Below are 72089 nucleotides of genomic sequence, written 5' to 3'. Positions count from 1 at the left end.
ATCAGCTAGATGATAATCACTAGCGTTTGGCCCATCCAAACCTCTCAGCTCCTCAGCAATCTTCTTAAGGTTTTTGTCTAATCGATGCTCTTCACGAATTCGTCGTAGAAGACTAGCCTGAGTCACAGCTTGGAGTCCTAGCGGCTCGCTAGACTCTCCCTCCATGGCAAATAATCTCACCTTCTTGAGTTCTTCAGACAATGCTTCCATGTCTTTCTCCACATCAATGTCGACTCTTCGACGGCTCAAGGAATCTACTACAACATTTGCCTTTCCCGGATGATATTGAATCTTCAGATCATAATCGGCGATGAACTCCATCCATCTCCTCTGTCTTAGGTTGAGATCTGATTGTGTAAACAGATATTTAAGACTTTGGTGGTCTGTAAATACCTCGACTGTTTCTCCATACAAGTAGGATCTGTATCCAAATCGTGCGTAGGGTAGTTCTCCTCGTGCTTCCTTAGCTGTCTCGAGGCATATGCAATCACTTTATCATCTTGCATTAGAACACATCCCACTTCAACTCTTGATGCATCTGTATAGACTGCATAAGGTTGATATGCTTCTGGCAGCGCTAACACCGGAGCTATTGTTAAAGCTTCCTTCAACTTCTCCAAAGCTTCTTGCACTTCTTCACTCCAAATAAATGGAACTCCCTTACCGGTAAGTCGTGTTAGGGGTTTAGCAATTGATGAAAACACTTTAACGAACTTCCGATAGTATCCTGCGAGTCCTGAGAAACTCTGTACTTCCGTCACAGTCATGGGCTTTAGCCACTCCTGGATTGCAGTGATCTTCTCCGGATTTGCTGACACTTCTTCCTCAGAAACTCGATGGCCTAGAAATCCAATTTCTCTTTGCCAAAACTTGCACTTACTGAACTTGGCAAACAACTTTTGCTCTCTCAGTCTCTCCAAGACTTTCCTCAAGTGCTCTTGATGCTCCTCAGCACTCCGCGAGTAGATGAGAATGTCATCAGTGAATATTATCACGAACTTATCCAAATAGTCGTGAAACACCTCATTAATTAGTCTCATGAAAACTGCCGGCGCATTAGTGAGCCCAAACGGCATCACTATGAACTCGTACTGACCGTACCTCGTTCGAAACACAGTCTTCATCATGTCTGGCTCAAAGATCCGAATTTGATGATAGTTGGAGGCTAAATCGATCTTCGAAAACTAACTCGCTCCCCTGAGTTGATCCAACAACTCGTCAATGCGCGGTAGTGGGTACTTGTCCTTGATAGTGACATTGTTAATCCCATGGTAGTCTATGCACAACCGCATACTACCATCCTTCTTCTTGACAAACAATACTGGAGCTCCCCAAGGTGACAAACTCGACCGGATAAACCTTTTATCCAACAGGTCCTCCAATTGTGTCTTGAGTTCTGCCAACTCAGTTGGGGCCATACGATATGGTGCCTTTGCAATTGGGGTTGCACCCGGCTCCAGATTGATGGTGAATGGATGACTCCTCTGTGGAGGCAACCCTTACAACGGTCGAAATACGTCCTTATATTCCTTGACCGTGTCAATATCCTTGACCTCTAAGTCCTTCTTGTCATCTCCCCCAACGGCAGTGAGGGTGACAAGGTACACACTCTCCTCATCAGCCACAAAGGCACGCAATCAGTATAAACCCACTCAAATACCCTGTCGGGTAAGTATCAGTTCTGGTAGCGAGCCAGACCTAGCTCTTCGCCACGACATACATAGCCATGATGCATGCCGCAACGGAACTCAGGAAGGACGGACATATCTCTCTTAGTGCGCTTCTTGCAACACCTAACACACAAAACACTCAACTAGAAGATTAGAACCCAGACTAACCTGTTATGGGACCTTTCTGAGATCCTGAAGGTTGAGTCGGCTCTAAACCTAAGGCATATACACTAGCTGGGGTTGCTTGCTTTTTCTTTGGGGGTTCCTTCACAGTCACCGCAAACAAAGCTCGGTTTGGAGGTTGGGCGTTTGGCTTGTTTGGCCTCTTCGGACATGAGGTCACGTAATGGCCGATCTCACCACAAAAGAAGCATGTAACAACTACTTGATTTGGGGTCTGATTTTCCACCTTTGTTGGGCAGAATCGGGCGATGTGTCCAATTTGTCCGCAGACGAAACATCCTCTTGGTTCCATATTCACCGCAGTACGTCCGCCTTGGTTCACAACCATATTGCTTTTTCCCCAGTTACTGTTCCGGTTCCGATTAAACTCGGTTGTATGCTTCCTTCTTCTCTTGACTCTTCTTTAGCTTCTCCAAATCATTCCCTTGCTCTACACTCACAACCCTTTCTTCCAGCTCAGTGACAGTCGCATATGTCACTGCCCGCAGCTTGCTCGAAATCTCCGGTTGAAGTGCATTGAGGTACCTTCGAACAATCGATGCTTCATCATCATTTCCGTTGTACAAGTACTTACGGAGTCTGGTGAACTCTTGTCCGAATTCGAGGACACTCCTCTCTCCTTGTTCTATCCTCAAGAACTGCTTCTCCAATCGATCGCTTGACTCAGGAGAAAAATACTTATTCTCGAACTCCTTCTTGAACGTCTCCCACGTTATTGGCGAATAACGTTAGCGAGAAAGCACCGTATCCCACCATGCTCTTGCATCTTCTTCTAACAAGTTGACTGCGATGCGTCTTCGGTACTCCATAGGGCATTCTGACGTATCAAAGTGCATCTCTAGGTTACGTAGCCACCAATCTGCTTGCATCGTGTCCGTCTCTCCTTTGAACTTTTGGACGCCTAGATCCTTCATCATTTTCACCAACCTCACAAACTGGCCCATCAGCGTCTCAACTAGCGGGTCTCCTTGATTCGGGTGCTGCTGCTGCTGAATCATGTGAGTCAAGAGAGTATGAATCATTGACAAAGTATGTTGAGTCTCCGATGTTCTAGGTGCTCCATTACCACCTTCCTGACCTCCCTGGTCTCCACCTGGCATAGCCAAGTTTGGTTGTATCGCCTACTGCTCGGCGGTTGGATGCCGTGGAGCTTGTGGAAAAATAAACTCTGGCGTATCATAACGCGCAGACGCCACTGGAGAGTGCACTGGTGCATCTCCGGGATATCTCCATCCCCAATTGTACATGTCACTTGGTGTGTAGTAAACATAATCATCATAATACTTTGGCCCATTACTCTCCTGCAAACCCCATTCCTCTGGCTCAAACGGTTGACCCTAATGGTCCGCCTGCCCAAACAGTTGTTCCCAACTCTCCCCTCGCTCTGGTGAAGAGTCTCTCGATCTAGTTCCTTCTGAACCTTGAGCAAACATCAGCATCCATCGATAGCACGATACTTAATCCCATCTACCTAAACTGTTGAACGAACCGGATTCCTAAGTGCCTTATGTGACCATTTTGACTCAAATAAAAAAAAAAAAAAGTACGAGTAGGTGAGGCACTTAACCATGCTCTGATACCAAACTTGTAACGCCCCCAAACTGTTCTAGGACTAAACCGCCCCAAACCGGCCGGGTTACGTCACTTGGAAATAATCATCAACGATCTAGCCGAGGACCTAAAACACATTCCGGCCCCTAGCCAGTCCATCGATGATATTTCCACCACTTTAGCCATCACTTAGGCTTTTCAACCCTCGTGACGACCAAGTGTTGAGCCACCCACAATAGGTCGCCATCAACCATAACTCGTACACGAAAATAAAACCAAATACTTTATTAACTTAATCAATATTTGACAAAATTTAACAAAAGATAATAGGATTTATGTCCAGGCTTAATGCCAAAAAGGATTATACATAATATTCTATCAAATATACATACTTTGACTTTACACAAGGCACAAAAACTATCTCCAGGCTCGTATCGTCCAACACGCCCTCTAATTCCCCACTACTGGTCACCTGCAGGAGAGAGTTCTATCGTAAGTAATCTAAGATTACTTAGTGAGTCTCAAGGGTCTTGCAAACGTTAGTTTCCCCATCCCAACCCCAAATCACAAGGAAACACACAACAAGCAAGTAAGCAATCACACAACAAGCAAGCAAGCAACACACAACAAGCAAGCAAGCAACACACAACAAGCAAGCAAACAAGCAAATATTACATGCAGGAGCACATAATCTTCTCAATATAACAATAAGCAAAACAAGCAAAAGAAGTTTTTTTAGCAAGTTTTACTAGGGCCCAGATATTCCGCCTTCCTTTCCCACACACTTTTATCCCTGCCTTGCAGCCACAAAGGCACACAATCAGTATAAAACCACTCAAATACCCGTCAGGTAAGCATCAGTCCTGGTAGCGAGCCAGACCTAACTCTTCGCCACGACATACATAGACATGATGCATGCCGCAACGGCACACAATCAACGCTTGATATCTAGCATGCAACACATCCATCAAGTGGAAATCCCATTTCAACACTTAGGACCAACATGCAATGCATCAACCAAGCCGAAATCCCATTTCTAACTTGATATCTAGCATGAAACACATCAATCAAGCGGAAGTCCCACTTCAACGCTTGAGATAAACTAGGGGATTCCTCACATGCATAAATCCACCAAGAGGATCCCATCCCACTTTGGATTTATCATGCAACACATCAATCAAGTGGGAAATCCCATTTCCACACTTGAGATCAAACATGCAATGCATAAATCAAGCAAAAATCCCATTTCCAACTAAATGTCTAGCATGCAACACATCAATCAAGCGGAAGTCCCACTTCAACGCTTGAGATAAACTATGGAATCCCCCAACCACACACATAGCAAGAAGAATGCAACTACATGCACATGCAAGTCGACCCTAGCTTAGATCTACCACACCAAGATGAGAGGGTCTTCAGGCCATGTTCCATGCTCATAATCACAAAGTCAGTTGGGATTCTAACTTCTCCTATCTTGACTGGGAAGTTATCAATCACTCCAACCACATCCCTCTTGGATCCATCTGCTAAATATAGAAGTTCCTGGCCTTAAAGTCTTCATACCCCAATTTCTCAGCCACTGGGTATGGTATCAATCTCGTGGATTCTTAAGCTTTGTTGGGATAACAGCTTTCCCAATCTCCTTCAAATCCTTCATGTCTTGATCATGATTCTTCTTTGACATCTCAAGCAGAAAATCCTGATAGAGAGGATATGAAGCATAATGTTCCAAAGCAGGCCCTCACTCTTCTTCTTGGTAAGCAATGATAACCTCTTGTATGGCAATCCCTTCCTTCTTCTCAATCACTTCCTCGTGTTGCAAAGCCATCATTTCTTTTTTCTCAATGATTTCCCTTAGTTCTTTCAGCTTTTGTGCCTTGAAATGTCCTGGGAATGGTAGAGGCGGTTTGTAGGTAGAAGGAATGTACTTGACAGGCTTAACAGCTTCAGAATCGTCAACTCGATCGACCACTCGATCAGGCACTCGGTCGAGTGCTGGATCGAGCACATGGTCGAGTGCATTGTCGGATTAAGCCTTCTGTGCACAATCTTCACTCTGGGCTTCAATAAATGATGAATCCCCCCCCCCAGCCTGAACTTCACTGTCCTCAGTGACAGCTTCCTCATGGATGTGAATGGCTTTTGCAGTGAATTCCCTTGGGTTTTGAACAGCTTTTCCAGGGAGTTGAGTAGTCTTAGGAGCTGAAGTAGAAGCAAGGTTGCTCTCTATATACTTCACTCTGGAATTGAGACCCTCAAACTTCATGTTGAGATCATTATACTGGGATGTTAGCCTTTGGTTCAACTCAGCAAATTGTTTGGCCTCTTCAATCATTCCATTGGCTTGCCCAATCAACATCTGTTGCATCGTTGCTCTTAAGTCTTGTTCCTAGCCTTGGGAGGTCTGAAACCCTGGAGGGGGACACAATTGAGGCTGGAACACTTGATGTTATTGCTTGGGTGCATAGTTGTTTGGCTGTTGAGGCTGTTGAGGTGGGTAGACTTGATCTTGAGGATTGGCTACATTAGTGCTTCTATAGGAGAGATTGTTGTTTTTGAATCCTCCTTGGTTGTAACCTTTGAATCCTCCTTGATTCTGCATGTAGCACAACTCAGCAAACTCCCTATCTCCGTCTTGAACTGGAACCTCTTCTTCACCAATGAAATGAATGGTCTTTTGTTGGCTGAGTAGAATCTTGTCTAGCTTCTCATTGACCATCTTCAAGTCCTTCTTGTACTTCTCCTCTTGATCATTGGAGGTGAACTTTACTGTTCTGTCATTATCTTCATTATAATTCCCATCTGATTGAGCTAGATTCTCTACCAACTCCCAGCCTTCTTCCACATTTTTGTTGAGGAAGTTACCATTGGAGGCTGTATCAAGAAGCATCCTTATCTTAGGTAAAACTGCTCTATACAAAGTTCTGAACAAAGAATCATTGCTGAATCCATGGTGAGGACATTGAGTTTGGAAGTCTTTGAATCTCTCCCATGCCTCACAAAAGCTTTCATTGTTTCTTTGAGCAAAACCAGAAATATCATTCCTCAACCTTGCAGTTCTTGCATTGGAGAAGAACTTGGCTAGAAAAGCTTTCTTGCAAGCATCCCATGTGGTGTTTGCTCCAGTTGGAAGTGTCTTCTCCCATAGATGAGCTTTGTCTCCAAGTGAGAAAGGAAACAGCCTAAGCTTGAAGCCATCTTCACTTACACCATTGATCTTTGTGAGTCCACAAATCATGTCAAACTCATCAAGGTGGTCTAGGGGATCTTCCATTGGCAAACCATGGAACTTATTTGCTTGAATCATAGAGATCAATCCACTCTTGATCTCATAGTTGTTGTTGGCAACTGTAGGAGGCACAATACCAGCTCTTTGGTTATGTGTGTTAGGTGCATCTCCAGCACCAATGTGCCTTGGCCTTTGAACTTTGTTAGCTTGTTGCTCCATTAGCAACTGATTCTCTTGTTCTTGTAAGATTCTTGTTCTCTGCCTTCTCAAATCTCTTGGTAGCCTGTTGATGTGGTCAAGAAGCTTCTAAAGATTTTGATTACCCTTGGACCTTGTTTGCATCAAGTGACTCGATCACGGACTCGGACAGACACTCGGTCGAGCACAGGCTCGAGTGGATGGTCCAACTGACTGAAACGAGACGTCTAATTGTATCCGGGACTTGGCTCGATCGGGTACTCGATCGTGACTCGGTCAAGTAGTGGTCGAGCTGGTGGTCAAGTGGGTACCTGAGAGTCAACACAGACAAGCAGAGGAAGAATTCAAGATTAGTAGTGAACAAGGGAATGAAGGAACTTAATCTTAGACTTGTATAAATCTTAAATGTCACAAACAAACACTCAAATGGGCAACGGCGCCAAATTGAAACATGCTTAATGTGTGGTGGATGATGAATGATGCAAGGTGTTTCAATTACCCTTATGCTGTTGTAGTATAAGAGATGTCAATCCTAAATGAGTGTGATGTAAGCAATCAGGATGTGGAATACTTGTCTAAGTTAAGCCAATTATGTAGGATGTTTGTCACTAACAACCTAATGATGAATATAAAATGCAGAAAGTAAAAGCTACTAAGACTAGAAACTAAATGCAGAGAGAACAGGATGATCAAAGCAGTAATGTAATGAAACAGAAATAGAAACTACAGCAATGCAAGATAAGTACTAAACTAGGATTAATAGAAACTAAATGAATGCAACAGAAATGAAACTACAATGCAACAACAAATGGAACAGGACAGATGCAAAGCATAAACAATAAATACTGGAGAGAGCTAGAGAAAGCACTCGATCGTGCACTGATCGAGTACTAGGTCGAGTGGGTTGAAATCCCAGAACCAAATCAGAACATTAACAAAACAGAGCAGAACGAAAGTAAAGCAAACAACAAGCGATTAAACAGGGTTCAAACAGGTAAATCAATAGATAAGGAAGGTCCTAAGGATGGATTCATGGGCTGGAATCAAGCTATGATTATCTTAAACTGGTCAAGAAACCTCAATCAAACATGAGCTATCTCTAGACAATGATCTCCTAATACAAGTTAATCCAATCTCTTGGCAATAACAATCAAGCTAAGATACTCCCAATCTAGCTCTCACTAGCAAAGATCATATAAAGGCAGGCATTAAAAAACATATCATTATAGTCAAAAATCAACAAAACATCTAATCTCTTAGCATGCTTCATGGTAATCCCTTGATCTAGCCTTATCTAACAACTAAGACATTGGTGTGATGATAAGAAGCTTAAGATCTAACTTTACCTTGTCATATATAAGATTAACATAGAGAATATCTAGCCTAGAAGAGATCTATAACAAACAAGCTTGACCAATCTAAACAACCAAAACCATCATCCAGCCTAACCCATCCTTAAGATCCTAAGCTACTACTCACAATCACAAAACATGATGAACAAAGTCATAATCCCAGAAATCCAAGAAACTTTCATCATTAGATAGATAAGAAAGAGATCTACAATATTGATGAAGGAATCAAACTCGAAATCTTAATGCTTTGAGAGTTATGAAACAAACAAGTATCAACGATTTCTTAAAAATAAACAAAAGTGGCTAAGAGATCTAAGGAATAAAGATGCAAAAAGAATAATTCCCAAAAGGGTAAATACTAGGTCTAGGTTTGTTGTACTCTCTTCTTGGTGGCTGCAGGGTACAAGGCTTTATATAGAAAAAAGAGTGGAAGCCCTAAAAATGCTAAAAGACAAAAAAGAAGGGCGGCTCGGTCAACTCGACCCTGTGCTCGGTCGAGTGCATGGTCGAGTGGCTTCTTCTCCTGCTTCTTCCATCCGGTCGAGTCCTTCTCCGCACACGGTCGAGTGTCTGGTCGAGTGGGCGGTCGAGTGGACTTCTGGACCTTGATTCTTCAGTTCTAGCTCCCTTGTTTTCTCCTCTTGATAACTTCAATCCTCTTCAGCATTGCTTCCATGCTCCTTAGGCTCCAAAATCACCTGTTTATGCAAGAAAATATACAAATGCAATGCAACTATACTCTAATGCATGAACAGTCCTAAAGCTATGCAATAATGGCCAAAATGGATAGCAAAAGATGCAAAAGATTTGAATATATTAAGGGAAAAGAAGGTAAAATATATGAAGATCAACACCCCCAAACTTAGTATTTGCTTGCCCTCAAGCAAATAAACAAGACATAAGAAGGTAGGTGAGGTTTGAAAGTGGGATCTCAGCTCCTAAAGCTTGCCAATAAACTAGCTAGAATCAATGTCCAAGTTACTAGTACTATGATGCAAGTTGAATGAACTGTACTTAAAGATTTTTGACAAGCCTATCACAACCTTTACCGATTTGAGCCTTAGATATCCACATGCATTCATATCAACCATTTCCTTTAACATTCATTAAACAAGAACACGAATCAATCCTATGCTATGCTTAAACTCATTTGGCTTGGTAATAAAGGTTTAGAGACAGTGATGGTCTCTATTTAGAGTGGGGCTTATCAATAACAAGGTTCTCTCATAAAAAATGGATTGAGCTTTAGAAGAAGGCTAAAGGTTAGAACACTTAGACACATACAAGAATAAAACCTTGTCTACTCAAAGATACCCAAAGTGTTTATCCTATCATTCTAATCCCAAATTGTCCTAGTTCTACCCTTTATCTTCATCTCTTCTCAAATCCCTTTTCTCTTTTGTTTCTAAGCCTTAGGAGAGGTTTCTTATTTGAATCAACTAGTGGAATGGGGGTTTCTTTCTTATTGCTATGGTTCCCTTTTCTTCTTATTTCTTAAGACATAAAAGCTTTTTGCTATACTCTTCTTTTCTTTGACTAGAACCATCTTTAAACAATCTTATACTTCCCATTCTTTCACTAGAGCTTTACTTAAACACATTCCCCTCCTAAAGACTTTAACATTTTCTTTCTCTTTTTCCTCTTTTCTTTTCTTTTCTTTTTCAAACAACCAAGTCCCAAACCGAACAATAAAACCACCTAGTCCTATCTAGTTTGAAAAATGCAAACTAGAACTACACAAGGCATTACTCTTGTCAGTTCAAACCTAACACATTCTACCAAGCTCAATCCCAAAATAGGCCTTACACACTCAAGAATAAATTTGGCTTGAAAGAAGGATAGGTTAAGGGTAGGAAAACTGATTCCTAATAAGGAAATCAACTACTTGGATCAACAAGAGTGGTAAAAGGAAAAAGATGATCCAAATATGTATATGGTATCCATGAGTTCTAAGCAATGCACAAGTTGATAATTGAAAGTTAATATTAGGTTCTTATAAATAGGAAATAGCATCAAATCACAACATGCTTCAATTTAGACCAAATGCAATGCAGGAATTCAAGGCTTGGTTCAATCTTATGCTTCTAACTACTCAACTAGCATCAAAGTACTATTAACTTGGGCATTGATCCTAGTTTAGTGAATTGAGCAAGCTAACAAGGCAAAACTCATCATAGATCCCTAATGCAAATATTAAACAGTCCTACATGAAACATGCTAAACAAGATACTAATATGCAATGCAAATTACATGAACACTCTTTTTTTATAAAGATTTTTGAAAAAAATTTCAAATTTTTAGGGTTTTTCAATGCCTTAGATGTAATGCAAATACTAACATGATGATGCTAAAAATTTGAAATAAGAAAACAAAACACAACATCAAATACTATCTCAAACCCTCTCCCAAACTTAAATTACACAGTCCCTGTGTAAGAGAAATTTGAAAGAGGATTCAAGACTAAAAATAAAACACAGCATAATATGCAATGATATTTACAAAGGTAAGGTGATAGTGGTACCTCATGGATTGTGGAAGAAGCTATCCACATCCTCACTCATGCTCTCATAGGTGTAGTGGGGGTCTTGTGGTTGAATTGGAGGTGGAGATGGCAACTCGACTATGGCCATCAACTGGTACTCGGTCGAGTGCCCGGTCGAGGGGGGGGGGTCGAGTTGATGCGCGATGTGAAAATTGCTGACCTTGCTGCTGGTAGAACTGGTGCAAGAGGGCTGGATCCATGAAGTATTGGGGTGGGAAGGGAGGGTAACCTGGATAGCCTGGATAGCCTGCTGGAGCTGGGAAGCCATAGGGAGATCTGGGTAGGTACTCGGTCGAGTGGTTGCTCAAGTGAACTGGTCGAGTGCCTCGAAGATTGTTGATCTCGGCGACTTGAACTTCTCCTCCTCTGAATTGGCTCGTGCATTGAAGCTCTAGCTGGTTCCACTGGGTTTTCAGCTCTTGACATTGCTCTAGTTGAGCTACTCCTTCTCAAAGGGCTAGATGGTGTTGGTGATGAGTTTCCACTCTCCAATTCAGCAATCTCCTTCTTTAAACCGTTGATTGACTTGGTCTTCTTTCCCATCTTTTTCTTCAGCTTCTCAAAGTTCCTCCCATGCCACTTGTTCCACTTTTGTAGGAGTGTCAACCTCTTGCTAGTCTCTCTCACTCCTCTACTATCTCTTGGGTTAGGCTCATAATCTTCAAAGTAAAACTGCTCTTCCCCATCAGCCATTTCCACATCTCCACCTTCATCTACTCTCACTTGGGCTGCCCCATCAAACAGGAACTCATCAGCTGGCCAAAAGTCAATGTTTTCCCCTTCTTGTACGGTGGTGAGCTTTTGATTAGGTAGAAAAAGCTGGCTTTTCCCAATTGTTGGAAGCTCAAAATTGAAAAGGTGATTTGCTTGATGCATCTCCTTGGCTAGTATTAGGGTAGAGGTGAGATAGTTGGAATCAATCCACCTTGGCATGACCTTCTCTCCCTTGAGTGGCACCTTAGCAGCTAGTAGCATTAGGGTGATGATTCCTCCAATGGTTAGAGTTCCCATTGAGCCCTTCTTGTAAAGCTTGCTCACCTAGCTTCTCAAATAAATCATGTGGTCAATGAGCACTATTGCAAGATCAGTCTCCACACTGCTCCCAAGGATGATGGTTCTATCTCTTGCTTGAAGGATGATTCCATTGAGAGCCATATCAATCATCTTGAGCTCACCCTCATTGAGATTTACAGTCTCCTTCCTAGCAAAGAAGATGTTTGCTAAGGCCTTGTGGAAGTACCTTAGGACTGGGCTTCTTATCTTGGAACTCTTGGTCTTGGAGGATGAGTAGGTGATGTTATCTCCAATGGTTTCCCAAACAGCATAGAGCTCTTCTCTTGGTATGACCACGCTCCTCTCACTACCAACTTCAAATCCAAAGATGTTGGCTATGTTTTTGAGTGAAAGCTCATATCTCTTTCCCTTGATGGTGAACTCACAACGCCCATGACCAAATTCTTTGTCCTTCTTTAAGTAAGAGTGCATCTTGATGGTGGCTAAGAACTCACAGCTTTCTTCTCTATAACCCTCCATGCAAAGCCCCATGAACTTGCTTAGGTTGCACTTCTCAAAAAGAAACTCCACATCTTCAGAAATTCCAAGCTTCTCCATGGTTTCCATGTGTGGATACCTTGTTCCTTGAAAGCCCATTCTCATGAAAACTTCATAGAGCTGTCTTGGAGTTAAGCCACATGATTCTTCTTCTCCATCATCTTCTCCTTCTTCTTCATCTTCTTCCTCTTCACTCTCACTTTCAACCTCCTCTTGTTGAGCCTCAACTGCTGGCCTCTTCCCTTTTGCCTTGTTTCTCCTCATGTGCTCCCTAAGAGTGTACTCCATCTCTTCTTTACTCTCAGTTTGCTCAGGGTCTTCCTCAGCTGACTGATGTTTTTCTCTCGCAAGTTCACTCGACCGCCTTCTTGAGCTAGCACTCGGTCGTTTGCCTGCTCGAGTGGTAGGTCGAGTGCTTTTGCCAGCTTCTTTCCTTGATGCAAGATGAGCATCACGACGATCTAGGGAGCGATCAGCAACTTGTTGAGACATTCTTGTAGACCTTGAAGACATTTTGGAAGAGAACTTGAAAGGAACAAACTCAAAACTCAAAGTCAATAGGTTAGTAACCCAAAAACCAAAAAGAACTAAACTTTGAGTAAAGAGATAAACTTGGAAGAGATTTTAAGCAAGGATCATTATTGTTTTAAGCAAATGAGAGAGTGTGAGAAGCATATGATTGAGTATAGCCCTATATAAAGAAGCTAAGGGGACAAGGAGACAAGGGTGGAGCGTCCATACCATTCAAATTTGAATTGAGAATCTTTGACTCACTTTTTGCTGCCACTCGACCCTACTACTCGATTGCACGTCATCGAGTGCTTGACCAAAATTTGAAATTTGAACCTTTTTCTCCCTCCACTCGATCATGCAAGAGAAATGGGAATCGAGTGGGCCTTGGTGTCCATACAACTCGATCGAGTACCTCTCGTGGGCCGGTCGAGTGGGCTTGCGAGTCTACTTCCTCAAGTCCAAATTTCTCCAAACCTATCTACACTTTCATTAAAAAGCCTGCCAAACACAAACATAAAACAAAAATATCAAAACTACAAGGAAGATAAAACATATGTACAATAATACATTAGGGACTTCCTCCCTAGTGAGCTTGTTTAAAGTCACTAAGCTTGACTTTTGATGCTTTTTCAGGCTTGGTTTAGATACCAAGGAGGTGATGAAATCCTCCCTGGCACCTCTTGATCACTGTGAAGTTGACCCTTGATCAATTCACCTTTAACACATGAACCATGTTTCTTCTTAATCTTGAGCCTTGGTCTTGCCTTCTTCAAAGACCTCTTGTTAAGCTTAACTTGGAGATGCTTCACCAGATCAGTCAACTCTTGAACTGAACCCTTGAGCTTTTCTACTGCTTCCTCTTGAGATGGGAGATTAGCCTTTGGAGTTGCTACTTCACTTGAGACCTCATGACCACCTTTGCTTTTGATAGTAAAAGGTTGATCATTGATAGAGGGCAAGTTGGTTGGGTTATTGATGTCAAACTTCATAATGAAGTCTTCAGTAAGGTGGAGCTTGATAGTCCCCATCTTAACATCAATTACAGCCCCAGCTGTGGCTAGAAATGGCCTCCCCAAGATGAGAGGGTCTTCAGGCTCATGTTCCATGCTCATAATCACAAAGTCAGTTGGGATTCTAGCTTCTCCTATCTTGACTAGGAAGTTATCAATCACTCCAACCACATCCCTCTTGGATCCATCTGCTAGAGTAACATAGAAGTTGCTGGCCTTAAAGTCTTCATACCCAACTTTTCAGCCACTGAGTATGGCATCAAACTCACTGAAGCTCCTAGGTCACATAGACATTTGTTGAAGAGCATGTAGCTGATGGAGCAAGGTAGGTTGAATGAGCCTGGATCCTTAAGCTTTGTTGGGATAACAGCTTTCCCAATCTCCTTCAAATCCTTCATGTCTTGATCATGAGCCTTCTTCTTTGACATCTCAAGCAGAAAGTCCTGATAGAGAGGATAAGGATCATACTGTTCCAAAGCAAGCCCTCTCTCTTCTTCTTGGTAAGCAATGATAACCTCTTGTATGGCCATCACTTCCTTCTTCTCAATCACTTCCTCTTGTTGCAAGGCCATCATTTCTTTTTTCTCAATGATTTCCCTTAGTTCTTTCAGCTTTTGTGCCTTGAAATGTCCTAGGAATGGAAGAGGCGGTTTGTAGGCAGGAGGAATGTACTTGACAGGCTTAACAGCTTCAAAATCTTCAACTCGATCAAGCACTCGGTCGAGTGCTGGATCGAGCACCTGGTCGAGTGCATTGTCGGATTCAGCCTTCTGTGCACAATCTTCACTCTGGGCTTCAATAAATGATGAATCCCCCAGCCTGAACTTCACTGTTCTCAGTGACAGCTTCCTCATGGATGTGAATGGCTTTTGCAGTGAATTCCCTTGGGCTTTGAACAGCTTTTCCAGGGAGTTGAGTAGTCTTAGGAGCTGAAGTAGAAGCAAGGTTGCTCACCATATACTTCACTCTGGAATTGAGACCCTCAAACTTCATGTTGAGATCATTATACTGGGATGTTAGCCTTTGGTTCAACTCAGCAAATTGTTTGGCCTCCTCAATCTTTCCATTGGCTTGCCCAATCAACATCTGTTGCATCATTGCTCTTAAGTCTTGTTCCTGGCCTTAGGAGGTCTAAATCAACATCTGGACTTGATCTTGAGGATTGGCTATATTAGAGCTTCTATAGGAGAGATTGTTGTTTTTGAATCCTCCTTGGTTGTAACCTTTGAATCCTCCTTGATTATGCATGTAGCACAACTCAGCAAACTCCCTATCTCCATTTTGAACTGGAACCTCTTCTTCACCAATGAAATAAATCGTCTTTTGTTGGCTGAGTAGAATCTTGTCTAGCTTCTCATTGACCATCTTCAAGTCCTTCTTATACTTTTCCTCTTGATCATTGGAGGTGAACCTTACTGTTCTGTCATAGTCTTCATTATAATTCCCATCTCATTGAGCTAGATTCTCTACCAACTCCCAGCTTTCTTCCACATTTTTGTTGAGGAAGTTACCATTGGAGGCTGTATCAAGAAGCATCCTTATCTTAGGTAGAACTCCTCTATATAAAGTGCTGAGCAAAGACTCATTGCTGAATCCATGGCGAGGACATTGAGTTTGGAAGCCTTTGAATCTCTCATGCCTCACAAAAGCTTTCATTGTTTCTTTGAGCAAAACCAGAAATCTCATTCCTCAACCTTGCAGCTCTTGCATGTGAGAAGAACTTGGCTAGAAAAGCTTTCTTGCAAGCATCCCATGTGGTGATTGCTCCAGTTGGAAGTGTCTTCTCCCATAGATGAGCTTTGTCTCCAAGTGAGAAAGGAAACAGTCTAAGCTTGAAGCCATCTTCACTTACACCATTGATCTTTGTGAGTCCACAAATCCTGACAAACTCATCAAGGTGGTCTAGGGGATCTTACATTGGCAAACCATGGAACTTATTTGCTAGAATCATAGAGATCAATCCACTCTTGATCTCATAGTTGTTGTTGGCAACTGTAGGAGGCACAATACCAGCTCTTTGGTTATGTGTGTTAGGTGCATCTCCAGCACCAATGTGCCTTGGCCTTTGAACTTCATTAGCTTTGTTGTTCCATTAGCAACTGATTCTCTTGTTCTTGTAAGATTCTTGTTCTCTACCTTCTCAAAGCTCTTGGTAGCCTGTTGATGTGGTCAAGAAGCTTCTGAAGATTCTTATTACCCTTGGACCTTGTTTGCATCAAATGACTCAATCACGGACTCGGACAGACACTCGGTCGAGCACAGGCTCGAGTGGATGGTCGAACTGACTGAAACAAGACATCTAATTGTATCCGGGATTTGGCTTGATCGGATACTCGATCGTGACTCGGTTGAGTAGTGGTCGAGCTGGTGGTCGAGTGGGTACCTGAGACTCAACACAGACAAGTAGAGGAAGAATTCGAGATTAGTAGTGAACAAGGGAATGAAGGAACTTAATCTTAGACTTGTATAAATCTTAAATGTCACAAACAAACACTCAAATGGGCAACAGCGCCAAATTGAAACATGCTTAATGTGTGGTGGATGATGAATGATGATAGAGATATGTGATGATGAACAGGTGGAATGCAAGGTGTTTCAGTTACCCTTATGCTGTTGTAGTATAAGAGATATCAATCCTAAATGAGTGTGATGTAAGCAATCAGGATGTGGAATACTTGTCTAAGTTAAGCCAATTATGTAGGATGTTTGTCACTAACAACCTAATGATGAATATAAAATGCAGAAAGTAAAAGCTACTAAGACTAGAAACTAAATACAGAGAGAACAGGATGATCAAAGCAGTAATGTAATGAAACAGAAATAGAAACTACAGCAATGCAAGACAAGTACTAAAGTAGGATTAATAGAAACTAAATGAATGCAACAGAAATTAAACTACAATGCAACAACAAATGGAACAGGACAGATGCAAATCATAAACAATAAATACTGGAGGGAGCTAGAGCAAGCACTCGATCGAGCACCGATCGAGTACTAGGTCGAGTGGGTTGAAATCCCAGAACCAAAACAGAACATTAACAAAACAGAGCAGAACGAAAGTAAAGCAAACAACAAGCGATTAAACAGGGTTCAAACAGGTAAATAAATAGATAAGGAAGGTCCTAAGGATGGATTCATGGGCTGGAATCAAGCTATGATTATCTTAAACTGGTCAAGAAACCTCAATCAAACATGAGCTATCTCTAGACAATGATCTCCTAATACAAGTTAATCCAATCTCTTGGCAATAACAATCAAGCTAAGATACTCCCAATCTAGCTCTCACTAGCAAAGATCATATAAAGGCAGGCATTAAACAACAAATCATTATAGTCAAAAATCAACAAAACATCTAATCTCTTAGCATGTTTCATGATAATCCCTAGATCTAGCCTTATCTAACAACTAAGACATTGCTGTGATGATAAGAAGCTTAAGATCTAACCTTACCTTGTCAGATATAAGATTAACATAGAGAATCTATAACAAATAAGCTTGACCAATCTAAACAACCAAAACCATCATCCAGCCTAACCCATCCTTAAGATCCTAAGCCACTACTCACAATCACAAAACATGATGAACAAAGTCATAAACCCAGAAATCCAAGAAACTTGCATCATTAGATAGATAAGAAAGAGATCTACAATATTGATGAAGGAATCAAACTCGAAATCTTAATGCTTTGAGAGTTATGAAACAAGCAAGTATCAAAGATTTCTTAAAAATAAACAAAAGTGGCTAAGACATCTAAGCAATAAAGATGCAAAAGGAATAATTCCCAAAAGGATAAATCCTAGGTCTAGGTTTGTTGTACTCTAAAAAGTCTTTTCTTGGTGGCTGCATGGTACAAGGCTTTATATAGAAAAAGGAGTGGAAGCCCTAAAAATGCTAAAAGACAAAATAGAAGGGCGGCTCGGTCAACTCGACCCTGTGCTCGGTCGAGTGCATGGTCGAATGGCTTCTTCTCCTGCTTCTTCCATCCGGTCGAGTCTTTCTCCGCACACGGTCGAGTGTCTGGTCAAGTGTGCGGTCGAGTGGACTTTCGGACCTTGATTCTTCAGCTCTAGCTCCCTTGTTTTCTCCTCCTAATAGCTTCAATCCTCTTCAGCATTGCTTCCATGCTCCTTAGGCTCCAAAATCACCTGTTTATGTAAGAAAATATGCAAATGCAATGCAACTATACTCTAATGCATGAACAGTCCTAAAACTATGCAATAATGGCCAAAATGGATAGCAAAAGATGCAAAAGATGTGAATATATTAAAAGAAAACAAGGTAAAATATATGAATATCATCACACTTAGAAGAAAACTCACTCTTTTCTCTTCTCTATCTCTCGCCAACAGCCTCTAGGTGTCTCTCTCTCTTTTTCTCTCCAAGTGAGAAAATGAGAGGCTATTTATAGAGAGGGTTAGGCGAGGCATGCATGCCACACGCAGGGGGTTAGGTGTCATCACCACATTACTCCATCAACACTTGGCACAAGAGAGACAGTGTGGTGTCACTCTCTCATCACTCCTTGCATGCATGAGTGGAGAATATTTCCTCCCACTAACAAAAATTGAGTTGCATATGCTCCACCACTATCTTCTTCTTCTTACCACACAAATGGAATATTCTCCTCCACTATCTCCAAGAGACAAAATCGAGTGGAGGAATATTCCTCTCCACTTTCTCTTTTTTTTTGCGATTAAATAATCGCTAGTGGAGTCTCCACTAATTAATTAATTAATGATTAATGAGTCTCCATCTCTCTTTACTAACTCCGCTTAATAAAATATTATTTTAGCGGGTTATTTCTTAGCAGTTCTTCTCTGCTTCCAATCTTTCCCTCTTGATCCCTTCCCGGATCAATTCCTCAGAAAATTTTATTCCGGAGTGAGGGTTATTACACCTACTCCATTTTGTTTGCTTTCCAAATATTTTCAGTTGAACAATAATAAGCATTTTTAAAATGCTTACTTTGAATCTTCAATTATATATTTTGAACAGTATTCTCTATAAGATTGCTTTATTATCAATAAATTACTATGGTATTTTTTCAATAATATTGCTGATTTGTTCTCCAATGATTTTTTGTATTGTTAAGATTTGAGTGCTTAGTTTTTTCCTTTACTTTTGGAGATTGTTGTAAATTATCAATTTACTAATATAGAAATCTTTAAATTAGTAAATTCAGGATCTCTTTCAACAGAGACAATGATGATGATTTAGACTTCTAAGAACCATAGCTTTCAATGGAGTACATGATGAAGAAATCTACTTTGAAGTAGCAGCAGTTTCATCATGCATCTATCAATTAAGAGACATTTTACACTGAGTCAAATTTTTATTTTAACTATATTTCATCATTGAAATATTTTATGGTTCTGCAAAACGTAATCTTTTGTTATGTTTCTCTTTTCATTTAAATATACTTTAATTCAAGTAGTCTGTAGAATTGAATATAGTACTTTATAATTATTATTTAAACAATTATACACTACAGTTTCAAACTTTTAATTTAATTATATTTTTAAATTAAACCAATGCATGGATGTATTCAAGTCAAAAAAATAAACATTTACATACTTCCAAAACTTTTGCTTTGATTCTGTAAATTTCCAACTGACATTAAGAAAAAGACATAAATTTTGGACGTAACTTCCAATCACTATTCATTTTCCTCTTTTCTAGATAGATCCAACTGACATTTTTTTTTTTTAAGTGTTCATTGTCTAATGTCTCAATTAAGATGTTCTAAAATTATACTTGGTAACAAAGCAAGAGCGTTCACTACAGATCCAGCACTGTAAGTTCATAATATTTCTATATTATGATATATTTTAAATATGGAATTCATCTCTATAAGACATTTCAACTATTATTTTACTTTATCTTTCGCAGTCTTTGTTTTCATGAGACATGAGAAGATGAAGATTATAACAGGTCAGAAGAAGAAGAAAGTGATTCAAATGAATCGATGTAACATTAAGATTTGCTACCTTAAAATTAGTTTCGTAATAATCTTTAATTTCCTTCTTATTAGAAAAAGTTCTTCAATTAGTTATTGTAATTTTGAACCTTTAATTGCGGTAATATTTTTTCATTAAATCTTCTACTTAGTTACATTTATGTCGAAAGATATCTTTATTACCAATTTATTGTTACATTTTTTAAAGATATTTTCGACAGAAACTGATTATGAATGACCTATGCATGCCATTTTTAAAGTGAACAACATTGACTAAAACCAATGCATGCCATTTATAAAACTGTAAGATTTGGATCCCCATTGTTTTACTTTATTGTTTTCCCTAGCTAAACTTATTACATAAAGATTTGATAAGATAATTGGTAAACGAATATTGACCCAAGATATCAGAGAATATATGCGGTTATTTAATATTTTCCAATACTATTATTTTCTCTTTATTAACAAATCGTCGTAACGATTCGTAAACGACGTATATGGCCTACAAAAGAAAGCAATATATGACATTTCAGAAGGTACCTTCTAGGCTTCTAAGGATTCTTTTCGCAAAAAATTATCAAAAACATCTGTCACACAATATGGTTGCATATGATAGAGTTAAGGATCTACATTTATGGAGATCTGGTTCAAAGATTCAAGTAAATTTCTTAAGGAAATGGAGAAAGGAGTCTGAGGAAGGTGCCACAATTCAACTAATCCTTTTTGATGTGTTTGTAAGTATATATACATTATCTCCGTAGAATCAATTATGTTAGAGAAAATATTAAAACTATTTGTTTCACTAATTGTTTAATCTTCTTTGATATAGGATGACAAGATTGAAACAACGATTACTCCGGATCTGTTCGAAATTTTCAATAATCAAATGGCTGAAAATGATTGGAAAATTGTATCAATTTTTCTGTCTGTTACAATGATAGACGTCTTAAGCACACTGAATGTGATTACAAGATCATGTTCATCAATGACACCATCGTGGAAAATTCAGCAGTGATTTCCAACAATCACTTTTTTAAGTTCAAAACTCTTGACAGAGTTTTAGAAGGATATCATGCTATATTAAATCTCCCAGTATAAGTTTCCAACAATATATAGTCGTATTTGTACCTTTATATATTTTACCGTATTGTAATAATAATCTAAGAAAAATATTTTCGTTTTCTATTAGACATCATGGGTGAAATCGTCAATGTCGAACCAATCATTCATGCACATGATCCAAATGTGGAGGTTTCAAATGAGATTATGAAGATCTTACGGTTTTCTCTAAGAGATTTGAGGTAAGTTAACATTTGCACTGAAATCTTAGGTCAGTTATATATGAAACAATATTTAACTTTACTATATACTGAAAGTATGTTTGATTGTTTCGTAGTGGTATGGAGATACAGTGTGTGGCATATAATGAGACAGCCAGATTTTTTACCAACAATTGGTTAGCAACAAAATGTTATCATGTTGTTTCAGTCTTGCAGTTTTGGCATGCCAAATACCCAAGTTCCGGTAATTAAATTTGAGTTTATATAATTGTTATTCTACATTGGTATGGAGAGTAATATTAATGAGTATCGTAGACCAGTCGAATGTTTATACCACAAGTACTGTAGTTATTGTACAGTAATATATAGAGACTTATTATATTGGAAATATTTAATTCTTTTAAATTTTATATAAACCTGATATACCTTTTGTATTAATAGGTCAAAGAATTGAACTGTATTCTACCCCATTGGTATCAAAGATTCATTTTAATCCACCAGTGGCAGAAGTCCAAGATTTCAAGATGAGGTGATTTGATAAATTTCAATATTGACATAGATGACAGAAAAATAAAAGAATAAGTGACTAATATTATCCAACTGAAATTATGCAGGCTTGAGTACAACCAAGGTTCTGAAGATGGTGGAACTGATTGAGAGAATGTTTTTTTTTTTAATTTTTAATTCAATAAGAAAACTATGTGTGTCCTTTTGTTTTTTATTGTTAAGATTTGAATCTAAGTTAAAACTGTAAGATTTTTAGTTGCATAACTAGATTTGTGTTGGAACAAATATTTGTTTTTATTGTGAGTTTCATTTCTATGAAACTTATTGACTTCAGTTTAAATAAATATATACTTTTATATATATATAATATACAAATAATAAGTTAGCAAGATTTAAATTCCTCCCAAATCTCACTATTAATACGATACTGGATAAGGATATAGATTTTAACACATTGTAGAGGCCAATACATAAACATTTTTTGTATCTTTATAAATTATAAAGCTTTAACAATCGTTACTGTTTCGAATATGTTCACGATCTTTTTATTAATCTTCTCGTAAATATGTCCATTAGGTATTCAACACCTAAAAAAATATCTTTATAAAGTTAACATATATAGAAATATAATTTATATTTCACTGGAAAGATTTTATAATTATTCTCTAAGACAAACGAGTATATTTACTGTTACGTAATATAGGAACTAACCATAGTCAGAGATTCTCCTTAATATATATATTACAGAAAATACTGTCCAAAAGAGGATGATGATTTGATTTGTATCATAATCTAATCTTCAAATCTATCTAATGGAATCTGCATATCTATAAAATATTTCAACATCTAATGGAAAGAAATAAAAAATAGTGGAAGCCCCTCTACGTTAGACATATGTACGTGAAGGGACTCTTCCAACTCCCTTCTCTTCAAAAAAAGCAATAACAATCCTTACAATTTCCTATCACCAAAAACACATACTTCCATTCTCTCCAAAACCAAAACAAATTTCATTTGAGAAAATGGTTATCACAAGAATTGCTGATCTCAGTCCGGGAAGGACCAATTGGAGGATCATCACTAAGGTCTTGAGTACTTGGAAGACAAATGATTTTTTCGAAAAAAAGGGTCATGCTCTTGGTGGATAAAGAGGTAAATCTCAACTTTGTATATTCTTTATACCCATTTTATAGCCAAAAACTTTGTTTGAGTGCATGAAAAGTGAGTCTAAGATAATTTCCATTTTGGACATGCAAGGGTCACACGATTGAAGCAACTGTAATCCACAATCCGCGATTGAAGAATGTTCCAAGATATATCTACGACGGTATATGGTATTGGATTGATAAATTTAAGGTCATCAATCCAACACTCAGAGAGAGAAACACAACACATCCTTACCAAATCAAAATTATCGAGGAAACTGAGATGATCATAAAAGCAGATGAGGGGGAGGGTGACTTTTATCGCTTCAAAGACTTTGATGACATTAAAAACGGTAGATCGTTGGACGGTTCATCCTTTGGTTAGTCCATTCACTTTGCCAAATTTCTAATTCGTTTTTCTGATCATAGAGGCATTCTCAAAAGTGCCCCTTTTTCCATACCCCTTTTTAAAAATACCCCTTCATGTTGACCATTTTTAAAAATACCCCTCTTTATATACAAAATGACCAAATTACCCTTTTTTGAGTGACAGCAAGAATGTACAGTCATCAAAAAAAAAAAAAATCCCGCAAAAATAAAAATTTTTTCCCGCCAAAAATATTGAAATTTATACCTTTTAAAAACCTTGTAAACGCTTTTAAAAGTTTTTTAAAAGCGTTTACAAGGTTTTTACATGGTTTTTAAACACATTGTAAACGCTTTTAAAAACTTTGTAAATGCTTTTAAAAGGTACTTTTTAAAAGCGTTTACAAGGTGTTTAAAAACCTTTTAAAACCCTTTTAAAAATCTTATAAAAACTTTTACAAGGTTTTTAAAAACATTGTAAAAGCGTTTACAAGGTGTTTAAAAACCTTTTAAAATTTTTTTAAAAACCATTTGAAAACCTTTTAAAAACCTTTTAAAAACCTTTTAAAACCTTTTAAAAATATTTTAAAAATCTTGTAAAAGCGTTTACAAGTTGTCTAAAAAACCTTTTAAAACTCTTTAAAAAATCTTGTAAAAGCCTTTACAAGGTGTTTATAAGGTGTTTATAAGGCTTTTATAAGGTAGAAACCTTATAAAACCTTTTAAAAACCTTGTAAATTTTTTTTGACAGGAAAATTTTTTTTGTCGAAATTTGTTATCAAAATTTTTTTGACAAAAAAATTTTGGCGGGAAAATTTTTTCGAAAACTTTTTTGGCGGGAAAATATGTCGGAAATTTTTTGGCGGGAAAATTTTATTTTTCTTTTTATTGATAAAATAATTTTCATCTAAGGGTAAAATGGTCATTAAAAATTAAAAGAGGGCAAAAATAAAAATGACCAGAAAAGAGGGTATTTTTGAAAAAGGGTATATCAAAAGGGGCATTTTTAACAAATTCTCTCATATTTACATATATTAAATTTTACATATATTTATTTGTATTATTACAACATAGATGTATGTGGCTGTATAATTGATGTGAAGCATCAACCTAACGATGGTAGTGCCAACGGTTATGATGAAGTAGTCTTTACTCTCCTCAATGGCAGGTACTAAATTTGGTTTAAACTTGGCTCTGTGTTGTTACATTTACATGTGTTCTTATTGATTTTTACTCCATCAATTAGAATTATCATATTTAGATACTAAGAAGATAATAACCTTAGTTATATTTTTTTAATAAAAATAGGAATGACACGCTTAAGTGTTGTGCAAAAAGGTTGTATGCTGAGTATTTTATGTATTATTGGAGATTAAAAGGATGACATTTTACATACACAACCGAGCCAGTGTTTTGTATTTTACGTTTTTGGAATGTTGGTGTTATTGGAGGTATGTATCGATCTTAGATTTTATTGTAATAAATTCTATTATCAAATTTAATAGAACATTTTGACTATGATAGGGAAACCATGCATTGTCAATCGCAATGGCTCATCAAGGATCTCCATAAAACCAAACATTGCTGGTTTGGAAAATCACAAAACAAAGTAAGTTTAAAAAGTAAATATTTATAATATCTTCTTAATATGTTCAGCTCTAAGATAAATTGCTCATATATTCAGCTCTGAATTCGCGGCGTGGTATTACATAAGGAACCTGGTGGGACATCAAGATGAAGCCACATGAACAATTATATAAGGAGATCAAGGATAAAGTCGTTATTTATAAGTGAAACCTATGCATTTATCCTTTTATGTATTAAAACCTAAGTGTTGTTGGACCATGACTCTTCTTTTGTTTTGTTGTACTCCGGATCTTGACGTCTATTTAGATAATTATGTTTGGTATGTTTTAAAATGAAACCATCTCACTCGTGGAAACCTTTTACGGTATAAGGAAATGCATATATGCATTAAAATTATTACTTACCACAATTGATTAAAAAATTTATCTAACATATTAATCTACTCATTTAAAATATGAAAGGTGAATTATATCTAAGAAACTAAATTAGGAATAAATATATTTTTAATTACTGTTGTAATTAAACGCAATCACAACAACTAACAAAATTATCCTTCTCCATCTCATTTTGTGCAAAGAAGGTTTTTAGACCTTCTACTACCCAGAAATTTTCTAAACATACTGATAAATCATTGAATATGAAACAGAGGAAAGATGAATGTGAGAACAAAACTCACAAAACTCCACATTTTTCAAACAAAGAGAAGAAATCTCGGGTAACTCCATTTTATGAAAACGAAAATCCAGCACAGCCATTTCTTGGATCTAATAATACAGTCCCTATAAAATCTGCACTTCGTCGAGTGTTGAAAGATATAACAAATATCACTGAAAGTAATAAAAGTGTTAGCAAATCTACAGAGCAGTCAGAGAGGATGTCAACATGTGAAAAAAATGGGATAAAAATTGCATTAACACCATCCACTTCAAGAAAAGAACTCCATGGTATGTAACTCTTTAGTATATATTATACATAATCAAATAACTCCATCAATTTAAAGCATTTCTTATTTTTTGTCAGGTTCTGTTGATGCATCTCCTACAAATATTGGATCTAATAATACAGTCCCTATGAACTCTGTATCCGGTCGAGTGTTGAAGGATTTAACAAATATCAGTGATAGTAATACAAGTGTAATCAAATCTACAGAGCTGTCAGAAAGGAGGTCAACATATGAAAATAGTAGCAGAATCAATACATTAACACCATCGACTTCAACAAAAATCATCTATGGTATGTACCTCTTAATTATAGATTATAGATAATTATTTAACTCCATTAATCCATAGTATTTCTTATGTTGGTAAGGTTCTGGATATGCACCTCCTACCAATATAGATTTTGCAGATTGTGATACACCTAATGTATGCATTTCTCCAATCCGGCGTTTGTCTTCTCTTAGAAAAAATTCAAGGATCAGTCCATATTCAAAAGGTTATATTTACGTATATTCATATAATATTTTTTATATATTGCATACTTTATAATTTAGTTCTAATACACATATTTTTATTTTAAAATATATATACATGCAATGGATCAAATATGTCAGAAATCATTGACACTCCAAGCAGAGATTCTGTAAATACTAATCAATCAGGCAATATGAATAAAGGAGTTACCTTGAATGTCATTACTCAAAAGACATCTCATTCGGTGCTACCAAGTATCATAGATCCAAGTGACGACATCAGTAAAAAACAACAAACTGGATTCGGTATACAATTTTATTTAGAATTATTTAGTGTATTTGGGTATCTATTCTATTCAAAATCTTGAAAAAGTGTTTATTTTACTAACCTCCTATTTTTCAAACCAGGAAAATTAAGGGTTTCTTCATCTTATCCTTCTGAGGATAACAATACTATTAGTAAATTCAGAGATTTGGATAACACATCTGACCAAGAAGACAACTCAGAAATTGAGGATTTTGTTAGTGGTATAGTTCTTATTGTCTCTACTAATATATAGTCAGTACTTATTCAACTCAATATATTTTTCTAAATAATGTTGTTTGTCAGATGATTCAGATGCTGAATATGAAAAACAAGTCTTTGACTGTAGTAGTCAAGAAGATGAACCTGATGACCCATCTGATGCTAATGATTCTGACTCTGATTCAGAAACGATTACACAAACTATTGAACATAGACACAAAGAATCTAAAGGTCGTTATGAGTTCCTAACCCTTTTTGATGAGGCTTTTCAAAAGGTGTTTGGTCAACCTAAATCAACTGTCAAGCACAATATAAGGTATGGTTAACACAATTGTTTTTTTCTATATCGGATAGTGAGTTTCGTCAAATTTAATTAACAGAGTTTTAACCAAATTCAGCTTATGATAATGACGGTGATCCTATCCACACATGTAAAGATTGTGGTGCTATTTTCTGTATGGTGAAAGATTAAATAGGAGGAAGAATACAAAAACACCAATATACAGTGGATGTTGCATGCATGGACAAATTCATCTACCGTCGTTGAAAGAATCTACCTTTTCTGTTGTGGTTATTAACATTTGATGATGACTTAGCCAAACATTTCCGAGAAAATATCAGAGCTTATAACATGATATTCTCATTTACCTCTATAGGAGGTAAAGTGGATCGTTCAGTAAAGAAAGATCGAGGACCTTCTATATTTGCTCTGCAAGGCGAAAATTATCATCTAATGAGTTCTTTGAAACCCAAACCTGGCGACTATCCAAAGTTTCAACAGTTATATATTGTTGATACTGAAAATGAAGTTGCAAACCGAATAAATATAATGAGGTGATTATAAATCCGAAATTTTATTTGTCAAATAATTTTACAATTTATTCCATTTACACTATTTGATCTTATCTTATCATTCTTTTATTCTCAGTAAAGGTAAAGATGATGAGAATCCATCTGTAAAGAGAAAGTTCAAAGAGAAAATTGTTGAAAACTACAGAAGATGTTGAATGAGATAAATCCTTACGTACAACATTTTTGTTATGCAAGAGATAGGTTTGCTTTGAAAAAAGAGAAAGCAAATTTCCATATGCGAATCGTGTCTACACGTGAGAAAGATGGCACCAAATATAATTTGTGTACTGCTTCTGAAGTTGCAGCATTGATACCTGGAGATTTCAATGACGAAATGAATAAGAGTGATATAGTTATTGAAATGCAATCTGGTAAGTTGAAAAGAATTCATGAGTGTCATATCTCTTATCTTGCTCTGCAATATCCTCTTTTATTTCCACTCAGTGAAGATGGGTACACATTGGGTTTAAAAAAGACAGTTAAAAAAAGATCAAAGAAGAAGAAGCGAAAGGATATAAGTATGAGGCAGTGGTACGCGTATAGGCTACATGAAAGGAAAGATGAGAAACATATATTATTTCGGTCTAAGTGTTTAATTCAGCAGTTCTTGGTTGATACATATACTATGATTGAGTCTAATCATCTCGGGTACCTAAAAAAAACCAGAAGAAATTCAGGAGTTCAAACATAGAGGAGGTTCAGCAAGCAGCGGATGATGGAGAAAATGATCTCACAAATCATGGTAACAGAGTTGTTATTCCACCTTCTTTCACAGGTAGACCAAGTTATATGAGGCAAAATTATTTGGATGCTTTGTGTACATGTAAACTTTTCGGGTTCCCAAACCTTTTTATAACCTTCACTTTCAGCGCGAAGTGGCCAGAAATCACGAGATTCGTCAACCAGAGGAATTTGAAAGCTGATGATCGGTCTGACATCATTTGCAAGATTTTTAAGATGAAACTAGAGAAATTTATGGATGATTTAACTAAGAAACATATATTGGGAAAAACAGTTTCAGGTAAATCTCTTCGACTAATATCTTACATTTTAAACTTTTTTAAATATGTTTCATTGAATTAGCTTAAATTTATAAACATAATCTATTTTGCAGCTATTTATCATATTGAGTTTCAGAAAAGAGTCTTCCTCATTCTCATATTATTGTTTGGATGGATAAAAAAACATAAGTTCCCAACAGCCGATCATATCGACAAGATAATTTGTGCTGAAATTCCAGATAAAGAGAAAGATCCAGAACTCTACGAAATTGTCAAAGAATGTATGTATCATGGTCCCTGTAGAAGTGTGAATATTAACTCTCCGTGTATGGTTGGAGGAAAATGTTCAAAGTTCTATTCTAAGGAGTTTGTTGATACAACAAACTTAGACAGAGATGGATATCCAATTTACAGGAGGAGGGATGATGGCCGTTTTATAGAGAAGAATGGTTTCAAGTGCGACAATACATATGTCGTCCCATAATACATAAAACTTTCTCTAAAGTACCAAGCTCACATTAATGTGGAATGGTGTAACCAAACTGGATCGGTCAAGTACTTATTTAATATGTGCACAAAGGTCAAGATCGTGTTACAGTGTCTGTTGAGGCCAGTCAAGAAAAGGATGAAACAAAGTATCCCTCCGACGGTGTCAATAATAAAGAGACAAAAAAAGGATGATGTTCATGATTTCTTTGACTGCAGGTTTATCTATATTACATTATAAAACATTAAAAAAATTTTTTAAGATGTTTATTTCGTTAAATAATCTGAACGATATGAATTTTAACATTTTGTAGATATGTTTCCCCATGTGAAGCTTTCTGGAGGACGAATCAGTATCCTATACACTATAGAACAACACCTGTTGTCAAACTTATATTCCATGAGGAAGGGAAGCAACCTATTTTCTACAAAGTTGGCGACAAGCCAACTACCGTATTAAATCGCCCAACTCTTGATCACACGATGTTTACCTCTTGGTTTGAGTTGTGTCTAAGGGATGAGGAAGCAAGAAAGCTTACATATGAACAGATTCCAAATAAATACATCTATGATAAAAAGGAGAAAGATTTTCGTTGGAGAGGTAAAACTGGTTCTCTATTGGGCGAATCAATTATGTGCCACATAATTTAGAAGATTCCTACCATCTTTGTATTCGCATCAATAGCAAAAAAGGTCCTACCAGTTTCAACGACATCAAAACTGTCAAAGGTGTTGTTTATAAAACCTATAAAGAGGCATGCTTTGCTTTAGGTTTGCTAGATGATGACAAAGAGTATATTGAAGACATAAAGGAAGCTAATTTTTGGTGTTCATCAAAGTTTTGTCGTAGATTTTTTGTGATAATGCTTATATCTGAAACATGGAAAATCCTATCAGAAGATATTGAGAAAAAAGAAAAACAGAGGAGACAACATCCAGGTATATTTTTACTTTTATAGCTTAATGTAATTTTACTATATACCAGACATTAAATATATGATAGCTTAATTTAATTTCTCTAACGATATGACTAAAAAAATTTTTTGGTAGACTTTTGTTTGTCAGAACTGGAAAAACAGAAATTGCTACTAAGAGAGTTACTGAAACTATTGAAAAGAAATGGATGTTCATTGAAAAAATACAACCTTATGCCACACATATCCCTTGAAGATGTAACATTGCCTAATCAGTTGATAATGGATGAACTCAACTACAACCGTGAGGATTTAATAAAGAAATATGTTGGTTGGAAAAAGATGCTGTGACAACCTGTCCGTGGACCCCACTAGCCTCACTGCTAGTTGTCCCCATAGGCTGGCCCTGCAGGGCATCGATCCTAACCCATCACTGTGGATTAACTCACATAATCCACCAGTAGGTTATTGGTGCATCAGGCGTTCCTCGAACCCTGGTCCCTCACCCTTTAACAACCTTCCCACAGACAAGTTGCCACCAATTGACTGCAGATCAATTGGTGGCAACTTGTCCTATGGGAAGGTTGTTAAAGGGTGGGGACCAGGGTTCGAGGAACATCTGGCGCACCAATAACCTACTGTGGATTTGGATGAATAGTTACATTTGCCCAGTGAGGGGTTAGGATCGATGCCCTGCAGGGCCAGCTTTGGGCCTATGGGGGCAAGCTAGCGGTGGGCTATGTGACAACCCGTCCGTGGACCCCACTAGCCTCACTGCTAGTTGTCCCCATAGGCTGGCCCTGCAGGGCATCGATCCTAACCCATCACTGTGGACTAACTCACATAATCCACCAGTAGGTTATTGGTGCATCAGGCGTTCCTCGAACCCTGGTCCCTCACCCTTTAACAACCTTCCCACAGACAAGTTGCCACCAATTGATCTGCAGATCAATTTTTGTTGTTTTGGTGTGAGCATCGATCGATACCCTTGTGGCATCGATCGACACCACTATTTCTGGGTTCGTCGGGTTTGTTTTAATTCGCGATTTTGGTTTGGAGTATATAAGTGGAGAAGCGACAAATTAAGGTTTTTAGGGTGTCTGGTCGCCGTTTGCAGAGATAGAGAGAGAGGAGAGAGCCTATTGTGGTATGAAGGAGATTAAAGGAGAAAGATCAGAATCGTTAGGGTTTGGGATGAAACAGTTTCGGCATATCAAATCGTTCTCAAAGGTAATGAAATTTAGTAGGTTTATTCCCAAGTCTTTCATCGTCATTCGCCTTTTTACAGAAGTAGATTTGGATTTAAACTCGATGAGTTATTGGCAGTTTCGTGAGACACGTTTTCTCAGACGCGAGTTGGGACCATCGGAGATTGTAACTGAGATCGTGGTCTCGTGTGGTGCCTGATCGTGCTGAAATTTTGTGGGAAGCTTCGTGACGTCTAGGGGTAGCTTTTCACCGGAGCGAGTTGATAGTTAACGGTTGGTTTTTATTTTAGGGATTCGTCTTTGAGACTGTTCTTTTCTGATGTTTCTGTCCAGTTTTGCTATAAGTCGTTTTTGGTTGTGTGGCTTGTTGTAGGGCGTTGCTGGGCTGTTTCAGACGTTAGGAGAGTCTCAACTGGTTGTATTCGTTGTTATAATCAGTTGATAAGGTGAGTGCATGACCATGGCTTATCTAAGCCTGAGAATCCTTTGTTGTTCTTGCTTGATTGGTGGTGCTTTGTGGTGTTGTTCTTGCTTGATTGGTGGTGTTAGTGGTGTTGTTCTTGCTTGTGGTGGTTGTGTTATGGTTCTTATAGGTTCCTGAAGGTTTTGGGTGAGGTTGGAACGGATTGGAGATGATTGGAAACGGAGGTTCGTCGTTCGGATTCATGCAGTTCGCGTCTGCGAAGGGAGTGTCGATCGACACCAGTTAGGTGTCGGTCGACACCATGTTTGGCCAGTGTCGATCGACACCTCTCTGGTGTCGGTCGACACCAAGTTGCTTGTTCCGTGATTTTTCTTGGTTTGTTTGTGTTTGGTTGTCATTTGTTAAGCATTGAAATCTCAGTTGCTTGTGTGTATAGCCAGTAGATGGGAGGATTGCCTCACTAAGTATTTGTGATAATACTTACGCATCTCAATTGTTGTTTGTGGTGTGCAGGTTTGTGTTGTGGAATCATGGCGATGAGGAGGAGGATGATCTAGGGTCTCGTTTGCGTGTTATTGGATTGTTGGATATGTTGTTGGAACCTTGGATAGAGATACGCTAGGTTGATGGATAGAATGCTTCGGATTGTTATTGTATTGAGGTTGTAATGGTTCTGTATGGTTGGTATGTTTCCGCTGTGCGTATTGGTTGTTATTGGTTTAAAGAGGAGATGTGATTTGGGTTGGTCTAGTTAAGTAGTATGGGCAGCTTAATTATATACTATATTTATTATTATTATTAAAAAAAACGGGTCGGGTTGTTTCATTTTGGTATCAGAGCCTTTACGGTTCTAGGATGGTTAAATGGATGGTTAGAGCGGTTAGGAATTTAATTGGGTGAATTATTTTCCTTTTGCTTGATGCATGATGTTGTGTGATGGAATTGATTTTGAGTAGTTAGTAAATTTGTTTGCGGTATGGAGTCCTAGTATCATCCTCTTCGAGCCTTCAATGAGATTCCACGGTAAGATGTGTACTCTATGTGCGGTTTTTGAATTGTGCTTAGCCTTCTGTTCTGGATAGTGCAGATGGCTAGAGAGGGTGCTGTTGGTCGCGCTCGTGGTCGTGGTCGTGGGCGTGGTCATGGTCGTGGTCGGGGACGAGGTCAGGTTCCTGAGGCCAGTGTGAGTGTGACCCAGAGCATGGCCAGTGAGGAGGTAGCGGAGTCACATGTTCATCCTAGTGTGTCTGGAGACCAGGCTGGTTTGGGTGACGGCAGGGCGGATGGGCCCGGTGTCGGTCACGGTGTTGCCCCGGGTGTGGGGGTTGCAGCAGGAGGTGCTCCAGGCAGGGAGGATGTCTTGATGGACTTGCTAGCTCAGGTTTTGCAGCGACTTCCAGCAGTAGTGCCGCTAGTGGTTGGTGGGCAGGATCCAGTGGTGCCGCCAGTGGTTGGTGGGCAGGTTCTAGTAGTGCCGCCAGTGGTTGGTGGGCAGGTTCCAGCGGTGCAGCCTGTGGCGGGTTTGTAGGAAGGTGTGCAGCCGGGGGCCGAGGTAGTGGATGCTCAGTATGTGCGGATGATGGAGCAGCTGCGGCATGTGGGAGCAGGGTATTTCTCAGGAAGTAACGATCCGAGTGTAGCAGATGAGTGGAGAGAGTGGATGGAGGATATTTTCCTTTCGCTTAGGTGTCCCGACCAGTTCAGGGTGGATCTGGCAGTGTTTTACTTGTCAGGAGATGCACGTGTGTGGTGGAGGTCGGTGACAGCACGGAGGGTGCAGCGGCGTATGTCTTGGGGAGATTTTGTGAGGGAGTTTAACTCCAAGTATTTTCCTCAGGAAACTCTTGATCGCATGGAGGCACGGTTCTTGGGGTTGACCCAGGGGGACCGCACAGTGCGGGAGCTGGATGCAGAGTTCAGTCGGCTTGTGGGGTATGCAGGCCGGGCATGGGAGCCAGAGTCGGCTCAGGTGCGGAGGTTTTTGTTGGCTCTGCGGGATGATTTGAGAACTCGGTGCAGAGTGAGGAGCTATGCTACGAGAGTGGAGCTGGTTGAGGTTGCAGCTGGGATAGAGGATGACTTGAGGTCACCATAAATAGAGTGTCATTAAAAAAAAGGAAAGTTTCTAAAAATGGGAAGTTTTAGGAATAGTTAAATCTTGGCTATTAATGGAAAGAGTTGAGGTAGATCTAGTCGGGAGATACTTGATGACATCAGACTTGTTTGCTCAGGATTGTGTAGGCCCAACTCATGTGATACCGATAGCTCGATGGACTTTGTGGCCAGAGAGTGGGAGTGGTATGTTTGCTTCGGATGACGATCCGAGAGCGCGCTTTAGGGTGACGACCCAAGAGCAGGATTATGAGACTCCCTAGATACTGTAGCTGTGAGCCGCGGCTCGGCAGTGAGCCGGTATGTCTCGAGGGTTGCGACCCGAGAGCGGGGGGAGTGGGCGTGTGAGACTCCCTGGATACCGTAGCTGTAGGCTATGGCCTGGCAGTGAGCCGGTATGACTCGAAGGTTGCGACCTGAAAGTGGGGGGAGTGTGAGTGACTTCCTGGATGCCGTAGCTTAAGGTGGTTAGCCTGATAGCGAGCCGGCATGATTCGTTGGTTGCGACCACGGACGGGGGAAGTACTGAGTTGTGAGCAAATAATGTCTAGGATGTGAGTATATTGACTAGAGGGAGACCTCATGGTTCAGTCGGAGGTGTGTGGGCTGTCGCAACAGTTGCACGGGAAACCTTGGCTACCGGTATTTAGTCCGGTCGGAGGACGTACGGGCTGTGTTAACGGTGGCACGGAGATCCTTGACGGATGGACAGTGTTGCGGGATTCGAGGACGAATCCTTATTGGTGGGGGAGAATTGTAACATCCGTGAACCGGATTATGCAGTTTTGGTAGGAGTGTCGATCGACACCCTTGTGGCATCGATCGACACCACTATTTCTGGGTTCGTCGGGTTTGTTTTAATTCGCGATTTTGGTTTAGTTGGTTTGGTTTAGTTAACTAAACCGAGTATATAAGTGGAGAAGAGAAAAATTAAGGGTTTTAGGGTGTCTGGTCGCCGTTTGCAGAGATAGAGAGAGAGAGGAGATAGCCTATTGTGGTGTGAAGGAGATTAAAGGAGAAAGAGCAGAATCGTTAGGGTTTGGGAGGAAATAGTTTCGGCGTATCAAATCGGTCTCAAAGGTAATGAAATTTGGTAGGTTTATTCCCAAGTCTTTCATCGTTATTCTCTTTTTTACAGAAGTAGTTTTGGATTTAAACTCGATGAGATATTGGCAGTTTCGTGAGTCACGTTTTCTCAGACGCGAGTTGGAACCATCGGGGATTGTAATTGAGATCGTGGTCTCGTCGGGTTCCTGATCGTGCTGAAATTTTGTGGGAAGCTTCGTGACGTCTAGGGATAGCTTTTCACCGGAGCGATTTGGTAGTTAACGGTTGGTTTTCATTTTAGGGTTTCGTCTTTGAGACTGTTCTTTTCTGATGTTTCTGTCCAGTTTTGCTATAAGTTGTTTTTGGTTGTGTGGCTTGTTGTAGGGCGTTTTGGGCTGTTTCAGACGTTAGGAGGGTCTCAACTGGTTGTATTGGTTGTTATAATCAGTTGATAAGGTGAGTGCATGACCATGGCTTATCTAAGCCTGAGAATCCTTTGTTTGCTTGATTCGTTGTGTTTTGTGGTGTTGTTCTTGCTTGTGGTGGTTGTGTTATGGTTATTATAGGTTCCTAAGGCTTTTGGGAGAGTTTGGGACAGATTGTAGGCTGATTGAAACGGAGGTTCGTCGTTCGGATTTGTGCAGTTCGCGTCTGCGAAGGGAGTGTCGATCGACACCAGTTAGGTGTCGGTCGACACCATGTTTGGCCAGTGTCGATCGAAACCTCTCTGGTGTCGGTCGACACCAAGTTGCTTGTTTTGTGATTTTTCCTGGTTTGATTGTGTTTGGTTGTCATTTGTTAAGCATTGGTTTCTCAGTTGCTTGTGTGTATAGCCCAGTAGATGGGAGGATTGCCTCACTAAGTATTTGTGATAATACTTACGCATCTCAATTGTTGTTTGTGGTGTGCAGGTTTGTGTTGTGGAATCATGGCGATGAGGAGGAGGATGATCTAGGGTCTCGTTTGTGTGTTATTGGATTGTTGGATATGTTGTTTGAACCTTGGATAGAGACATGCTAGGTTGATGGATAGAATGCTTAGGATTGTTATTGTATTGATGTTGTAATGGTTTTGTATGGTTGGTATGTTTCCGCTGTGTGTACTGGTTGTTATTGGTTTAATGAGGAGTTGTGGTTTGGGTTGGTTTAATTTAGTAGTATAGGCTGCATAATTGTTTACATTGTATTTAATTGTTAAAAAAAAAAAGGGTCGGGTTGTTTCAGATGCTAACAGAAGAACAGAAGAAGATCTATGATGAGATAATGGAAGCTGTCATCAATGACAAAGGTGGTGTCTTTTTTTATATGGATTTGGAGGAACAGGGAAAACATTTTTGTGGAAAGTATTGTCTGCAGCAATAAGATCAAACGGTCATATTTTTCTCAATTCAGCATCTAGCGGTATTGCCTCTCTACTTCTGGAAAGAGGAAGAACAGCTCACCCTAGGTTTGCCCTTCCTTTAAATCTAAATGAAACTTCTACTTGCAACATGTCACAGAGCTCAGAACTTGGTGCGTTGGTAAAAGAAGCAAAGTTAATCAAATGGGATAAAGCCCCAATGATGAGTAAATGCTGCTTTGAGACATTAGATAGAAGCTTGAAAGATATTATGAGGAATAAAGAAGACAAATTGTTTGGAGGAAAAGTTGTCTTGATTTCAGACAAATTTTTCCGGTTATTGTTGCCGGAGGAAGGGAAGTAATTGTCAATGCATCATTAACAAAGACTAACAAAGAACATGAGGTTGCTTCAAGACATTGGTAAACAACAGGCCAACGAGATTGAAGAGTTTTCAGCTCACGGTCTTGTTGCATCCTTGACACGGGTCCTTCGGCTAGCTTGCTGTACGGCGTGGTACTTGACCCTGGCACGTTCGGACTTGGTATGATCTTGGCGCGGAATTCTCCTTGTACCGTGCTGTCAGCTCACGGCATTGGACTGGATGTACATACATCCTGCTTGTCCGCTCAACACAGACCGAGTTATGACTTGATCGCGGAGCCATCATACGGGATGATTCACAGTACTTGCACCGTGGTACCAGATCATAAGTGGCTGCGCTTGGAGACCAACTAGGAATTCCTTGGTTCCGGTTGACACTCGAGTGCATCTCAATTCGTCTAGGAGTGGGTGCCCTTGGAGACCAACTAGGCAATCCTTGGTTCCGGCTGCGGCTGACTCTCGGTAAGATCTCCTCAAGTGGTCGCTCATGGCGGTACACGGTTGGAGCATAGCGCCTATGACTTGGTCCATAGTTTGGCTGGCGACTTCGGCTAGGTGGTACGGGGGTAGGCACCATTCTTTGTGCGGCTAGGTGCCTTGTATCCGGGTAGTAAGGACCCAAATCACCACTGTCGGAATCCTCGTTGCGTTTCACCCTTGGCTCGCTATGGCGCGTAGCTCGTGACATAGACGGCCAATAGTAGTAGTCCGGTGGTCCATGCTCGCGTTCCTCTTGATGCGGTCCTTCTTCAAAGTCCTTATTGTACCATGGTTCGTCCTCGGTAGCCTCTGGTTCCAGATCGGTACCATGGTGTTCGTCATACCATGGCTCGTCTTCGGTGGCCTCTTGTTCCAGTTCAGGACCATGGTGTTCTTCGTGCCATGGTTCGTCATCGGAGTTAAAATCCTCATACTCCATACTTGTTCAGGGTTGAATCAAGCATTGGCTATCGATCACAGCTCGGAAACTAGGTACGGTCGACGGTACGGACGACTACTGGTGGTCGGTAACGGTACGGACGACGTGTACGGACGGCTGGTACGGCCGTCCGATGATGATCGGATGACGGTACGGACGGCTGGTACGGACGACGGGTACGGACGGCCAACGGTGGTCAGACGTCGGTATGGACGACTGGTGCAAGCACAGGTACGGACAGCCAACGGTGGTCGGACGTCGGTACGGACGGCTGATACGGGCGGCTGGTACGGACGGTCAACGGTGGTCAGACGTCAGTTCGGACGGCTGGTGCGGCAATCGGTCGGATACGGAGGTCGATGACTGCGGTGCGTCTGGCTCTCGGTCCACGGTTGATTCTTGACCTTGGAACGTGTGCTACGTTAGTCGGACCACTCGTGTACAGCTGTCCACAAGCCACACGTTTTGCTTTAGTGTAGCAAATATCCCAAAGGCAAAATGAATATTCAATGATTGAAGGAGAGGATCCAATTATTCAACAAAAAAGCAAAAGCAACCTACAAAACGATAAAAGGAGAGAACTTTGACACAAAACGGCTACCCTAGGACTGGCATGCGTCTAAAGACCACCACTAACAAGGAAAACAAGATAAAGCAAAGAACTTTAACGATCTACACCCTAAAACAACCCAAAACAAAAGCAACACAACCTAAAACAAATCTAGCACAAACAACTCAAGAACACTAAAGAGCACAAGATAGAACAAGCAAGAACACAGGATGAAAACTAACAACCTAAGGCACACAAAGAAAGCAAAGGAAGCAAAGGATGATTAAAGATGCCAAAACGGAAAAGTAAAGGATAGATACATCCTTCTGTGGAACTTTCGGCTCTGATACCAGCTGATGTGAGCGCCGGACGCGGTCGTTTACGGAGTCGCTCGGACGGACGGTCGCTACGGACGGACGGTCGCTACGGACGGACGGACGCTGCAGTCGGAAAGACGCTGCAGATGGTTGAACGGTCGTTGCGGATGGTCTGACGCGGATCTTCAGTTGTGGAACGATGATCGGCCTTCGAACTTGTTGGTTCTCTTCAAGGCTTGATGGGATGGAGGAGATCGACCGAGAAGAAACTCGACTCGGCGATCTCCTGAAGTGATGGACGGCAGCAGGACGAGATTTGCCGATGAATAACTCGACTTGGCAATCTCCGGGAAGGATGGTCGGATGGGAGAATGTCTCGGTAAGAGACTCGACCCGATCGGTTCTCAAGAAAATGGTCGAATAGGATGGACGACGGACGCCGCGGATAGAAGGGTGGATTGTTGTGACGACACACGAGAGATGGCTTGGCTCGTGATATGGTCGAACTAGGGGATTACGAACCCGGTTCGTGAATCTCCTAGGGTTTCTCAAGAGCCAAGTCCCGGACATGGGCTAAGGAGATTGGTGAGACAAGAAAAAAGATTCTCTCTTTGGAAATTAATTCAATCTTCAAGTCTGCCTTTTACAATGAGGGTTTAGGCCTTTATATAGGGAGGCTCACATAAGCGAACACTTAACCCTAGAAAATGTGGCCATGATCTGAGCCTTACACTTGGCCATAAAACAAAAGCAAAAGTAAATCAAAGCAAAGACCAATCCAACGGTCATAGAAGGTTCAAGAAGAAATATAGAAAAAGAAGGAAGGAGATAGAAATGCCACGTCATTGGCTGGACGCAGTGGATAGGATCTTCACTTCCTTGGCCCATTATCTTGTCAATGAAAGTTTCCAAGTCATGAGCAGAGCTGGAACGAAGTGGAGATGCACTAGAGCTCGCTGCCTCGTTAAAACGTCTTTGGTAAACCCATTGGGACAAACCCAAAGTAGGAAAGAGAGTACAGCTCCTTCTAATGACTTAGGGATGTCTTCACACTAGCTTGTTGGTGAAGACACGCGTATCAAGCTTCCCAAATCTGGTTGCACCCTTGGCTCTTCTTTGGCGATGCTAGCCATGAGCCCTTTGTGTAAAGGTTGGAGCTTGGCTTGAAATATCCATTAGGTGACTTGTCTTGCTCCTCCTTGATGATCCTTGGGGACTGGTTGGTGCCGCACATCACTAAGAAGGCCGGTCCCAAGTTGTCTCGCGGGTGGTACGAGTGGCCAAGAGGTGTCCGGGTATTTTCTGAGGGGTGGCCGAGAGGTGTCCGAGAGGTGTCCGAGAGATGCGAGTGTTCATGGCCGAGTGACCGATCCCGTGCTCGCATCAGTTCCTCTCCGTTAGAGTCAATCATTGAAGCTGTTTACGGAAAGAACTTTGCCACCCAAAAGGATCCTAAATTTTTCCAAGAACGAGCTATTCTTTGCCCTACCAATGAAGATGTCAATTTTATCAATGATGTCATGTATCAAGTCTAAACGGTTAGTTCATCTTTAATCGTCCTTTATTTATTGTTAGTAATCCTTTAGACATAATTCATCGTATTCATTTATTTTGGTTTTGTTTTTTCTTATATTTTCAACTGAAGAAAGAATTTATCTAAGTTCTGATTCAATTGACCCTCAAGATAAACGTGCCCTGAAAAATAAGGTTTACTCACGAGATTTCCTTAATACCATTAAGGTTTCGGGTATACCTTATCATCGGCTTCGTTTGAAAATAGGTTGTCCAATTATGTTAATGAGAAATATTGATCCGCATGGTGGTTTAATGAATGGTACAAGACTGCAGATCACCCAAATAGCTGACCATGTTTTACAAGCTCGGATCTTAACTGGTACGCGAGTTGGTAAGATAGTTCTCATACCGAGGATGTTGATATCACCATCAGATGCTAGGTTGCCTTTCAAAATGCGTCGAAGACAGTTCCCAGTGTCAGTTGCTTTTGCAATGACTATCATTAAGAGTCAAGGCCAGTCTCTTGAAAATGTTGGTATATACTTGCCTAGACCCGTTTTCTCACATGGTCAGTTATATGTAGCAATGTCAAGGGTTAAATCAAAGTCAGGATTGAAGATGTTAATAACTGATAGTGAGGAAAAACCTTAAACGCAGACAACCAATGTTGTTCTTAAAGAAGTTTTCCAAAATCTTCATTAGGAAATGGAATAGTAATTACTTTCTAAATTTTTGGTATATTATAATTTTGTTTGACTAATATCTATACTACTAACTCTATATTTATTCTATTTTGGTCTGCATGTTAAATATAATAAATGGTTGAAGGGGATAAGGAAGAAGTATGATACCTCCATGACTTTATAACTCATGTCTAATATTACTATTCTTTAGTGTTTTTTCTTTTCTTATTGTTTACTTTGGATATTAAACATTCATAAACAAAAATTATTATTATTGCTTTGAATCTATCTTAAAACACAAACCAACAAAACTATAGTCCAATATTGTTGTGTGTGTAATCTCTTACGAACCTACTATTCGTTATTGTGGAAGATATATCCTTTTACATAGCTACTATTCAATATTGCATTGTGTCTGTTTCCGTAAGAAGATATATTATGCAAAGTACCTACTCAATCAATATTTCCAAATTAGTGTATAACCACAAATATATAAATAAAAACTATATAAACTTTGAAAATAAGTTTAAATACCTAAATCAGACAAGAAAAAGGAAAATTACAAAAATGTTATAAAACACTGGATGATGGACTCCATAACCAAGCCCATACACAGTCCATAGGTGCTCAAGACTCAAGGCCCATCGGCCAAGGCCTCTCGGCCACATCCTATTACTAAGTCGGTTTAGAGTCTTTGTATTTCCTATTCTGTTTTGGAAAGTCTTACACTATATATATGTAACCTCAAACACATTACATGAATAAGAACAAGAGATTTCAGCCTTTGGATTCTCTAGTTTACAACACGTTATCAGCATGATAGTTTCTACATCCAGCTGAGTAAAAATCCTAAAACCCTAGCAGCCGCCGTTCGTCCCTCTCTTCCAACAAAAACCCTAAACCGCCTTTGTTCTCTCTTCTGTTTGAGGTTCGTGGTTCGTGGTCAAGTGAAATCTGAGGTCTTTAGCTCCCAGATCAAAATTGGTCAGACCCCTTTGGTGTTAAGGTAAAATCGAATCTTATGGAACCATATAATCGAACATGATCTTAAAACTATTGAACCTTAAAACAAGCAAGTACACAACTAACAAAGCTTGAGATCCCTAAATCCTAAACTTTAAATATTGGACTGTATTATGCTTAGGTTGATTAGATTTCCTGTGTATTGCACCGATTATATCATGACTAAAATCCGATTGATTGCTTGCTATTGATTGTTTATGTCTCGCATGCATCATAGCTAAATTCGATCCTTGCATAAGAAAATTTAGAAATCGGCTGCATAAATCTAGGATTGTTAAACCATAAACTCGAGCATAGACTTGTTTCTTAGGTTGTTAAAACTTCCAATTCAATCTTATAATTACCCTGAAATTTAAGAAGCATTAGCTTTATTGTTCTAGGATTGAATCTGATTGCTCTTAAAACTTTTGTTTAAATTCTATAAAATTAAAACATGAAATCGAAATTAAAAACATAGATTAGGATATGTTCCTAATTAATTATAATAATTATCTAAAAGCCTAGAACAAAATTTACTAAAATCCTAGATTGAAAAGGAAAACTTAAGAAAAGGAAATCCTATGTAGTAATAAGGAAATTGTTTCATGCATTATCTATCTGTTTTTGTTGTCTTTGCATGCATGAATTTAAACCACGAAATTTGTAAGAGGCAAGGCATGTTTTGGTCTCAAATACCGCATGGCCTAAGACATGTTTCGGTCTCAAATACCGCATGACCTGAATTAATATTGATTGCATGATTTAGTCTCAAACACCGCATGCTAATGATCGGTTGTCTATTTCTGTTCTATGCAGATGGCAAGGCTCAAAAACCTAGAGTATGGTATCTTGAATGCTTCTGGAGACAACTATTTGTAATGGGCAATGGACACTAAGATCCATCTGAAGTCAAAGGACTTGTTCGAATACATCGAAGAGGATAATGACTGTTCTGACAAGAAAAAGTATAAGACCATTCAGCACATACATCAACACCTTGCTGAGAGTCTCAAGGATCAGTACCTCACCATAGAAGATCCTCTTGGCCTTTGGACAGTGCTTAAACGCAGATACAGACACCAAAAGACGGTGCCCCTACCAAAGGCTGAGTTTGATTGGAAAAACCTAAGGATCCAGGACTACAAATCCGTGGATGAGTATAACTCTGAGCTTTTTAGGATTGTCTCACTCCTTAGGTTGTGTGGTACTGAAGTAACAGAGAAGGAGCTGCTAGAGAAGACATTGTCTACCTTTAGCGCTAATAACATACTCCTTCAGTAACAATACCGGCAAAGAGGTTTTGATGACTATGGGGAACTTAACGAATGTTTACTGCTAGCTGAGCATAACAATGAGTTGTTGCTGATGAATAGTGCTATGAGACCTCCTGGTACAGCCCCATTTCCAGAAACACACAAGGTTGATTTGGGAAAGAAAAATGCTGTAGAGCCTAAAGAGCTTAAGGAGCCTAAGGAGACCAACTATGTCCACAGAGAAAGACACTACGGCCGTGGCCGTGGTGGCAGAGGACGTGGTGGTCGAGGAGGCCAAGCTAGCCGCTTTGATGGCTACGGCCGTGGAGGCCGTGGACGTGGTGGTAGGGGCCGTGGGTCCTTTAAACCACAATCCAAGGCTAAATCGGTTTGTCAACGATGTGGTATGTCTAACCACTGGGCAAAGAACTGCAGAACACCCAAACATCTCATTGATGCATATCAAGAGGTCTTGAAGAAGAATCCAGAAGCCAACTATGTGCATCTCGATGGTGAAGGAGACTTCGACCATGAGAATGATGACTCACTAGCCTATGAGACTTCCGATTGCCTTAAAGAATGATGATGGAATTTCGGTTTTATTTTTGGTTTAATTCTATGCTTTTATGATTTAATTTTTCGGTCTATGTATTGGATAATTACTTTGGTTTAAATTCAAAGATTTTATTTTATATAAGTGATTGTCTTATTAAATCAAAACACAAAATGTTGTTTTATATAGAAATGGCCGAGGATATGAGTGTACTAGTGGTGGACAGTGGATCCAGCCACACAATATTGAAGGATAAAAGATATTTCATAAACCTCATAATGAAAAGTGCCAATGTTAGTACAATTGCGGGTATAGGAAGTTTAATAGAAGGCTCACATATTATTGCCTAATGGCACACATATTGAATTAAGTGATGCCTTGTACTCGCCCAGCTCTAAGAGAAGCTTATTGAGCTTTAAAGATATCAGAATGAATGGTTATCATATTGAAACCAAGGGTGAAGGAAATAAAGAATTCCTATACATTACAGAAATTGTGAAAGGACATAAGAAGGTCCTAGAGACTATACCTGCACTAGCCACTGGTTTATACCATGCTAAGATTAACATGATAGAAGCTAACTTGGCAAAGCACAAACTGTTCAATGAACAGTTCACTCTATGGCATGACCGGCTAGGCCACCCGGGTTCGAACATGATGCGTAAATTGATTAAGAATTCGAATGGGCACAACCTTAAAGAGAGAAAAGTTATCCCTAAACATCTCACTTGTGTAGCATGTGCACAAGGGAAACTTATCATAAGGCCATCACCCGTAAAAGTCACTAAAGAGACTTTAAACTTTCTGGAAAGGATACAAGGTGATATATGTGGACCAATACACCCATTCTGTGGGACATTTAGATATTTTATGGTTATGTTCGATGCATCAACCAGATGGTCACACGTTTGCTTGTTATCCACAAGGAACCTAGCATTTGCTAGGATGTTGGCTCAAATTATAAGGCTAAGAGCACACTTTCCAGATTTCCCACTTAAGACTATACGTCTAGACAATGCTGGTGAATTCACATCCCTAGCGTTTAATGATTACTGTATGGCCATGGGGGTGAGTGTGGAACATCCTGTGGCACATGTCCATACACAAAACGGATTAGCTGAATCCTTCATTAAACGAATACAATTGATAGCTCGGCCATTGCTAATGAGGTCGAAGCTCCCTGTGTCGGCTTGGGGACACGCAGTCTTACATGCAGCAGAACTTATACGCATCAGGCCATCTAGTGAACACAAATAAGCTTCACCATCCCAACTATTATCGGGTCAAGAGCCAGACATATCCCATCTCAAAACATTTGGTTGTGCCATTTATGTACCTATTGCTCCACCACAGAGAACTAAGATGGGACCTCAAAGGAGGATGGGAATATATGTTGGATATGAGTCTCCCACCATTATAAAGTATCTTGAGCCAACCACAGGAGATTTATTCAAGGCTAGATATGCGGACTGTCAATTCGTTGAGTCCGAATTCCCTATGTTAGGTGGTGAGACTAGCAAGCTGGTCAAGGAATTAACATGGAATCAAACATCCTTAAATTGGCAAGATCCTCAAACTCTAGCATGTGATGCAGAGGTTCAAAATATTATTCATTTACAGAAGCTAGCTAATCAATTGCCAGATTCCTTTGCTGACCCAAAGAGAGTAACAAAATCGTACATACCAGCTTGTAATGCACCAATACGTATTGATATTCAGAAGGAACACAATAATTAAGTTGCTACATAGTCTAAGCCACGTTTCAAATGAGGTAGACCATTAGGTTCCAAAGATAAGAACCCTCGGAAGTCTAAAGGTGCAAAACAGACCGAGGTTAAGGGAATTACAGAAAATACAGACATAGCCGCGGAAAAGCCTAAGGAACCAAGTGTGGTTTGGGACGCTGAACCTCAAGGTCCTGAAGGTATTGATAATAATGAGATCTCAATAAACTATATCATGTCTGGAATTCAATGAAACCGAAAAGATGTCGACATCGATGAAATATTTGCATACAAGGTAGCACTTGAGATAAATGAGGATCATGAACCCACATCTATATTAGAGTGCACTCAAAGCAAAGATTGGCTAAAATGGAAAGAAGCTATTTGATGTGGAGTTAAACTCTTTGAAGAAGAGAAGTGTGTTTGGTCCGATCATAAGGACAACACTCTAAATTAAACCAGTTGGACATAAGTGGGTCTTTGTAAGGAAGAGAAATGAGAATAATGAAATTGTGAGATATAAAGCACGGCTTGTAGCACAAGGATTCTCTCAAAGACCAGGAATCGACTATAAGGAGACATACTCCCCTGTGATGGATGCAACAACATTTAGGTACTTAATAAGTCTGGCTATAAGAGAAAAACTGGATTTGCGGTTAATGGATGTTGTAACTGCATACTTATATGGTCCACTGGATAATGAAATTTATATGAGATTACCAGAGGGTATTGAGCTCAAAGATAAGAGCGGTTCTCGAGAACACTACTGCATAAGGCTAGACAAATCGCTTTATGGACTGAAACAGAGTGGTCGAATGTGGTATAACCGATTAAGTGAATATTTAGCTAGAGAAGGCTATAAGAATGACCCAATCAGTCCATGTATATTCATAAAGAAGTTTGCAAACAAAGGATTTGTGATAATAGCAGTGTATGTGGATGATTTAAACATCCTTGGAACCTCTGGTGAAATTGCCCAAACAGTAGAATATCTCAAGAAAGAATTTGAAATGAAAGACCTAGGTAAGACTAAGTTCTGTTTGGGATTGCAGCTTGAGTACAGAAATAATGGGATCCTTGTGCATCAAAAGGCATATACAGAAAAGGTACTCAAGAGGTTTAATATGGACCAAGCTCACTCATTGACTAGCCCAATGGTTGTGAGAAGTATTGAAGTGAATAAAGATCCATTTGCTCCAAAGAAGGACAATGAAGAAGTTCTTGGTCCTGAAGTGCCTTACCTCAGTGCTATAAAAGCGTTAATGTTCTTGGCTAGCCACACTAGACCAGACATATGTTTTGCCGTGAACCTCCTAGCAAGATATAGTTATTGTCCGACCATAAGGCACTGGAATAATATTAAACATGTTTTGCGTTACCTACAAGGAACGACAGACTTTGATTTATTTTATACTAACTATAACAAAGAAGGTTTAGTTGGTTTTGCTGATGCAGGTTATCTGTCCGATCCACACAATGGTAAGTCACAAACAGATTATGTGTTTACACACGGTGGAACAACGATCTCATGGCGTTCTATGAAGCAAACTCTTGTGGCCACATCATCAAATAATGCGGAGATCCTAGCAATTCATGAAGCCAGCCGTGAGTGTGTTTGGTTGAGGTCCATGACTCAACATATTCGGACTGATAGTGTCATGGACGACAATAAGGAAGCAACCGTAATCTATGAAGACAATGCGGCCTGCATCGCACAGCTCAAGGAAGGTTACATCAAGGGAGATCGGACAAAGCACATCTTACCAAAGTTCTTCTTCACACATGAACTACAAAAGGCCGGAAAATTTCAAGTGATACTAGTTCAATCATGCGACAACTCAGCCGATCTCTTCACCAAAGCATTGCCGACAACAACATTCAAGAAGCTCACGCACCAGATTAGAATGCGGAGGCTTAAGGACTTAGAGTGATGCTTGGAACAGGGGGAGCAATGTGTGCTGTATTCTTTTTCCTTCACTATGGTTTTGTCCCAATGGATTTTTCTGGTAAGGTTTTAATGAGGCAGCACCCCCAAGCACATTGCATCGATCCTTCCTAGCACTTGCATGGTTATGTCATCCAAGGGGGAGTGTTGTAAAACAGTGGATGATGGACTCCATAACCAAGCCCATACACAGTCCATAGGTGTAAAAGACTCAAGGCCCATCGGCCAAGGCCTCTCGGCCACATCCTATAACTAAGTCGGTTTAGAGTCTTTGTATTTCCTATTCTGTTTTGGAAAGTCTTACACTATATATATGTAACCTCAAACACATTACATGAATAAGAACAAGAGATTTCAGCCTTTAGATTCTCTAGTTTACAACAAAAAATAAATTACTAACAATAAATAAAATATCGTGTTGTAGCACGGGTTATCCCCTAGTAGAGACAATTAAAACCATTAGATTCCATTCTTTTACAAGAAAGCATCCCATGCCAAATATTACAATCTATTTTTTACATTTCAACTTGATCACGCAAAGTACAAATACTAAGCTTTTTATTTTGAATTTTTACGTTTCAAGAAACATTTCCTGGCAAAGTTATCCATTAAGAAGATAATACTGAATTTAAGAAATAAAATATCCTATATCCCTTTGTTAATTTGAACAATCTATATATACATTTTTTAAGTACATTTTGGGTTCTATCCTTTTATTTGTACTTATTTAAAAACTTATTTACAAAGTTAATCCCTAACAAATTTCTAAAAATAGCATTACTACAGATTTTATTTCCTAAATATTTTACATATTATTCCAACTAAAAAATTCAGCATAATCAATATGGAAACAAAACTATGATATATTTAACCACACTTTCTATTGTGTATTGAACATATTATATCTCTGAATCTTTTGCAAACATTTAGCCGCACAAACGGTCGGAAAATTTAGTTATTCCTCTATTTAGAAAACATCCAATATTTAACAATAAATACAATATAAAGTATAAATAATAATAAAATCATATGTACGTGGTGTACCACGGTTTAAAATCTAGTATCTCTTAACTTTAATACCATTGTTATCACCTTCTTCTTCATAGCTAATATCGGTTCTAGACATTAATTTCTTTTTAATGTTGGAGGTGTTAGGTTCGATCCCCTAATCTGCCAAAACGACTTTTAAAGTAAAGCAACTTGTAAACTAACAGGAAAATTCTAAACAAATATTTAATCCTACTAGTTTTTCCGTCAGTTGATTTAAGGGTATGGCTAAACTGGCAAAGTGAACTAAACTTATCTATTTAACTAGATATTCACCGCGGTACACAGCGGAGATATATTTTCGTTTAAAAACTAAAAAAAAAAATCTTTATTGATTATATTACATATATATATGTAAATAATATTTTTGTATTTGTTGAATTAACTATAATTATGTAGTGTATAATATCCATTTACTATATGGTGTGGTTTATTATATATATCTTTAATGTTCATTAAATTTTATTTAGTCAACAAATAAACTATTTTTTAAATTTTTCTATTTCATTTACAGTATAAAGATAATAGTATTACATAATATATTATAAATTTAAAATATATGAGTATAATATAATTTGTATTTGTATTATTTGTTGTTTTATTCCTATATTATGTAAGACTTTTGTATTTAGAGGTGTGCAAGTCGATTAATTGATTCTTATTATGTAACACATCAATTGATTCTTATTAGTATTGTTTGAAAATTTTAATATTAGTAATATATTAGCTTCTAAAAACAATTCAATGGAAAAAAAAGAAAAAAAAATTGGGCTCGTTCGGGCCCAAAAATAATTGTCTAATGTATAAATGAAATGGGCTTGGACCCTGATCTGTTAGTAATATTTAATTTTCAAACCCAATCCGTTTTTTATTTTTAAAAATTAACTCAATGGCAGTTTTATAAATAAGTGGCAAGTTCAGGATTTATTTTATAATTGTACTTGGAAAATGTATATATACTAGGATTTCACCCGCGGTACACCGCAGGACTAAATTATAAATTATTATATTTTAAATAATTTTTAATTTGTTTAATTTTCAAATTCTCAATTAATTAACTGTTGTCTAATTAATTTAGAATTTTTTTCTTCTTCTTACGTTTTATAAAGTTTATAATCCAATTACATTAAATTTATTATTAGATATAATATAAAATTTTAGATTTTTTTTGTTATCTAAAATTAAACATATGTATATGCCTATATAGTATGTTAGTATATATTTTTATGTGTATTTAATTTTTTTGTTTTGGAATTAAGAATGTGTTATAATATGTGTAATATTTTGTAGTACATATACTAAATAATTTATAAGTTAATGTTCAAAACTATGATTAAAAATCTATAGTATATATGAGATAAACTAGTAGTTCTAGTTTTGTAAATTTATTTAGGATAAGAAATCATGTTTTCAAAAAATAGAAATTTAATATTAATTAATTAAACAAAAAATAAATTAATAATTAATACTAATGGCATGATTGTAAATAAGTATGAGATTCAGGATTTATTTCATAAATGTATTAAAAAATGTATATATAGATTATTAAGTAAATGAAAACTTTGGCATTTAAATGATACTGTATTTCAAAGTTATTTAAACATCTCAAAGTATAGGTATTTTTAATTATTTTTTTCATAAAAAATACAATTTTTAAAAAGACCGAACCATAAAAATTAGTTTTCAAAAACAAACAAAAATAAATTTATTATGCGAAAACTACTTGTGTGATTAGTGTGTCCCAAGCCTCCCAGAAGAAACCAATCGTCATAAATTACTCAGAGGAATATCAAAATGATAAGAACAAATCTATCATCAGCTTCATCATCTCTACCAATCAGCAATCGTTTCTTTCTCACTCACCGGTACTTTTCCTTCAAACGACTTTTAGTTTTATTTATGCCCTTTTTGCCTAGAAATTTCGAATTTTGTGTTTGAAATATTTGTGGATTTTGTATTTATTTGAAGAATTGAGATGGGTTTGCTTCAAATGTGTCTGTAAGACTGTAATCCTCGTTTGGGTGATGTAAAGATTGAATCTTTTTTTTGATAAATTTCTTGTAAACAGTGCTCTTTCAGTTGTTGGAGGGGTCTGCACAAATCAAAAAGGGAACTTTTTGGTTACAAAGAGAGCAGAAGTAGTGGAGCTCACATTGGTTATTAGAGAGGTTGAATCGTGGTGCAGAGTATGGAAGCTTTGAGGATCGAGGAGAAGTATGTGGAAGTAATGAGAGTTTTGGAGGCTGTGAAAGAAGAAGTGAGTGAGGTGAAGCTTGATGTAGCATCTGTATTGGGAGAGAGAAGTGCAGCAATGAAAGAAGTTGAGGAATTGAGTTTAAAAACGGAAGAGGATTTGAGATTGTTGGAGAGTCTTAAGAAAGAAATCGAAGTGGCGAATGAGGAACATTTGATGGCTGAATTGGGAAAGGTCGAGGCTTTGAAGGAATGTGAGGAGATTGAAAGGCAGAGAGAAGAGAAAGCTAAAGAGGTTTTGGATTTGTTGGTCAAAAAGAATAAGAGAATCAAGGAAATGTTGGAAGAAGCTGAGAGAGCTAAAGGTATTGAGAAAGAGTTATTTGAGACGAGTTCAGATGTTGAGATGTTGCAAACACAGCTTGAGCTTGTCAAGAAGATGGAGAGGAGAGTTCATAGGAGAGATAATAGTATGTCGAGATCAAACCGCTCTTTTGAAAGAGGGAAGATTAATTTATCGGTTTTGAAAGAAGTAACAGAAGAGACTGAAATGAAAAAGGAAGAACTTGGTTCTGTTAATGCTGAGCTCTTTCGGGTTATGACGGTAATGGATGTCTTGAGGAATTAAGTTAGTCAAGTGAAAGACGAAGCATCTCGCCTAGATAGAGTCTTGAGGAAAGGTGATGTTAAGATTCAGAAACTCAACTCGAAGATAGTTATGGCGAAAACTAAGTTGGAAGCAGTATCGATCGCTGAGGAGAGAATTAGCTCACTTGCTTACAGTTTAGTTGGTTCTCTTGAGAAGTTAAAGAAAAACAGAAATGCTGCAAGGAAAGAGGAGGTTCTTCTCAAAAAGGAGAAGATGGTTACAAAGGCTGAAACACTGAAAGCCAAAGTTGATATAGACGAAATGGAAAAAGAATTGATTTCCAAGTTGGATGAGCATGAGGATGCGAAAACCGCAGAGGCTTTAGTGCTTGAGAGGCTTGAATCTCTTATAGAAGACACAATAAAGAGTCGAGAAATGGAGTCTGAGCATTGTGCAATGATCACAATCTCGAGGTTTGAGTACGAGTATTTGACTAAACATGCCTCTCAAGCAGAAGAAACCGCAGAGAAAAAAGTCGCAGCAGCAGAGGCATGGGTTGAAGCAGTCAAGGCTTGCACGAAAGCGGTTTTGATGAAGACGGAAACTTTGATCAGAGAGAGTGGAATGACGAAAGTGGAAGAAGAAAAAGAAGCGTTTAAGATGGAAAGGTCATTGTCAACGAAGAGATTGGTCGAGGATGAGATTCAGAAGTTTAAGCAGTGCCCTGAAGCCAAAAGCTATCTTTCTCCTAAACCAGTTGGAAAACTCACGCCAGTACAACGAGGGAAGCCAAGAAGATATTCACCTGCAGGGACTCCAACGTTCTTTGTAATCAAGAAGAAGAAGAGAGTTCCGAATTTGGCCAAGTTTTTAACCCGGAGAAGTTAAAGTAACAATCATTTTTTGACTTGTGAGAACAATTATATTTGTTAGATTTCCTAAGAAGTAAATCGATGAAATGTTTCATATTCTTGTTCAGTCTTGTGCATATGACCGTATCTAACAATGGACTAGACTCATTCTAGTAGCTCAACTGGCACTGGGACTGTGAACATGGAGTGTGTGCTTATTTTGACAGTGTGTTAGGATCTTTATATGATTTGTGTGTTCTAGATATATTCATGTCTTACAGTTGGCTATGTCAAAAAAGTTTTTAAGAGTCAAAGCAGTGCAGCTTATGAGAGAGAATAAACTTAAAAATTCAAAAAATCAAAATATTTTTCATTGTTTGCTAATTGTGTTATATTTGTGTTCTCAATAAAATTTGACATGTGTAAGCAAAAACTTAATTTATTAAGTATGTATATTAATCAATAAATAATAAATAACAATGTTAAAAAGGATAACATAAGTTATTTAACATAATTTTATTCAGATATAAATTGTATTTATCGTTGTAATATAAATTTTTAGTGTAAGTAAGTACACAAAACCTTGAAACAATAATGAACTTTAAAAAAAAAAAATTCAATACATGATGTGTATTAGTATAGTTTTATATGTTTTATTTTAAAGATTTTAATGCATATAATAATATGAGAAAACTGAAAAAAAATATAAAAATGAGTTTGTAAAAATGAATTTTTGGTTAATTGATGAAAATTGACAAAAGTATTACTTATAAAATTATGAGATATAGAAGAATAATATTTAGGATATTTTTGGATTTCCAAAATTTTTGTGGATGTTAACTGGTTTTTTTACTGATTATTTTTATTGTTAACTTTAAAATACTAACCAATATACATATTATCTCATATGATGTTCATATTATTTTTGTTATTAAAAATTTAACTCTAATCATAAGAAGTGAATTATGGTTTTACGATCAAATAGATAGTTAAATGTGATAACTAAACTGAATGTCTAACAATGAAATTTATTATAGATTAAAAAATTTCAAATATTAATATGTATCATTTTAAAAAAAATTATTTAATAATATTAGTAATTTTTTAAATGTTTGATTTTATAATTTCAACACATGTATTTTTGTAATGCATATATGTCAATACATAAGATAATTCAAAATAAATTATAATTTATAGAAATGAATCTTCAGTTATTTGATGAGAATGTCTCTATATCTGTATATATGTTTTTATTTTATAAATTTCACTCATTTAAAATTGATTAAGACATTAGGTAAAATTAGTACTTACGAGGTAACAACATAACAAATAAATGTTGATTCAGTTTTTTTGCGAATTATATTTTGTTAATTTTTATTTGTATTTTCAATTCTTACTAAGAAATAAATTTGATATGATGTATTAATTGTGTTTGATATAAAATATTTTGTTCTTTGCATTAAAATAAAAAGTGTAATTAAACTTAAAATATGGTTTATTATGATGGTATAGATATTTAAATGGTACTCCCCGTCCTATAAGAGTTTTTGGGTAAATGCACAAAGATTAATAAACAATAAATATTATGTCATTTATAAAACTTCAACCGTTGACAAAAAAAAAAAACTTTGTAACATCCGCGAACCGAAATCCCAGTTTAGGGATTGCATTGGTCGATGCAAGGTTGGTTTTTCTGCGGACGAGTTAAGTTAAACGCTGCGTTTTGGGTTAGGAAAACTCTTAACTCGAGTTTTTGTCTCATTAGCCGTATTTAGCCACTTTTTGAGAGAAAACAAAAGAGAGAAAAGTTCCCTAAGTGTTCTTGAGTGTTCTTGGTGATTTCTGGAGATTTGAGGCTGTTCCTGTAGAGATCTGTAGCTGGGATCGTTGTAGGAGCTTCCTAGGAGCGTTGTTTTGCTTGTTTAAGGTTCATAATCTTCTTGGCAAAGGTAAGTGCATGACCATGGCTTATCTAAGCTAGAGATCTCTCTGATTTGCTTCTTATATGTTGTTAGGCTTGTTAGATTGATGTTTGGGACGTTAGGAAGCTTTCTTGTGGCTTGGGATCGAGTTTTGTGGTTGTAGGAACGAAGATCTGGCGAGAAGCTTCGGGGAAAACACGATGTTCGGCATTGCATCGGTCGATGCACTTTGTGCGTCGGTCGATGCAAGAGCGAGGACGGCGCGTAAAACCTACGATTTTCGTGTTATGTCGAGCATGCGTCGGTCGATGCAGTGCAAGTGTCGATCAATGCAAGTGCATCTAGCATCGGTCGATGCAACCTGGTGCCGGTCGATGCATCCCCATCTGGTGTCGGTCAATGCATGTTGGTGTCGGTCGATGCAGAGTCCTGGTTTGTTATTCCTGATTGTTGTTGATGGTTAGAGATGTCTCTATTGCTTGTGTGTATAGCCCAGTAGATGGGAGGATTGCCTTACTGAGTGTTTATAAAATACTCATGCATTGCAATTTGTGTTTGTGGTGCAGGTAAAAGCAAAGTGTGACCGTGGAATCAAGGCAATAAAGAGGAGGATGTTCTAGTGGTTCGCTTGGTTGTTTGGCTTATGTTAGTTTGCTAGAGCTGAGTCCTAGAATGTTGTTTAGGATTGCTGGTTCTCTGGTATATGTTGTTTGGATCATTAGTTTATGATTTGGAATTAATGTTGGTTATTGGATTATTATTGGTTATTTATTGGATATGTATATTGGTTATTTCTGCTGTTGATTGTGATTGTGGCTAGATGGCTAGTGGGTATGGGACCACTAGTTGTAGTTTATTTATTATATTATGTTTATATATTTATTATTTATTATTTTTTTTTTTAAAAAGGTTGGATCCTTTCAAACTTCAACCAATAGGAAAATATACCGCATAATTCAAATAGTCATAAATTAATATATTAATAAAAATTGTACATAGAAATTTGAAAAAATATTATAAAATAGAAAAAAAGCCTTAAAACTCTTAGATAATGGAACTGAGAGAGTATTAAAATGAAATTTGAGATGTTCATATTCAATATTAAAATGTTACAAGATAAAATCTAAAAACATGTATATTACTACTTAATTATTTTTAATATTTTTTTAATTTTTTACTCACATAATAACGCAGGCTTTATCTAATAAATTTATAAAATACATATAAAAATAGTAAAACTATATTTAGGATTATGTAATTATCAGAGCGGATATCCGCCTATTTAAATTATAGGTATTTATGATTTACTTCGCTTTTGATAATAATCAATTTTGAACCAAATCGAATCGAATAACAGATAGAAGCAAATCTAACGAATATAGCCATTACAACATGCTTACAAAACTTCTTGCAAAAATGGACGTAGTCTACTGGTTATAGTTTGGTTTAAGCGACCAAAATGCAAGCTTGGCCACTTAGGATTGCCACCGTGAACGGTGGAAGTCGGGTAACACGATTTTTTTGTGTCTTTCATTTTCCAAAAGGGTAATCTCTCATATACGCTTTCTACATTGCACTAACGGATTCAAAGAATAATATAAACAGAGGTTCATGTTCATAATCACAGCCCAATATCTAAGAAATAACAATGGAGGATCTTGGATCATCATCTCCTTTTGGAGCTCCACATTGTCCATCACCATCTTCTTTAGATCATTGAAATCCTCTAATAGTTGGTTCTGTTTGCTTTCAACCATCCTAATCTCCTCTAGAAGAGTAACAATATGGTAGGCGTCAAAGTTGATCTTCTCATTAATTTTTACAAGAGTATATACACAATCCCAAAGAACTCTAGAGAATATTCTAGACTTGAGGACCAAGACTCTTTACAATAAGATATATAAAATAAGTGAAGATATTTATAGATATTTATACAATGGTCCCTAATACTCCCCCTCAAGTTAGCGCATGAAGATCCCGAATGCCCAACTTGCGCAAAAGATAAGAAAATGGTGGACCGCCAAGAGACTTAGTGAAAATATCAGCAACCTGGTTGGAAGTGTGTATCTTGAAGGTCGCAATAAGCCCAGCCTTGAGTGCGTCTCGTACAAAATGGCAATCTGCATCAATGTGCTTAGTACGCTCATGAAAAAAAGGGTTTGCTGCAATATGTAGAGCAGCTTGATTATCACAGAAAAGTGGTATAGCAGTATCATGTCGAACCCCAAAGTAGGATAGAAGTTCATGTTCCCACTTCAATTCACCAGTCGTGTAACGCATCGCCCGATACTCTGCTTCAGCAGAAGAGAGTGAAACTGTCTTTTGCTTCTTTATTTTCCACGCAATAGGAGACCCACCTAGAAGTATAACATAACCAGACAATGAGCGGCGAGTACGAGGACAGGTCTGATAGTCAGCATCACAATAAGAAGAGAGTGTAAGATCAGTATTAGCAGTCAACAAAATCCCTTGTCCAGGACAGCCTTTAAGATAGTGAACCACCCGAAGTGCTGCTTCCCAATGTTTGACCTGCGGTTTCTTGAGAAACTGTGCAAGAATATGAATAACATAAGTAAGATCAGGACATGTAACCGTGAGATACACTAAGCGTCCGACAAGACGACGATATCGCCCTGGATCAGCATATGGACCTTCTTCAATGACTTGCAACCGATGATTCTCTTCCATTGGTGTCTCAAATGGCTGGGAGGCTAACAGTCCACATTTGTTGATAATATCCAAAGTATATGTGCGCTGAGACAAATAGATACCCCGCGGAGATCTCGCAACCTCAATACCCAGAAATTATTTAAGATGACCCAAATCTTTCATTTTAAAACATTCACTCAAATACTCCTTAAACCGAGAAATAGTTCTTGAATCATTGCCACCAATAGACAGATCATCAACATAGACTAAAACGTATAGCCTCACATCTCCAGTTCTAAGTAAAATAATGAGTAATCAGGATATGTCTGAACAAAACCATACTCGAGTAAAGCATTTGTTAGTTTGGCAAACCAACATCGCGGTGCCTGGCGCAATCCGTACAAAGACTTACGAAGGCGTAAAACTTTATTTGGACCCGATCCTCGATAACCTGGAGGTAATGTCATGTAGACCTCTTCCTCTAAGTCACCATGAAGAAATGCATTGTGAACATCCATTTGATGCACCTCCCAATTCTTTGCAGCCACCACTTTAAGAAACACTCGAATCGTAGTCATCTTGGCACATGAGCAAGTTTCTTCATAATCTTTCCCTGCAATTTGTTGATCCCCTCGAATAACCAGACGTACTTTATAGTTTTCGATAGAACCATCAGAACGATGCTTAATGGTGTAAACCCAACGACACCCAAGTGCTTTTTTCCCGGGGGAAGATCAGTTTCATACCATGTATTAAGCAATTCAAGAGCATCAACCCCAAAACCCATTGCCTCGCACCAAACCTTAATTTGAACAGCTTCAGCGTATGTCTTTGGTGCCACTGCAGCAGTAACTGCCGCAAGAAAAGCCCTGTGCTTATCCGAAAAACGATCACATGTAACATTGTTGGAAATCGGATAGAGGACCGTACCTGGAGGTGAAGATGCTGAAGTGGGAGTGTGTGGTGAGGGGTCAGTTATACATTGTGTTGTGTTCAGAATATAGTCATTCAACTTAACTGAAGGTTGCTTACGACGTTTTCCAATTCCCAATTCTGGTTGTACATCAGAAACCAACACAGGTTGGTTAATCTCCCCCTGAGATCGAGCAGTCTCCCCCTTAGATTGATCAATCTCCCCCTTAGATTGATCTGTCTCCCCCTGAGATGGATTAGTCTCCCCCTGAGATCGATCAGTCTCCCCCTGAGATCGATCAGTCTCCCCCTTAGATCGATCAGTCTCTGTATCCAATGGTAAAGGTGGAACCACTAGTGGATCGACCGATCGTGGTGTGAGATCGGTCGGTCCATCATCTTCTGCACTTTTATCCACAATCAACGATTCATGCGGATCGGTCGATCCGGCAGGAGGATCGATCGATCCTTCCTTGTCAAAACTCACAAAATCATCTTCACGCACATCCTCTATCACTGTGGCATGTGGCGGAGCTGTAGGTGACTCTCTTGATACTGCAAATGGAAATAAATGTTCATGGAAGATAACGTCGCGAGATACAAAATATTCCTCCTTCTCGATATCAAAGACTCGCCATCCTTTCTGACCATATGGATACCCCACAAACACACACTTGCGACCCCGTTCTCCAAACTTATCCTTATCACGTGACTTGTTATGAGCAAAACATAAGCATCCAAACACCTTGAGACGATCAAACAGAGGTGCCGATCCATATAGTAATTCATAAGAAGTTTTCCCATGAACGATAGTAGATGGCGTTTGATTGATCAAATGTGCAGCCGCCATAACACATTCTCCCCAAAATCGAATTGGTAAGCTTGCTTGAAACATGAGAGATCGAGACACGTTCAAGATATGACGGTGCTTGCGCTCGACACGACTATTTTGCTGAGGCGTATAAACACAAGATGTTTGGTGAAGAATTTCTTCATTCTCAAAAAATCCCCTTAAGCACATAAATTCAGATCCATTGTCACTCCGCACCACACAAACCTTTTTGTCAAATTGTCTAGCAACTATAGTACAAAATTTCTTAATAGAATCTGCTACTTCACGTTTTTTGTGAAGAAGATAAATCCAAACAGCTCGGGAGAAGTCATCTACGATAGTAAGGAAGTATGCGGCCCCCGAAGAGGAAAGAGTACGATAAGGGCCCCAAACATCACAATGAATCAAATCAAATAACTCAGCAGCTTTATTAGAACTTTCATGAAAACAATCACGAGTTTGTTTAGCTCGAAAACATACGTCACAAATGACTTCTGACTCCACAATTTTTCCAACATCAACAGAACCAAATAAAAACGATAAAACCCTACTAGATGGATGTCCTAAACGGCAATGCCATAAGTCTCTTGCTCCTAAACTGGATGCTGCATGAGCTTGAGTCCCCATAACACCTCGAAAAACATAGACCCCTCCATACTCTTCACCGCCAATCAGCATCTTCGAAGTACGGTCCTGCAACACACATTAATCTTCAGTAAACATCATTGAACCTTTTGTCAATTTAAGTAACTTAGCAACAGATATCAAAGAGCATTGCAATTGTGGGGGATATAAAACTCCCTGAAGCCACAAATCTCCCCCTAAACAAATATCCCCTTGTTTAACGGCAATTGCTCTATCACCATCTGGTAATCCAATCGAGCATGAATATATTACAAACATTGCTCAAAAGGTCCAGCTTCCATGTCATGTGGTGAGAAGCTCATGTGTCGATAATAAAATCTACATTATCTTTCTTACCAGTCAGTTTGTCAACAGAATCTTGCTTAGTTGTGTTGACGAACTGTCCAACCGCGCTCCACTGGTCATCTGTCAGTTGTGGGAAAGCACTCCGATCAAGCTCCACTTTCATATTCCCAACATAAGCTGCTTGAACAGCATTCGGCTGTGGTGCTTGTATGGCATTCGCACGACCTCCATTGCCTCTTCCACGACCAGAGGCTCCAAACGCTCCACCACCACGACCAAATCTCCCGCGAGCACCACCTCCTCTGCCGCGTTCACCAAATTCACGCCCTCTCTCTCCCCACTATTCGGGATAGCCTTTCAACTGGAAACAATCGGCTTGTGCATGCCCATACTTCCCACAATGAGTACATGTTACATCCTTTTCACGAAAAGGTTCACCGTAAGGACGACTGCAACGTGATCAAGCTGCCACCGAGAACCCGACGACATCTGCGGTGTTTGTCTCTCTATTTTTTATCACCGTTTGTTGTCTCTCCTCCCGGATGATACGTTGATAAACTTGAGAAAGCTTAGGTAGAGGTTCTAAGCTCGTAATTGTAGAATGTACTGTTCCAAAACGAGCATCATCCAAGCCGTTGAGAAACATGTTAAGTCTCTCTTCATCCCGATCCTCTTCCAGTTGAGCAGCCAATTCCCCAAATGTATATGTCCGAATTGGCTTATATATGGCCAATTCATCCCACATCTTTTTGAGCTTCCCAAAATATACCATTACGGCATCCCCTCCTTGTCGACAATTCGCCAAGGCTGCCCGAATTTCACCTATCTGTGGTCTGTTTCCTGCAGAAAACTGCAGTTGCAAGTCATCCCAAAGAACCTTTGCTTCATCAACCATGGAAACAGAGGTTCTAAGCGTGGGTTCAATAGTATTCATGAGCCACGCCACCACCATTGAGTTTACGACCTCCCATTGCTCTATCTCCTCTTCCGTCAACGGCTTGGTGAAAGAGCCATCGATGAATCCAAACTTTCTCTTCGTCCGCAAGGCGTTCCGCACATGCTTGGACCAATCTTCATAGTTCTCTCCCCTTAGCTGCACCGTTGTGATTAGATTCCCCAGTCCGTCAGATGGATGAAGGTACATCGGTGAGAGTGTAGCCTTATCCACCGCCGTGTTTTGTCCCCACTTGCACCGCCTTTCGCGAGTGCGATTTGTTTGTCACCATCTTCTCCCGTCGTCATTGTTTCTTCTTATTTCTTCTTTTTTTTTCTTTTTTTTTTTTTTTTTCAAACCCGCTCTGATACCATAACAATGTGGTAGGCGTCGAAGTTGATCTTCTCATTAATCTTTACAAGAGTATATATACAATCCCAAAGAACCCTAGAGATTATTCTAGACTTGAGGACCAAGACTCTTTACAATAGGAAATATAACATAAGCGAAGATATTTATAGATATTTATATAATAATCTAAGAAATAACAATGGAGGGTCTTGGATCATCATCTCCTTTTGGAGCTCCACATTGTCCATCACCATCTTCTTTAGATCATTGAAATCCTCTAAGAGTTGGTTCTGTTTGCTTTTAACGATCTTAATCTCCTCTAGAAGAGCATCATCAACTCAACAGAACATGTGTTTCTCCTTCTTCTCTTGAAATCATTTTCTGATAACAATATTTAATAAATTTTGATGGAATAAGAGCAGATAAAAGTATATTAACTTCATACCCACAATGCATATGTAGAATCTTCGATACGGATTTTCTTTTGTCTTTGAGGTGTAGGTCATAATCTCTCCACCACACCAGCACCTACTCGGAACTCCAACCTGATAAGTTCTCGAAATCACCCGAGACAAACCTGCAATTGAAGAACTAATCCAATTATGGTTAATTAGATCGATTATAGTGTATAAGTGACATTGAGAAGAGTTACTATGTGTACAGGAGGAAATAGATAGAGGCCAATAGTACATAGTGAATTTAGTTGAGCAGCTATAGTAGGGGGCCTCCTACAGACTGACTGCCCTCTAATAATTGGTTACACAATAAACTTAATATGATTTCTCTCTAATTTTCCGTCATAGTAGTAATCACAATGATATGTATATTATCAACTCATTTCTTTGATATTAATCACAAGCGGTTTCTTTAATATCAGTCATAATGTAATTTAAATAGAGGCAGCTCATTTCATTCCATGAGCTCAATACAAACACGGAGATCAAACCATTTGAGTGGTTGATGTTTTATTTGGTGAAAATAATATTTTTCTTAAATAACATATTATAAGAATTTTTTTATCTACCATACTTATAATATTAACATCCGCGCCACAAACAATATTTTAAGTAATTTTTTAATCTAATATTACTTATTGATCAAGAAAAAAATTACTTATAATATGTAACAGAAAAATAAACAAGGAAAGTCGTCACTATTGTAAAGAAGAGTTGTTGTACTGTTGAAACAAGATGCTGTAACGGTTGCTAAAAAATCTGGCGATTGCTCTCTTTTCCCAGGAACACTTTTTCTCACTACAATAAACACATCCACATCATGTCTTGTCATTGCCGTTGACATTTTGATTTTTGATTGACATTATCACTGTCGTTTTAACATGTCGCAGTCACTCATCCAACAATATGAAAAAGAACAGGGTCTTAGTTAGTGGCACGGGTACTAACCTAGTTTATATGAAAAGATGTGAACTTTCTCTATATGAGTGCCACATCAGCACATACAAAGTTGACACATGTACAACTTAAAAAAAAATTTGTGAAAAACGTTTACTTCCTCTGCTTTCTTAAGGTTCATTATGCATTCAAATGATCATTATAATTATCGTAAGTAAAGTACCCATAATTACATGTAAGAAAAAAAACGAGTAATGTATAGGTCTTTTATCTTGAGTTAATAAGTTGTATGTTGTATAATCTATTTTTTCACTAAAATCTGGATCTTTTTTTCTCTGTCACAATTCTTTCGTTTTTTTGTTTTTTTCTCTTTCTTTCAGTTCTTTGTTTCCCACTCGTTTTCTTTGTTCTCTATAAGATGTTGGGATCGATGGCAACCGCGACTACCACCGCGAACACTCCCACAAATAATAAGCTCTATGGTATCTGATGTGATCACAGGATCGATCACTCGGCCGTGAACACTCGATCCAAGCCGGAGCATACTCCCGGAGCACCATGTTTCACGGACGAGTTGATCTCTATCCAATCTCAACTCCGACATCTTGGAGAAATGTTGGGCTAAGTAGAGACATCTTACGCCCTTGGAGAATCATCACTGAACCAACACTCGTCCCTTATGACTTCACCAACGCCGGATCTGCAAGTTCCTTACCAGCCGAAACAAGATGTTTTGACGTGGAACAGGCCGACTACCGACCTGATTAAAGACGCCGCACCAACAGAGCAAGCCGAACGTACGCTGAGCCTAGGACATGATTTCGATCGACAAGGCGGTCCAGAAGGAGTCATTGGTCTGAGAGGAATCATAGAGACGCCAGCCGAGCCTCCTGACCACCAAGCTTGCATACTCGGAAATACAAGTTCCAGTCAATACGCGGACCAAGGTCAATTCGTGACAGCTCTCGATCAAGACCGAGCCAACACTCGACCGCCATGTTCAGAACCGGACACGGTGCACAAATCCTCACTCGTCATGTGTATTAAGCCACTAGGCGAGGCCAATGAAGAGTCTGCCCGTGCAATCAACTACATATCCAAACTTTGCTTGTTAATGGGGAGTTTCAAGCAAGTTGAGCCACTGGAGATGGCCATTGAGGGATATTTTCAGTCGGTATTGTTCATGACTACTTCAAGTAGTAAGCTCCAGCTGGGAGTCGCCTATACTGTGCCATCCTTCTCCACTCTTAGCGCCAAGGCCGTTACCGCACAAGGTCCTATGGCGACGCATTTATCCAACTTTGGTGCGGATCAAACCTTTGTGTGGCATCCTGGAGAGCTTCGACAACCAACCACGGTTCATGAAGGGATCGCAGCGCTCAATGCCACTGGCCTTACCGGGGAAATCTTATCCTTTTCTCTTAAGGCCTTACTTTTCCCATTTGATCCCGGTAAAATCATACCGCGGTTGAACTTTTGATGCTGCTGATTCGGTTTTCCTTTTTGATCCAGGTGATGAGCAAAGTTTTGAGGTCAAAACTTCTATAAGAGGGAGGGAATGATGTGATCACAGGATCGATCACTCGGCCGTGAACACTCGATTCTCTCGGACGTCTCGTGGCCACCTCTCGGACAACACTCGGCCACTCAGCCACTCGGACATCACTCGGGACAACTTGAGACCGGCCTTCCTAGTGATGTGCGGCACCAACGAGTCCCCAAGGATCATCAAGCAGGAGCAAGACAAGTCACCTAATGGACATTTCAAGCCAAGCTCCAACCTTCACACCAATGGCTCATGGCTAGCATCACCATTGAAGAGCCTTGAGTCGCGACCAGCTTTGGGAAGCTTGATTTGTGTGTTTTCACCACCAAGCCAAGGTGAAGACATCCCTAAGCCATTAGAAGGAGCTGTACTCTTTTTCCTACTTTGGGTTTGTCCCAATGGGTTTACCAAAGAGGTTTTAACGAGGCAGCGAGCTCTAGTGCATCTCCACTTCGTTCCCACTTGGCTCATGACTTGGAAACACTTATTGACATGCTTAGGAGCCAAGGAAGTGAAGATCCTATCCACGTCCAGCCAATGATGTGGCCACCCTATCTCCTTCCCTTCCTTTCTTTTGAATTTCTTCTTGAACCTTCTATGACCGTTGGATTGGTCTTTGCTTTGATTTACTTTTGCTTTTTCTTTTTGGCCATGTGTGTGGTTTAGATCATGGCTACGTTTTCTAGGGTTAAGTGTCTCCCATTTGTAAGCCTCCCTATCTAAAGGCCTAAACCCTCATTGTAAAACTTAGACTTGAAGATTGAATTAATTTCCAAAGAGAGTCTTTGTTTCTTTTCTCACCTCTCTCCTTAGCCTAAGTCTGGGACTTGGCTCTTGAGAAATCTTAGAAGGTTCGCGAACCGGGTTCGAGACCTTCTAGTCCGACCGTATCACGGACCGTGCCATCTCCCGTGGGTCGTCGAATCAATCCACCTTCGATTCCATCATCTCGCAACCTTCGCAACCACCGACGTTTCCCTCGCATCCTCTCGAGATCTCCATCGTTCCGTCTCGCAACATCTCGAGTCCATCCTCGCTTCGTCTCGCATTCGTTCTTGAATCCCCCTCATTCCACCTCGTGCACCACTCTCGATCCTTTCCGCATTCCCCCGTATCGTCTCGCCCCATCCGTACCGAGCTGTCTCGATCCGTTTGAGCGAGCAAGTCCGAGTCTTTCGTGCATCTCACGAATCCTTCGGTGTTTCTTCTTCCAAAACTCATTTCCACCGATCGATAAGCTTCTCCAACCGATCCAAGGCGATTGACCAGAGCAAAGTCACCCCTAGATCGATCGGACCGAAGACGTGACCGTACGACCGATCCGAGTACTGTCCATCGATCACATCAGGATTGCTCAGATCCGGGCTTACATACCAGTTCTGCTTGATTTCAAAAAAGTTCAATTATGATGTCTGGTGTGAGCTTTTTGAGACTCACTGCGGCAATTTTGGTGTCCTTGGAAACCTCAGTAGCTCCTCTGCCATGTCTTCCAACGAGGAGAAGTAGTGGACGGAACGTGATGACCTTGTCAAGATGTCGATCTATGCCACGGTGTCGGCACAACTTCTCCACACCACCCTCAAAGCCAAGTCTACGGCCTGTGATTTATGGCTTACTCTAGAAGTCCCTGATTACAAACATAAGCTGAAAACACTTGTTGATATTTCAGCCAATGTTGACGCACCGATGATAGATCATGCCTTGGTCATGCACATGCTTAATGGATTGTCTGCTAAGTTTGACTGTATCATTAACGTGATTCAGCATTACACGCCATTTCCATCTTTCATCAAGGCTCGATCAATGCTCTTAATGGAAGAGAAGAGACTCACCAAGCAGGTTCCACCAACTCCAGAACACAACACTGACTCCTCGTCCCATATTGTGTTATGTACACAAACTCGGATCAACATCAACAACGCTCGTAACACTACAACAGCAACAACAAAAACAACAACTTCAGACGCAATAACTACAACAAAAATCATGGTCGGGGTGGCCAGAATAGAAGAGGTCGTGGTCGCTACAACAACAACAACTGGAACTACAATGCATATGTGGCATCACCATGGTCTTATCCTCAAGCACCTTGGATATTTTCTAACTCATACAACTCACCTCCTTGGTTCAGACCATAATACTACATGCCACAAATGCATCCTTGGTTAGCTATATCTGGCTCATTCTAGCCACGGCAACAAGGGGAGGTACATTACACTCATGGCGTGCCATCTTTCTCTCCAGTAGGTGGCACACAACCGTTTTTTTACACGGCTCTTCCTCAGACATTCAGTACTATGAACCTTCAAGATCCAACCAACAACAAGTGGGTGATGGATACGGGTGCAACGAATCATGTTATAGCTGAGCCAGGTAAGCTATGTTCCCTTTTTAATATGAGCATTATTCTTTCTATTACTTTTGGCAACAGTTCTTGAAACGACCCGACCCGTTTTTTTTTTAAAAATAATAATAATAATAATAATAATAATAATAATAATAATAATAATAATAATAATAATAATAATAATAATAATAATAATAATAATAATAATAATAATAATAATAATAAATATTCTACAACTAGTGGTCCCATACCCACTATCCACCTAACAACAAACATGCAACATCGGATAACATAAACAATATCATTAACCAACAAATATCCAATAATAAATAACCAATATCAAAGTATAACAATAATCCAATAATCATTCATCAGAAAACATAAAACCATCAACCTAGCAATGTTCTAATGACCCAAATCTAGCAACCTAGCAATGTCAGACAACATCAAATCGAGTCCCTAGAACATCCTCCTCTTCATTGCCTTGATTTCACGGTCATACTTTGCTTTTACCTGCACCACAAACACAAATTGAGATGCATGAGTATTTTATAAACACTCAGCGAGACAATCCTTCCATCTACTGGGCTATACACATAAGCAATAAGATCTCTACATGCCACAAACATCAATCAATAAAACAAACCATGCAATATACAAAGCAACGCAACATTCGGTGTAACTGAGGAAGGGTGTCGACCGACACTCGCCAAAGTTGTCGAGCAGTTCTCTCATTGGTGTCGATCGAGAATCATGTGGAGATGTTGATTTCCTTCAATCAGAAACTCCGAATCTTGCCTCCAATCTTCTCCAATCCGCTCCATGCATCCCCAGAAGCCAAAACCCAGCCATAGCAGCCACAAATAACCATAGAGAACTCAATCAAACAACCACACAAGCACCAAATCACAAAAAAAAAAAAAAAACTAGAGATCTTAGCTTAGATAAGCCATGGTCATGCACTCACCTATTTGCAGGAAGTTTCTGACCAACAATGACGAATCCCTCACTCCCAGAAAGCTTCTAACACCTTCCTAGCTTCAGATCCCTCAAGAACAGCAAAGAAATCTCACCAATCTCCCCAAAAACTCAAGAACGCTTCTATTCTCTCTTTTCTCTCAAAAACAAGGAAACATCGACAAAAGAACTTTCCCAAAACCCTTTATGTCAACATTTCACTTAAATAGTCTGGTTCAATGGTTTTCCTTAAATCCAACCGACCCAAATCGATAATTCAATTGAACTGGTCGAACCAGAAATCAATGGTGTCGACCGACACCACCATTGGTGTCGATCGACACCCATCCCCAAAATACAAATTTTGGTTCGCGGATGTTACAATTCTTCCCCACCAACATAAGTTCATCCTCGAATCTCGAACAACCATCAGCCAAGGAATCTCGTGCAACCGTCGCCACGGTCCGCACTCCTCCGACCGATTTACGAAAGTTCACGTCTAGGTGATAGACTCATGTTCCAGGCATTATTTGCTCTTAACTTTTGGACTTTCCTTTACTCATAGGTCTTAACCTTGAGTTTTTATTGGCTCCTCATCAGGCCTAAGTCTGCATGCCACAATGCTGGCTCCTCATCGGGCTGAAACCCGCATGCCATAATATATAAGAAAGTCTAATATTCGTCTCTCGGGTTGCCACCCTACAACGCGCCCCCGGATCGTCATCCGAAGTTGATATACCAACCATGCTCTCAGAATATGGCAGTACTAGGAGAACCAAAGTCCCCCAAGAGTCGCGAGCAAATAATTCTGAACACGTCTGAGTCCTATCCCTAACCAGTTTTCCTTCCCGTGGCTCGCGTAAAACAACACAATGTCCTACCAACCACATACCCCCTCAGTGGAATACCTCACGACAAAACATGGATCATATACATGCCACAAGGGCCACCACAAAGGCCTACAAATATCCTAAGCAGGACCGCCACCAAGGCTAAAAAAATGTTCTAAAAAGGACCGCCACTAAGGCCAAACAAATGTCCTCAACAGGACTGCCACAAAGGCCAAACCAATGTCCTCAACAGGACCGTCACAAAGACCACGTGTCCCAAAGGACCGTCACGAGGACCACTCGTCCTGAAGGACCGTCACGAAGACCACTTGTCCCAAAGGACCGTCACGAAGACCACCATTCGCGAAGGATTGCCTAAACAGGCCACACGTCCCGAAGGACCATCACGAAGACCACACATCGCGAAGGACCGCCTAAAACAGGCACATTGCCTAAACAGCCCGCCACAAAGGCCACACAATTGGCTAAACAGACTGCCACAAAGGACACACAATTGGCTAAACAGCCCGCCACAAAGGGCACACAGTCGGCTAAACAGCCCACCACAAGGCCACACAACGTCTCAAAAGACTGCCTCACACGGGCACAATGATTCAAAAGTCCACCACGAAGACCACACAAGCCACTCCAAGGCTCACACCAACAAAAATGGACAAATCCTAACTTCCATAAAACTTTTCATTTTTAGACTTTCTACTTTTGGAAACTATCCACTTTTAGAAACTTATATTTCAAGAAAATTTCCCTTACAACCACCGCCTCACGGAAATTTCGTATCCAAAACACCACCTCATCTTGTTACTTAGTCACACAACCAACCACCCCTAAGCAACCAAGTAAACAAGAGAGATGGGCTGGAATACTCCATTCCCGCTCCAGCCACGGATTACAAATGGGACCAGGCTAGACAAGCTTAAGTCGCGGCTTTCTTCTCATACCACTTCTTAAACCGTGTCTTTATCCTCGCCTCTGGTTCCCAAGTCTGCTCCTCAACACCATCAAAGTCCCAAAGGACTTTCATCAAAGGATTCTTCTTCTTCCAAAGTTCCTTTATTCTCCTCTCGAGAACCCTCATTGGTCTCGCCTCCAAGGTCATGTTAGGCTGAAGATCTTCAGGAATCTTAGCCAACAACCGATCATCCTCACGGAGACACTTCCGCAACATAGACACATGGAAAACCTTGTGGAATGCACGCATAACCTCAGGCAACTCCAGCCTATATGCTATCGGTTCCACCTGCTCAATCACTCTGAACGGACCCATATACCTTGGACTCAACTTAGTCTCTGTCAATGACTTGTTCAGACCCCGCAAAATAGCCATCTTGAGGTACATTCTGTCTCTTACCTAAAACTCAAGATCTCTCCTCCTCTTGTCAGCATAACTCCTCTGTCTATCATGAGCCTCCTTCATGTTCAGTTTGAGGACCCGAATCTTCTCCGAGGTCTCCTGAACAAAACTAGCACCATACATACTCCTCTCTCCCACCTGAGTCCAGCATAACGGTGTACGACATCGCCTCCCATACAAAGCCTCATAAGGAGCCATCTTAATGCTCGCCTGATAACTGTTGTTGTAAGCAAACTTTACCAGGTTCAAGTGGTCTGCCCAATGGCCACCCCAATCAAACACACACATCCTCAGCAAATTCTCCAGCGTCTGGATCGTCCTCTCTAACTGTCCATCTGTCTGGAGATGATAAGTTGTACTCATATGCACCTTAGTGCCCATCTCTGCCTGTCATGCTATCCAGAACACCGAAGTGAACTTAGAATCCCTATCAGATCCAATACTCGCTCGCACTCCATGCAACCTGACAATCTCCTTCACTTATTTCTTAGCCAAGACCGCTGCTCCATCAGTCTTCTTAATGGCCAGAAAATATGCTGACTTAGTCAAATGGTCCACAATGACCCAAATAGCATCAAAAGTCCGAGACACTGGCAAACCTACCACGAAGTCCATCGTGATCATATCCCACTTCCACTCTCGAATGGGCAAACTCTTCAGTAACCCACCTGGAACCTGATGCTCAGCCTTCACTAGCTGACACACATCACACCTCGCGACCCAACTAACTATATCCTTCTTCATCTAGACCCAGTAATAGTACCTCTTGAGATCACAGTACATCTTAGTCGCTCCTGGATGAATAGAAAACATGCTTGCATGAGCCTCCCTCAGAATCTCCTGCCTCCTCCTCATCTTGGGCACACAAATCCGCCCATGTACCAAAATAGTACCATTAGCTGAGACCTGAGACACTGAATCAACATCCTTTGAGGCATTCACCAGCCCTAAATCCTTCTCCTGAGCCAACCGTACCCTGCTCAGAAGATCCGCTTCAGCCGCCTCCAAACCTAACGGCTCCTGAGAAACCTCACATAACCTCAACGCACTGATCTCTCCTACCAGAGACTCCATCTCCTGCTCCTGAGCCGAAGCTACCCTCTTCCGACTCAGAACATCTGCAACCAAGTTAGCCTTACCAGGGTGATAGACTATCTCCAAATCATAATCCGCCACCAGCTCCATCCACCGCCTCTGCCTCAAGTTCAGCTCAGATGAGTGAATATATACTCCAGGCTCTTATGATCTGTAAACACTTGTATTTTTGCACTATAAAGATAAGATTTCCAAATCTTCAGGGCAAAAACTACATCAGCCATCTCCAAATCATGAGTAGGATAGTTGTCCTCATGCTTCCGCAACTGCCGTGAAGCGTAGGCAATCACCTTCCCATGCTGGATCAACACACACCCCAAACCAACTCTGGATGCATCAGTAGAAACCCCCTCTGTAGAAACAATATGACCCAGAAAATCCATCTCACGCTGCCAAAAACTGCACTTTCTCAACTTAGCAAACAACTTCAGCTCTCGCAGCTTCTCCAGAACTACCCTCAAATGCACTGCATGCTTCTCAGGACTCTTAGAAAATACCAGGATATCGTCGATGAAAATGATGACAGACACGTCCAGAAACTCCTGAAACACGCTGTTTAGCAATCTCATAAACGCTGATGGCGCGTTAGTCAACCCAAAAGGCATCACCACAAACTCATAATACCCATACCTCATCCTGAATACAGTCTTCCTCACACCTGCCTCATCTATCGGAATCTAATGATAACCCGACGTCAGATCTATCTTGGAGAACCAAGTAGCACCCCTCAACTGATCCAACAACTCATCGATCCTGGGAAAAGGGTACTTGTTCTTCGCAGTGACCCGGTTCAAACCCCGATAATCAATGCACAAGAGGAAACTCCCATCCTTCTTCTTAACAAATAACACCAGCGCTTTCCACGGTGATACACTAGGACAGATGTATCCCTTGCTCAATAAATCCTCTAGCTGCTTCTTCAGCTCTGCCATCTCTGCTGGAGCCATTCTGTAAGGAGTTTTGGATAACGGTGTCGCTCCCGGTTCCATTTCAATCGTGAAAGGATCAGACCGAGATGGTGGTAACCCCTGCAACGACTGGAACACATCCTCAAATTCCTCCACAACCTGAATACCGATAACCGTAGACTGCCCCACTGACTCTGGCAATGATATAGTTACCAAATAAGCCTCACGGTCCTTCTCGATCATCTTCCCAGCCTGAATGGCCGAGATCACGAGACTCGCCGAAGTCGGTCTAATACCCTGAAAAACCAACTTCCCTCCTGGACGCTCAAACTCCACTCTACCCCGATGGCAATCAAGACACAGATGTACCATATGCCGATACAACCAATCCATCCCAAGGATAACATCATACAACTCCACTAGACTGATAAGCAAATCTGCTGGCCACGTCTCTCCTGCGATCTGAAAATCAACTCCCCTAGCACGTCCAAAGACCCTTAGAAACTTGCCTCCCGTAACTCTAACAACTCATGTACGCTCCCCGGGATCTCCTCGGATGTCAGCACTCTATCCACACTCTAGAGTAATGAAGCTATAAGAAGCTCCAGAATCAAACATAACATGGGACTTAAACCCGCCCACCAACAAGGTCCCTACACAAACCTCATGTGTTGAGAACCTAACACTTTATCACAGGAAAACATAAAATCTGAACCTACTGAAATTCACAAAGTTTAAGTACTAGAAATTATACCTGTGATTGCCACGGCACTGGTTCCACCAGGCTCGACCGTCGTGTACATCCGTGGCGCCTGCTCAATCCGTGCCACCTGCTGCACTCCATGCTGCACCACTTGCTGCACCGCTGCTACTGCCATCTGCTGCAACTTGGGACACTTGGGCTTGATGTGCTCAGGCTCCCTGCAATTATAGCATACACGAACCGTTGCCGTCGGAGCACTCCTCTAGGGACAGCTAGCTACCTTGTGATCCATGCTCCCACCACCAAAGCATCCTGCACCACTCGGTCTCTGCGTAGCCTCCTACATCCTCTTGGTTCCCTCCGCAGGCTTACCGCCCTTGCTAGAACCTCCATGATGATGAGCCTTCCTAGGCTGCACCGCTAGACTAACCGTCACTGCCTGTGCCCAGATATCCTCCTCAATCTCTGCTGCAGTCTCCACCACCTCTGCACGCGTAGCATAACTCCGTCCTCTACAATGGACCCTCAAGTCATCACGAAGAGCCCTCATAAACTTCCTGATCTAGGCCACCTCAGACTCCATAGCACGGCCCCCATAAGACAGAAGTCGACTGAACTCCAAGTCCAGCTCCCGCACTGACCGTGTCCCCTGAGATAACTGAAGGAACTGCACCTCCAACCGATCTAATGCCTCTCTCGGAAAGTACTTGCGGTTGAACTCCTCCACAAAGTCAGTCCAAGTCATCTCCCTCTGCACTCTGCTAGCAGCCACTGATATCCACCACACCTGAGCATCACCAATCAAGTGGTGGACCCCTATGTCCACCCAAAACTCCTCAGGACATCTTAGAGTCTGGAAGTTACATTCCACACTCGTCCTCCACGCATCTGCAGCAGTAGGATCTGTACCACCCGAAAACCACGTAGTATCAATGCCACGCATCTCCCTCAACATAGACACATAA

The 72089-nt window shown here is 39.7% G+C and overlaps 5 protein-coding genes, 2 non-coding genes and 3 pseudogenes across 7 annotated transcripts; 7 read left to right on the top strand and 3 right to left on the bottom strand.

Moving 5' to 3' along the window:
* Positions 1-6349: 6349 nt before the first annotated feature.
* LOC147932977 (small nucleolar RNA R71) lies at positions 6350-6456 on the top strand. The gene has a single exon (XR_015576807.1). It is a non-coding gene; the product is annotated as a small nucleolar RNA R71 (small nucleolar RNA).
* An 8934-nt stretch (positions 6457-15390) lies between these two features.
* LOC147932976 (small nucleolar RNA R71) lies at positions 15391-15495 on the top strand. The gene has a single exon (XR_015576856.1). It is a non-coding gene; the product is annotated as a small nucleolar RNA R71 (small nucleolar RNA).
* Positions 15496-27664: 12169 nt separating this feature from the next.
* Positions 27665-30181, top strand: LOC147932975 (uncharacterized). The gene is made up of 6 exons (XM_087477238.1): positions 27665-27800; positions 28205-28450; positions 28544-28886; positions 29231-29517; positions 29688-29855; positions 29967-30181. Exons 1-6 carry the CDS (start codon positions 27665-27667, stop codon positions 30179-30181), a joined length of 1395 nt encoding a protein of 464 aa, XP_087333364.1.
* Positions 30182-39926: 9745 nt separating this feature from the next.
* On the top strand, positions 39927-40295 carry LOC147932974 (uncharacterized). Its single transcript, XM_087477237.1, has one exon. The coding sequence runs from the start codon at positions 39927-39929 to the stop codon at positions 40293-40295; it is 369 nt and encodes a 122-aa protein (XP_087333363.1).
* A 1919-nt stretch (positions 40296-42214) lies between these two features.
* On the top strand, positions 42215-43165 carry LOC147932973 (uncharacterized). Its single transcript, XM_087477236.1, has 3 exons — positions 42215-42438; positions 42526-42606; positions 42856-43165. The coding sequence occupies exons 1-3, from the start codon at positions 42215-42217 to the stop codon at positions 43163-43165; spliced, it is 615 nt and encodes a 204-aa protein (XP_087333362.1).
* Positions 43166-49418: 6253 nt separating this feature from the next.
* On the top strand, positions 49419-51611 carry LOC104733039 (protein PLASTID MOVEMENT IMPAIRED 15-like). Its single transcript, XM_010452659.3, has 2 exons — positions 49419-49716; positions 49920-51611. Exon 2 carries the CDS (start codon positions 50763-50765, stop codon positions 51519-51521), a length of 759 nt encoding a protein of 252 aa, XP_010450961.2. The 5' UTR covers positions 49419-49716; positions 49920-50762; the 3' UTR covers positions 51522-51611.
* On the top strand, positions 50040-50672 carry LOC147932972 (protein PLASTID MOVEMENT IMPAIRED 15 pseudogene; annotated as a pseudogene).
* Positions 51612-55362: 3751 nt separating the features above from the next.
* Positions 55363-56094, bottom strand: LOC109128045 (secreted RxLR effector protein 161 pseudogene; annotated as a pseudogene).
* A 535-nt stretch (positions 56095-56629) lies between these two features.
* Positions 56630-58477, bottom strand: LOC147932971 (uncharacterized). The gene has a single exon (XM_087477235.1). The coding sequence runs from the start codon at positions 58475-58477 to the stop codon at positions 56630-56632; it is 1848 nt and encodes a 615-aa protein (XP_087333361.1).
* A 27-nt stretch (positions 58478-58504) lies between these two features.
* On the bottom strand, positions 58505-60072 carry LOC147932970 (uncharacterized; annotated as a pseudogene).
* Between the last annotated feature and the right edge of the window lie 12017 nt (positions 60073-72089).

This window comes from Camelina sativa, chromosome 12, assembly GCF_030686135.1.
Source record: "Camelina sativa cultivar CO46 ecotype springtype chromosome 12, ASM3068613v1".
NCBI classification, from domain to species: domain Eukaryota; kingdom Viridiplantae; phylum Streptophyta; class Magnoliopsida; order Brassicales; family Brassicaceae; genus Camelina; species Camelina sativa.
The sequence above is the reverse complement of the archived record's forward strand: the minus strand, read 5'-3'. Positions and strand labels throughout refer to the sequence as shown.

Coding starts and splice junctions, on each gene's coding strand:
- LOC147932971 (XM_087477235.1), bottom strand. CDS start 58,477: ATGCTGATTGGCGGTGAAGAGTATGGAGGGGTCTATGTTTTTCGAGGT.
- LOC147932973 (XM_087477236.1), top strand. CDS start 42,215: ATGGACACTAAGATCCATCTGAAGTCAAAGGACTTGTTCGAATACATC. Junction 42,439..42,525: donor GTGCCCCTACCAAAGGCTGA/GTTTGATTGGAA, acceptor CTCACTCCTTAG/GTTGTGTGGTACTGAAGTAA. Junction 42,607..42,855: donor GCTAATAACATACTCCTTCA/GTAACAATACCG, acceptor CCGTGGTGGCAG/AGGACGTGGTGGTCGAGGAG.
- LOC147932974 (XM_087477237.1), top strand. CDS start 39,927: ATGAGAAATATTGATCCGCATGGTGGTTTAATGAATGGTACAAGACTG.
- LOC104733039 (XM_010452659.3), top strand. CDS start 50,763: ATGGCGAAAACTAAGTTGGAAGCAGTATCGATCGCTGAGGAGAGAATT.
- LOC147932975 (XM_087477238.1), top strand. CDS start 27,665: ATGCGAATCGTGTCTACACGTGAGAAAGATGGCACCAAATATAATTTG. Junction 27,801..28,204: donor AGTTATTGAAATGCAATCTG/GTAAGTTGAAAA, acceptor CTTCTTTCACAG/GTAGACCAAGTTATATGAGG. Junction 29,518..29,687: donor GAAAGATTTTCGTTGGAGAG/GTAAAACTGGTT, acceptor GCTTTGCTTTAG/GTTTGCTAGATGATGACAAA.